The 54,139-nt window shown below is 44.9% G+C and overlaps 1 protein-coding gene across 5 annotated transcripts; it reads left to right on the top strand.

Moving 5' to 3' along the window:
• The first annotated feature begins 1,200 nt into the window (after window positions 1-1,200).
• Window positions 1,201-42,423, top strand: kank2.S (KN motif and ankyrin repeat domains 2 S homeolog). 5 transcript variants are annotated; one of them, XM_041588884.1, is made up of 13 exons: window positions 1,201-1,339; window positions 27,002-27,093; window positions 27,217-27,430; window positions 27,581-28,743; window positions 29,914-30,024; window positions 36,531-36,618; window positions 37,150-37,368; window positions 37,453-37,540; window positions 37,639-37,858; window positions 38,322-38,464; window positions 38,607-38,807; window positions 40,273-40,365; window positions 41,342-42,423. In XM_041588884.1, the coding sequence occupies exons 1-13, from the start codon at window positions 1,266-1,268 to the stop codon at window positions 41,396-41,398; spliced, it is 2,763 nt and encodes a 920-aa protein (XP_041444818.1). In that variant the 5' UTR covers window positions 1,201-1,265; the 3' UTR covers window positions 41,399-42,423. The 5 variants fall into 5 exon arrangements, with proteins under 5 accessions (XP_041444818.1, XP_041444817.1, XP_041444816.1 ...); XM_041588883.1 differs by having other exon boundaries at window positions 27,184-27,430; window positions 37,666-37,858; XM_041588882.1 differs by having other exon boundaries at window positions 1,202-1,339; window positions 27,184-27,430.
• The last annotated feature ends 11,716 nt before the right edge of the window (window positions 42,424-54,139 follow it).

The raw sequence follows: 54,139 nt of genomic DNA, 5'->3' as shown, positions 1-54,139 counted from the left end.
TGCCTTTATATGGTCACAGAACAACCCCTCAGTGACTTCTAATATCCTTATCATTTACAGTAGGGGGTACATTATCCCTTATAATACACGAGTGATACTCAGAGTTCCCTGTATAACTCAGCCTGCAGCCTTGTTCCTTTATATGGTCACAGAACTCCTTGGTGACTTCTAATATCCTTGTAATTTACAGTAGTGGGTACATTGTTCCTTATTTTTGCATTATTATATCACATGCAAGGCTGTCTTTCTATAGGATCTAGCAATAAAGATGGGGGGTGCAGTTTATTGGCAGCCCAGAAAATCAATGGAAATAAAACTCTTAACATCCTACCAACTACTAAAGGCTGCCAGAGCATGATGGGAGTTGCACTTCATCCCCTATTGCCCCCACCATGGCTCCTTGTATGGCATCTTGTTTTTTTAATAATAAAATCCACCTCTCTAACATGAAATGGTGGGTAACTGGCCAACAGGATGGAAATTCTTAGGCAGCTGTGCCACATATAATTTAGGGCTGGACACGCTGATATTGCTGGGGCCATATGAGCCCAGACACAAAATGAAGCGGAACAAGCTGCAGACATGAGGAATTTCCTGCAGAAATATATAAGAGCCAAATAAGAGTGGTGGTTAAAATGTATCATGTTCACGTTAAAGTATACATAAACCTTTAAAATAAGTGAATGTAAAATTGATGAGGGGGCTATTCTAAGGTCTTTTGTAATTTACATTCATTATTTATTTTTTTATTAGGAGGCTGCCCTGATGTTCTTCTGCTTAGGAAAAGAATTAGAAACCTTTCTCACATCTTTCCTAAGCAGAAGAAAATCAGATCTTTCTCTCTCCTGACAACTTCCTTGACTACTTGGTGGTCAGACTGGTGGGAAACTGACCAGTAGGTGGCGCTGCTGTAACAAAATTCATTCAAATTAACAGCACATGTATCCCTTAATTTCTCAAACTAAATAATGAATGTAAATTACAAAAGTGTTTAGAATAGCCCCCTCATTTTACATTCACTTATTTTAAAGGTTTACTTATCCTTTAGCAGGGCATAATTTATATATCAACATAACAAGGGTTACTTTACTGAATGGGCAGTCAGGGTGATGGAATTCCATAGCCACTGGGGTGGTGCTGAGTAATATATTGGTGGGAGGGTCAGGAAGAATTTACTCCCCTGTGATGAGCATGATCTGGTCCCTGCCCTGCTGTGGGATTGTTGGCCCAACTCTGGCTCAGGCTCTTCTGGAAGGTGGGACTTGATGGGTTTTGAGTTGCTCATCTTCTGGGGACCTACAATGGCCAATTCACTCATTTCTTCCCTGCTCGTGAGAAGGTAACCATATCGGGGGCATGTAGTGGGACTGGGACTCTGCATACATGGGTCAGCACATCATTACTCTCCTGGGACTCAAGCCCTAAACTCACCATAAAACCCTTTCAGTTCCCCAGCATTCACTGGCAGCATGACAGGCCTAGAAGAGACTTCTGCGCAGTAAGAAACGCTAGCGCAAGCTGGCAAGTAGCTCTTTAGCGCACAGGGAGTTACAACCAGTATCATTTTAATTCTCTGCGTCCGTGTCCCTTTAAGAGCAGAAGGGGGCGGAGCAGAAGGGGGGTCCCAGTTAGAGGGAGATTTTTGGGAGAGGAGTGGATGTGCAGAGGCAGAGAGAGTGATCGAGGCAGGAGGGATCCAGCGCTCAGACATTTGGGTGAGTAACATAAAGACTTGTCTCATCTGCCATTTAGGGGCCCTGCAATAGTCTGGACACCCCATGTACCCAAATAAGTGAGATGGGGTGGTAATCTATTCCCAGCCCCGTCTACAGAGGATGGAGATTTGGAGAGGAGAGTGCGCTAATTATAACCAGATGTGCGCCGCCTGCATCACCAATGCGAAAAGCTCTGCTGCTAGGGGCGCTGCACACTGAGCTTACACTGGAGCCCCCACCCCTCTCTCTCATTCATAGCAACACCCCAACTTTCATAAGACCCCCCCGAATTGGAGAATCCATTGGATGTTTTATAAATAATAATAATACTAATAATTCTCTTAAAAACTGCACTGTGCAGTTCCCATTCCCCAGTATACTTTTATGTGAAGGAAGGCTGTACTTGATAGGCTCATCCTTATTGAACCTGTTGGGGCATGCTGGGAGTTGTAGTCCCTCAACCAGAAGATTGTCTTCAACTAATGTTGGGCTGGCCCATCTGGATACCAGGAAAATTCCTTGTGGGCCCAGGTGCCAGCGGACCCTCCTGCTTCTAATAGTTTAACCTATTTAATGATCATTCCCTGTTTCTTTATGGGAGAAAAATGCTTAATAATGGAAGAAAATAGTAAGTAGAATAATAGTTTGGAAAGTGGGCCCATGGTCTAAGGTTTTTCTGGTGGGCCCCTGTCTGACACTGTCCCCAACGCTAAGATATCCGCAACCCCCACCTTGGCTTTAGTGTTTATTGCACTTAAATGGCTAAGAATTAATATAAGGTTTGGTTTTTCTGTATTTAGGGAATCTTTCGCACTAAAGGGGCCACAGAGTTGGCTGGGCCGCTTGGAGGGATAGACTGAGCCCGTGTGATTGGTTCCTGGGTTTTAGTGGTAAATATGGGAGAGGAATTCCCTGCCCCCTCCCAGAGTATCTGCCAGAAGCTTTATGGATTCCAGATTTCTCCACTGGGCTGTCAGCATCCCACCCTGGGCAAGCAGCAACAGACATGGGACGAGGGGGAAGTGACCCTAATTGATCTCTAGCCAACACTTATTGTCGCTGCTCTTTTTGGGGGACACAGGGGCCACTGCTTCTCTCTCTGTTGGTACAAGTAGGCAGATTTCTTGCGGACGTGGGCAGTACCTTTTGGTTGGTTCCAATACATTCACATAAAAGTGATAAGTAATGGGTTGAATTTAAAAGAAATGAGACACTAAAATTTATTGTGGAGGGTGGCAACTTGCTAGCCCCCCCTCAGGGAAATTGCTTTATACCCCAGCCCATCAAACATGGTGCAAGGGATCCCCACAATCCATTGGAGTTTCTCTTTCCTTTAAGATTTTTTTTGCTTTTATTGACCTTGATGACATTAAAGTGGGTGGGACCTTTATAAATGTGTGTGGCTTGCTAAAATTTGGTGTAAATTTGGGAGCCCTAGGCTAGGGCCCTGGGAAAGTTCTCATCCACGGTGAAATTACATTTGTAGAAATCTGTTTTGCTTTGCCAGTAGGGATGTAGCGAACCGCCGATAATGTGTTCGCGAACGCCGTTCGCGAACACCGGCAAAAAATGCGAACAGTTCGCGAACAGTTCGCGAACTTCGAACATCCGAAAATCGTTCGATTCGAACGATCGAACGATTTTAATCGTTCGATCGAACGATTTTCGTTCGAATCGAACGAAAATCGTTCGATTTTAGCGACCGAATGGTCGAATGGTCGAACGATTTTGACGCGAACGCCTATTGGCGAACGTCGCGCGACGTTCGCGAACTTGCGGCGGACGCGAACAGCCGATGTTCGCGCGAACAAGTTCGCCGCAGAACAGTCCGCGACATCCCTATTTGCCAGAACGGAATGGAATAAAAGAGCTTTGATATCTGTCATTCTGTAATGTCAGAGACTGATATATATGTGTATGTCCTGTTGTAAAGTGTAAGGCTATTAGCCGTCCAACACAGGCCATGGGACTCCTATTTTACAATTGGTGCTTATTGATGCCATTTTACACAGTCACTTGACTCACGTGAAACGTGTGTATTATAATAAATAATGTACCCTATTGAAAAATATCAGGATTTTAGAAGTCACATTGGAGTTCCATCACCTATATACAAGCACTTTTACAGTAGGGGGTACATTATACTTATAATACATGAGTGATACTCAGAGTTCCCTGCAGCCTTGTGCCTTTATATGGTCACAGAACCCTCAGTGACTTCTAATATCCTTATCATTTACAGTAGGGGGTGCATTATGGGGTTACAGGGACAATAAGGGGCTCAGGGATGGGGTTAGTGGAATAAAGAGTTACAGGGACAATAAGGGGCTCAGGGGAGGGGTTAGTGGAATAAGGAGTTACAGGGACAATAAGGGGCTCAGGGGAGGGGTTAGTGGAATAAGGAGTTACAGGGACAATAAGGAGCTCAGCGGTGGGTTTAGTGGAATAAGGAGTTACAGGGACAGTAAGAGGCTCAGGGGCGGAGTTAGTGGAATAAGGAGTTACAGGGACAATAAGGGGCTCAGGGGCGGGGTTAGGGGAATAATGAGTTACAGGGACAATAAGGGGCTCAGGGGTGGGGTTAGCGGAATAAGGAGTTACAGGGACAATAAGGGGCTCAGGGGAGGGGTTAGTGGAATAAGGAGTTACAGGGACAATAAGGGGCTCAGGGGAGGGGTTAGTGGAATAAGGAGTTACAGGGACAATAAGGGGCTCAGGGGCGGGGTTAGTGGAATAAGGAGTTACAGGGACAATAAGGGGCTCAGGGGTGGGGTTAGTGGAATAAGGGGTTACAGGGACAATAAGGGGCTCAGGGGTGGGGTTAGTGGAATAAGGAGTTACAGGGACAATAAGGGGCTCAGGGGTGGGGTTAATGGAATAAGGAGTTACAGGGACAATAAGGGGCTCAGGGGCGGGGTTAGTGGAATAAGGAGTTACAGGGACAATAAGGGGCTCAGGGGTGGGGTTAGGGGAATAATGAGTTACAGGGACAATAAGGGGCTCAGGGGTGGGGTTAGCGGAATAAGGAGTTACAGGGACAATAAGGGGCTCAGGGGAGGGGTTAGTGGAATAAGGAGTTACAGGGACAATAAGGGGCTCAGGGGAGGGGTTAGTGGAATAAGGAGTTACAGGGACAATAAGGGGCTCAGGGGAGGGGTTAGTGGAATAAGGAGTTACAGGGACAATAAGGGGCTCAGGGGCGGGGTTAGTGGAATAAGGAGTTACAGGGACAATAAGGGGCTCAGGGGTGGGGTTAGTGGAATAAGGGGTTACAGGGACAATAAGGGGCTCAGGGGTGGGGTTAGTGGAATAAGGAGTTACAGGGACAATAAGGGGCTCAGGGGTGGGGTTAATGGAATAAGGAGTTACAGGGACAATAAGGGGCTCAGGGGCGGGGTTAGTGGAATAAGGAGTTACAGGGACAATAAGGGGCTCAGGGGTGGGGTTACTGGAATAAGAAGTTGCAGGGACAATAAGGGGCTCTGGGTCAGGTTAGTGGAATAAGGAGTTACAGGGACAATAAGGAGCTCAGGGGTGGGGTTAGTGGAATAAGGGGTTACAGGGACAATAAGGGGCTCAGGGGTGGGGTTAGTGGAATAAGGAGTTACAGGGACAATAAGGGGCTCAGGGGTGGGGTTAGTGGAATAAGGAGTTACAGGGACAATAAGGGGCTCAGGGGAGGGGTTAGTGGAATAAGGAGTTACGGGGACAATAAGGGGCTCAGGGGTGGGGTTAATGGAATAAGGAGTTACGGGGACAATAAGGGGCTCAGGGGTGGGGTTAGTGAAATAAGGGGTTACAGGGACAATAAGGGGCTCAGGGGTGGGGTTAGTGGAATAAGGAGTTACAGGGACAATAAGGGGCTCAGGGGTGGGGTTAATGGAATAAGGAGTTACAGGGACAATAAGGGGCTCAGGGGCGGGGTTAGTGGAATAAGGAGTTACAGGGACAATAAGGGGCTCAGGGGTGGGGTTACTGGAATAAGAAGTTGCAGGGACAATAAGGGGCTCTGGGTCAGGTTAGTGGAATAAGGAGTTACAGGGACAATAAGGAGCTCAGGGGTGGGGTTAGTGGAATAAGGGGTTACAGGGACAATAAGGGGCTCAGGGGTGGGGTTAGTGGAATAAGGAGTTACAGGGACAATAAGGGGCTCAGGGGTGGGGTTAGTGGAATAAGGAGTTACAGGGACAATAAGGGGCTCAGGGGAGGGGTTAGTGGAATAAGGAGTTACGGGGACAATAAGGGGCTCAGGGGTGGGGTTAATGGAATAAGGAGTTACGGGGACAATAAGGGGCTCAGGGGTGGGGTTAGTGAAATAAGGGGTTACAGGGACAATAAGGGGATTAGGGGTGGTGTTAGTGGAATAAGGAGTTACAGGGACAAGAAGGGGCTCAGGGGGCAGGGTTAGTGGAATAAGGAGTTACAGGGACAATAAGGGGCTCAGGGGTGGGGTTAGTGGAATAAGGAGTTACAGGGACAATAAGGGGCTCAGGGGCGGGGTAAGTGGAATAAGGAGTTATAGGGACAATAAGGAGCTCAGGGGTGGGGTTAGTGGAATAAGGAGTTACAGGGACAACAAGGAGCTCAGGGGTGGGGTTAGTGGAATAAGGAGTTACAGGGACAATAAGGGGCTCAGGGGTGGGGTTAGTGGAATAAGGAGTTACAGGGACAATAAGGGGCTCAGGGGTGGGGTTATTGGAATAAGGAGTTACAGGGACAATAAGGAGCTCAGGGGTGGGGTTAGTGGAATAAGGAGTTACAGGGACAATAAGGGGCTCAGGGGTGGGGTTATTGGAATAAGGAGTTACAGGGACAATAAGGGGCTCAGGGGTGGGGTTAGTGGAATAAGGAGTGGACTGTGAGGACAGGTAGGTGACACTTGTTATTGGAGGTACATGTGGGGCACAGATGATGGATCACAGTTGCAGCCAGAACACTATAACCCTCCACCCTGTTTAATGAGACTGAGTAATGAAGAATATAGGGAGAGACAAGGGGAGGGTGATGGAAAAAAATGGGCTGAGAAAAAGGAAAGGAGACGGGGTGGGGGGTGAGGAAAACAAGGTGGGGAGATCACAAAAGAACGAGGGAAGTTTGGAAAGAAAACATAATTTGTTGAAGGAAGAAGAAATCAGATACTGGTGGAGAGATTGGGAGACGGATGAGGAGAGGAGGGAAGGGAAGGAGAGAACAGGAGAGGGAGAGACATGAGGGGAGGGGAGGCAGAGGGGCATAAGAAACAATGAGGAATGGAGAATATGGGGAATTAATAAGATTAAGTTAGATTGTCAGCTCTTTAGCATGACTGCCATTAATACTGCCCCCTAGCTGCAATGATTTATTTATTCACTGATACTGGATGGCCACCCTGCAGCCATGGGGTCTGTTTCAGCTCCCCTATAATTACTTTTTTTCTACATTTGAGTCAGAACCATCAGTGCACAAGGGATAGACCCATGGTGCATAATGCAGTGGAAATGTAGTATAATTGTATATTTTAATTGTATTGGGCACAAGTTTAGTTCCCCTTTAAACCTTGTAAACAGCCAAGCCCCATTTTGCCATATAATGTATGTCCAGTACAAGTTGTAGAAGTCGCATAGAGCAAGTTGCACCTTTAAGGGCTATTCCACACGGGGAGATAGCCACGCGTTTGCGGTCGCCATGTAAAAACGCCTGTGCTAACCACACGAGGCGATGCGCTTTTCAACAGTCGCCTGAAAATGCCTCGCCAGGCTTTTTCAGGCGACTGTTGAAAAGCGCATCGCCTCGTGTGGTTAGCACAGGCGTTTTTACATAGGCGCCCATACAAAACTGTCGCCTGCGCCGGTCGCGGCGACTGGCGCGGCGCTTTGTCGCCGCGACCGCAAACGCGTGGCTATCTCCCCGTGTGGACTAGCCCTTAATCTCAAGGTGAATTCATACACATGGGACAAGCAGCCTGGTGGGAGGAAGGAAAACCCAAAGCTTCTCAATCCCCCACTGGGATGAAGCAAACTCCCAGGGAAGGGCTGGCCCTACAGGGGCCCCTATAGTATAAACACAGAGCAGGAATGTGCCTGGGAGCAATTAGCCTAATGCAGTGCTGCCCTGTGGCAAGCGCCCGACACCAAATATTTATTTTCTCTTCATTATCCTTCCCCCAAATTAACATTTCCTGTGGTTCAGAAGTGTCAGGACCCCCCATAAAAGCACTGCCCTACCCCAGGTAAGTGCCCTTGACTTCACTGGATTTGGGGGGCTCAGGGCTGAAAAATATTTATATACATATTACCGACCATGCCTCTACCAGTCACCGCAATGGAATCCGAGTGGGCGCCCAATCAAGCGTTTTTGAATCGGAATTCAACCTGTGTGTTTGGACTGGACTTGCACCTTGTGACATTTGAGATCAGGTCTCCCACGTACAGCAGGGACAGTGCCGAGGGGTCTGACTATCTTCCCCAAATTCAGACTTTCCCCCATGTGTGTTTTTCTTGATGGGAACAAGTGAGTCACAAACTGAGACGGCTGAGAAAGTGTGAAAGGAGAGAGAAATAAAGGAGGTGGAGTGACAGCAACAGAGAGGGAAGATGTGAGAGGAGAAGACACATACAGAAGGGATGGAGTATCACTGGCCAAGTGATTAGATACTGGCACTAAGGCCGACTGTCAGCCTTAGGGTGGAAATTGGCCTGATAATGACACTAATAAGGAGGACGATCCAGCTGTAAATACTGTACATGTGCCAATATACTCTGACAACAACACTCTTACTAAAGGCACCATCTCTCCCTACTATACCTGCTATCCCACAGCCACACTCCCTTCCCAGAGACTATTATCCACTGTTACTATAGGCACCATCTCTCCCTACTATACCTGCTATCCCACAGCCACACTCCCTTCCCAGAGACTATTATCCACTGTTACTATAGGCACCATCTCTCCCTACTATACCTGCTATCCCACAGTCACACTCCCTTCCCAGAGACTATTATCCCACTGTTACTATAGGCACCATCTCTCCCTACTATACCTGCTATCCCACAGTCACACTCCCTTCCCAGAGACTATTATCCACTGTTACTATAGGCACCATCTCTCCCTACTATACCTGCTATCCCACAGTCACACTCCCTTCCCAGAGACTATTATCCACTGTTACTATAGGCACCATCTCTCCTTACTATACCTGCTATCCCACAGCCTGTTTCATATAAGTGCACTAGCAGTGCAAGGATGAGCATGACCTCAGTTTGTTTGTGTTCAGGATGGCACAGTGGGGATTTGGGCAGTGACGCTGATGCTCTGCAGGACACTTCCCCTTGTTTACACCATGTTACACATGTGATACCAGTGTCTGAGCAATAGGGGGCAGTGCAGAGCAAGGGTGGAAAGTCGTGATACTGTGGACAAACCTTGTTGTCACAAGTGCATTAGGATGAAAAAAAGAACACATTTGACCTTTGCAAAACAGTAAAGAGGCAAAATAATATTGGGGAACGGGAGGTGATGGAAATGTGGGAGTTGTAGTTCTTTACGACCAGAGGTTGCTGATTGCTGGGGGTCAGTGTGAGTTTGAAACAACAGAAGTTCATCATTATGTGGCTGCTGGAAGTAGCACTTGGGTTTGGGGGAAATGATTTGCACATATGTCAGACACTAGGAATGCAATTAACAGAGGAAAGATTAGAGGCAACAGCAGTGTTGGGTTACTGGGGACATTCAGTGCCGCAGAGTTGTAATTCCACTGGAGTCATTACCAGGGTAACATGGGGTGCATCTGGGCCCTCTCAACCCTCCAGGGAATAAGCAGAGACACAGCTTGTAGTGGACGTGCCATAATAATAGTTTCACTAAATACCCACAGTCCATATAGACTTGCTGCCCCTATCCTAAATTAGCTTTTAGTTCCCTGTGTCTTTCTGCATGAAACTGTAAGTGTTGGGGGTTTTAGTTGAACAAGAGCCCAAGGGTCACATCCCTGTTCTCTTGGTTTGTGGAGCTGCTCTCCTCCTTGGGTACCAGACAGTCTCCAGCTGTTTGTCTGTAGGGAGAGGCTCGGGTTTCAGCAGGCTCTGGGGTCTGGCCTGACACCACTAACACAGGGAGATGGAGGCAGGGTGGGTGGAATGGGGCAAATGTTGCAGAACTACAAAGCCCATAAGCTTGGCTTATCTGCATCTCTCTGCTGCATCTCCCTGCTGCTCCTCTGCTGCTGCTCTAACTGTACCCAGAAGCACTGTCTCCGCTCGGGTGCAGCAGACGCAGTGGATTCATTGTCTGGCCCTAGTCTCAGTGTACATCAAGTAGTCAGTATCAATGGCATCAGTATTATGTGTTTGTGTATCATTGTCATGTGTGTGTTAGTGTCATTTTCCTGTGCAGAGTCATCTGGGGGGTTTGCATTCTCTTTGCATTCCAAGTCCTTGTTCATAAAAACACAGAGATCCCAAATAAGGAGAGAGGCAGCAGCACAGCACATTGTTCCGCACACTCCTTGCGTCTGATCACCCACAGCACCCTTCTCTTGTTATGTCACTGGTTAACTCAGTAAGTACTTGGCGTGTGCCTCTAGCAGAGCCGCAAGTTTGTATGAGGTTCTGAATGGGGTGAGGGCGCAGAGCAGGAAGTGTATTGGTGCTGAGTGGGGTGCAGAGCAGGTGTGTACAGGTGCAGAGCAGGGTGTGTATAGGTGCTGTGTGGGGTGCAGAGCAGGGTGTGTATAGGTGCTGAGTGTGAAGAGCGTGCAGAGCAGGATGTGTATAGGTGCTGAGTTGGGAGAGGGTGCAGAGCAGGGAGTGTATAGGTTCTGAGTGGGGTGCAGAGCAGAGTGTGTATAGGTTCTGAGTGGGGTGAGGGTGCAGAGCAGGGTTTGTATAGGTGCTGAGTGGGGTGCATAGCAGAGTGTGTATAGGTTCTGAGTGCGGTGAGGGTGCAGAGCAGGGCGTGTATAGGTTCTGAGTGGGGTGAGGGTGCTGAGTGGGGTGAGGGTGCAGAGCAGGGCATGTATAGGTTCTGAGTGGGGTGAGGGTGCAGAGCAGGGCGTGTATAAGTTCTGAGTGTGATGAGGGTGCAGGGCAGGGTGTGTATAGGTTCTGAGTGCAATGAGAGTGCAGAGCAGGGTGTGTATAAGTGCTGAGTGGGGTGAGGGTGCAGAGCAGGGTGTGTAGAAGTGCTGAGTGGAGTAAGGGTGCAGAGCAGGTTGTGTATAGGTGCTGAGTGGTATGAGGGTGGAGAGCAGGGTGTGTATAGGTGCTGAGTTGGATAAGGGTGCAGAGCAGGGTGTGTTTAGCTGCTGAGTTGGATAAGGGTGCAGAGCAGGGTGTGTTTAGGTGCTGAGTGGGGTGAGGGGGCAGAGCAGGGTGTGTATAGGTTCTGAGTGGTGTGAGGAGGCAGAGAAGGTTGTGTATAGGTGCTGAGTGGGATGAGGGTGCAGAGCAGGGTGTGTAAAGGTGCTGAGTGGGATGAGGGTGCAGAGCAGGGTGTGTAAAGGTGCTGAGTTGGATAAGGGTGCAGAGCAGGGTGTGTTTAGGTGCTGAGTGGGGTGAGGGGGCAGAGCAGGGTGTGTATAGGTTCTGAGTGGTGTGAGGAGGCAGAGAAGGTTGTGTATAGGTGCTGAGTGGGATGAGGTTGCAGAGCAGGGTGTGTATAAGTGCTGAGTGGGGTGAGGGTATAGAGCAGGGAATGTATAGTGTCCCGTATAGTGTCCTCCTGTATAGTGTCCCCTATAGTATCCTGTATAGTGTCCCGTATAGTGTCCCGTATAGTGTCCTCTTGTATGATGTCCCGTATAGTGTCCTGTATAGTGTCCTCCTGTATAGTGTCCCGTATAATGTCCTGTATATTGTCCTCCTGTATAATATCCTGTATATTGTCCCGTATAGGGACAGGTTTTTATAACTGACCATCTGCATGGAAGTATTGATCTTATTGGCAGAAAACCCTTATTGTTTCTGTCTCACTCTGTAAACCTCTAAGGTTCCCAGGGCTGCTTATAACTCTATGTCACTGTTAGAATCAAGACATTTATAATTGGGGTGACAGGACTCTGACTTTGATTTCATTGCCAGGATTCCTTATCTCCAGTGTAAGAGCTTGAAAGCCTGCACTGGCACAAATAATATTTTGTATATAACATCTCAGGCCTCCGATTGCTCCAAACAAAAGGCACATACGTATGGTGTATTCTCTGTCGACAAAGTACCCAAACCCTGATGTGTGGAAATACCTGAACCTGGGAGTGCAGCCTGCCAATAGCTTTAATGGAAACCACAGGCTGTTCTTCGAGGGGTTGTGTTTACCTTTGAATTAACTCTTAGTATGATGCAGAGAGGGATATTCTGAGACAATTTGCATTTGGTTTTCATTTTTTATTATTTGTGGTTTTTGAGTTATTAAGCTTTTTATTCAAAGTCTCTCCAGTTTGCAATTTCAGCCATCTGGTTGCTAGGGTCCAAATTCCCCTAGCAACCATGCATCGATTGAATAAGAGACTGGAATATGAATAGGAGAGGCCTGAATAGAACGATGAGTAATAAAGAGTAGCAATAACAATACATTTGTAGCCTTACAGAGCGTTTGTTTTTTAGATGGGTCAGTGACTCCATTTGATAGCTGGAAAGAGTCAGAAGGCAAATTATTCAAAAACTGAAAAAAAAATTAAGTCCATTTTAAAAAGTTGCTTAGAATAAGCCATTCTATAACATACTAAAAATTAATGTAAAGGTGAACCACCCCTTTGAGCAGCAGTGATGTTTCATGCCTCCCAATATTTTGGAAATAGAAAGAGGGACAAAAAGATTTGCCGTGTGAAAAAATTTGTGGCCACACCCCCTAATTGCCATGTTCATTTTACAAAATTTGGCGGTTTATGAAAGTCTGAACACATTTCTGTGTTATGTGTTATTACAGTTTTGCTAATGAAGGTGAATTTCTCTTCAAGATGCAAGTCACAGTTTCCCCAAGAGACCTGTATAATCTTAAATAGTTACAATTGTATCTTTGCTTATATTAATTTGTTACAAATGTGCACCTGCCACATTTACGGGCTCTCTGCCAAAAGCCAATTACGTTTTAGAAACTTGTCTTTTTCTGGCGTGCAGGAGACCAAAGAGAAAGTCTGGACATTTCAGTAACAATCCGGGACTGTGGGCTAAGCTGTCAAAATTGAGACGAAAAACGGGACAGTTGGGTATGATGCTGGGGTTCACCCAATTCCTAGAGCTGTCTGACTGCTCCAATGTCCTGTATCTACTGTTTAAGGAAGTCTGTTTCCACACAGAGTATGGCAGAGCATTGCTGTATGGCAGAGCATTGCTGTATGGCAGAGCATTGCTGTATGGCAGAGCATTGCTGTATGGCAGAGCATTGCTGTATGGCAGAGCATTGCTGTATGGCAGAGCCTCGCTGTATGGCCGAGCCTCGATGTATGGCAGAGCATTTCTGTACGGCAGAGCCTCGCTGTATGGCCCGAGCCTCGCTGTATGGCCCGAGCCTCGCTGTATGGCAGAGCCTCAATGTATGGCACAGCATTGCAGTATGGCAGAGCCTCGCTGTATGGCAGAGCATAGATGTACGGCAGAACCTTGCTGTATGGTAGAGCCTAGATGTATGGCAGAGCATTGCTGTACGGCAGAGCCTCACTGTACGGCAGAGCCTCGCTGTACGGCAGAGCCTCGCTGTACGGCAGATCCTCGCTGTATGGCAGAGCCTCGCTGTACGGCAGAGCCTCGCTGTACGGCAGAGCCTCGCTGTACGGCAGAGCCTAGATGTATGGCAGAGCCTAGATGTATGGCAGAGCATTGCTGTATGGCAGAGCATTGCTGTATGGCAGAGCCTCGCTGTATGGCAGAGCCTAGATGTACGGCAGAGCATTGCTGTATGGCAGAGCCTCCAGGCCCGGATTTGTGGAAAGGCCACCTAGGCCCGGGCCTAGGGCGGCAGGATTTTAGGGGGGCGGCATGCTGCCCAACCACACCCACATTTGTTCAAAAACACTGGGGATGCGCTGGGGAGACAATAATTTTTTTTATTTCCCGTGCGCCAATCCCCATTGCTCCTGTCACCCTGGAGGCGACAGGGGTGACGAACGGGAGTGGGCCTAGGGGCGCCCACCATGTAAATCCGGCCCTGAGAGCCTCGCTGTATGGCAGAGCATTGCTGTATGGCAGAGCATTGCTGTATGGCAGAGCATTGCTGTATGGCAGAGCATTGCTGTATGGCAGAGCCTCGCTGTATGGCCGAGCCTCGATGTATGGCAGAGCATTTCTGCACGGCAAAGCCTCGCTGTACGGCTGCACTGGGGTCCTGGGTTTGATTCAAGCCAGGAAACTACCTCCATGGAGTTCCCCCTGTGCTTGGAGGGGGCACACTACAAAAACTTACAGGCAGGTTTGTTGGCCCCTAATTACATTAGTGATTATGGATCTATTATGGGATTTAAATTTTAAGATCCACTAGGGCTGGGAGTGATATATAATCTCTCGGGTGTGCACTATAAATATAGTAGAGAGGCTGACCCCAACCCAGTCTCCCTTCCTGACCCCCTCCTGTTCATGTGTATGTTCCCCATTCCCAGGGCTCCCACTGTTCGCACAACCCCTGCCCTCTCACTCTCCCTCTGTCACAGCTGCATGGGGCATTACACTAATAAATGCTCCTTTGTGCTGCCTGGATATTTTCATGCCTTGCTTTGAGCTGCACATGTCTCTAATAATAACTGCAGCCGCATTGGGGGTTGCCTTGTTTCACCCACAAACTGGAGGGAAACTTTGTGCTGCATCCCTCCACTATGTATAACCATATTGCTGCTCTATATATATATAATTTACATATAACTGCATATCAGCCGTGGCCCCTGTGTGTAGGTACTGGTAACCAATCCCCTGCAGTGCTGGGTTTCTGGGGCCTGAAGAATCCCGCCCATGCCTGGAATGTGTCTGAGGATAGAGGGCTCTGGCTGCTCCCTGCTGTTGAAACAACCAATTTAATGTAGTTCCCCCTGAACTCCCCATTCCCTGCTCTAATCTGCAGCCAGTGGGAGGAGGGTCTGCTTTGTGTCACTCTTTAGGCTCGGACCCTGCATTTTTTAAGCAATCTACACCCAAAAACCTTTGCCTCATGAAAAAAATTTAAATTTTAATATACATTCCTTTGCAAATTTCCACTGTTTTTTTTTAGATATTTGCAAATAATAAACCATCTCTTTGTCCCTTTGTGTTCTCTGGTTATGACTCTTGAAACAATGTATCGAAAGACCGTTCTCCTCCAGGTTGTCTTAACAGCAGGCTTCTGCTACATTGCTTCAGGAGTCAGAACCAGCAGGGCAGAGACAGAAGTGCTCACAGTAACATTTACATTTACACACAACTTTAAATTCAATGAAAACTGTTACAGGGGAGAACTATCAGGAAAATTTTAATTTAATATAAGCTTCAGCTTCATTTCTAAACATAATTGGTTAAAAATTGTGAACTGTGGGCTTCCCTTTACGCTCTCTGTTGATGGAGTTGGAGTCAGGCTTTCATTGGCAGTTAGGTCTAACTTTCCCTTTGCCCAAACAATGTATTAGTTCTAATATAATATCCGACTCTGACAGAAGTACTGTCTCTCTACATGCAGGATTTGTGCTGGAGTCGGTTGAATGAGCTCACTAATACACCAATATTACTAATAGGTAGGGTTGCCACCTTTTCGGGAAAAAAATACCGGCCTTCCTATATATTTATAATTTTTCCCTATTGATAACATTGGGATCAACCATAATTTTTACCGGCCAGGTGGCAACCCTACTAATACACCTCCTAGGAAAGTGAGCCCCGACTCCTGCGAGTCCAGAGAAGGAAGATGATTTCTAAGAGGGGGGACACGTAAAAGTAACTTGATTGTTTCCAAAATGGGACAGAACTTTTAATTGATCATATTAAGAAAGCCTCTTGTTTGTGGAAGCTTATGTTAAATTACCATTTTCATGACAGTTCCCCTTTATTACACATCTTGCTTATAATTATTTTATTATGAAGATATTTTGGGTGGAGTTGCCCTTGTTTCTTCTGGTACCTCATATAACCTCTCCCTATATTTACCCCCTTTGCTCAATATAACCCCTTCCTTCCTCCATATACTCCTATTCCGACTCCTCCTATTGCTCCTATATCTACTATAGAGTTGCAGGGGTCGGAACAAAACCCACGCAGTGAGGGGTTGGGTGTGAGGGATGTCCCCTGCATGGTGGTCCCTACATACTCTGTCCTCTCAGAGTTCCCTCTACTCTCAGACGTCATCAGAAAGGGTTGAATGGGGTTTGTAAGTTTATTTTCAGGGTTGGCCTGGGTGGGCCCCAGAGAGAAGAGGCAAGTTAGGAAATTCCCGACCAGTGAGCTGTGGGTGCTGCTGTGTTTGTTGCCAGTCGGTTATGATTGCAGCCATTTCTTGCTGTCAGTTGTTCCCCTGTTTGTCAGTTTAGGAGAGACGCAGCAGTTATTTAAGGATGATCTGCTCCCCTCTGGCCCCATTAGTTCCCACGGGGGTGGCTCTGGGTGAGGCTTGGCAGGCAGGAACCAGGCACTGAGCAGAACTGGGTACAAATGTTTATTTATGGAGAGAACATGGTCCTTATATGGGGAAGGGAGAAGGAAAATCACTGAACATATGCATTAATGTTCTATTAAAAATCTGGGATGGCTCCAGTGGGGGGCCCAGCCTGAAGGACAGTCTGGGTAGAGATTTGGGATGAGTGCTTATTTGTGCCCAGGGTACCCCTGGAACTATAGCAGGATGACACCCCAATGTTTCTATATATCTGTAACCTTGTTATGAGCTAAGGGGCCCAGTCTGGAGGCCAGTTAGGGGGAGATTTGGGGTGAGTGTTTATTTGTACCCTGGGTACCCCTGGAACTATAGCAGGGTGACACCCCAATGTTTCTATATATCTGTAACCTTGTTATGAGCTAAGGGGGCCCAGTCTGAAGGTCAGTTAGGGGGAGATTTGGGGTGAGTGCTTATTTGTACCCTGGGTACCCCTGGAACTATAGCAGGGTGACTGTTACCCCAATGTTTCTATATATCTGTAACCTTGTTATGAGCTAAGGGGGCCCAGTCTGAAGGCCAGTTAGGGGGAGATTTGGGGTGAGTGTTTATTTGTACCCTGGGTACCCCTGGAACTATAGCAGGGTGACTGTTACCCCAATGTTTCTATATATCTGTAACCTTGTTATGAGCTAAGGGGGCCCAGCCTGAAGGTCAGTTAGTGTATATTTGTGCCTTGGGTATGCCTGGAACTATATGCTGTTCATTCGGCTGCCAACATGCTGGGACTAATTGTGGAGATCCAATTGGCCTAGGGGACTGGGGAAAGACATTGTGAGAGGGCGTCGCTAACATACCAATGTAGTTTTAACAAATTGGATTTTCTAACCTAATCTAATCAATCTATGGACAGATATCAGTAGAGCAGGCTGGCTGGGGGGCCCCTCACATGGCCAGAAATCTCAAAGCAAACACGGCACCATATACCACCATAGACTTGGGCATATATTAGCAGGGGAATTTCAAGCAAGGCAAAAGGGCAGTTTGTGCCACTGGCAGAGATGTAGATACATGATAAACATGTACATGTGAGTGTTAGCTCACTGGGAGAATGTCAGGTTTGCGCTGGATACTCTATATGTGTTTGTTGTCGCCCGTGTGTATTTGGATGTGTGGGCAGAGCATGGAGATTGGGTATCAGTGTGATTTATCAGTAGGAATGGCCTGGTTAACCCTTGGTGTGCCAAGGTGGATAAACATCAGCCATTCAAGTGTTAATGATTTAACCTCTAGCCCAGAGGAATTAAATGGCAAAAGTCCCTTTAAATCCCATAGTGACTGTCATGTGAAGCGTTGGCTCGCTGGTACAATCTCACATGATTTCCACAATTTTATCTATCATTACTCATGCTCATTAAAGGGCAACTATCCCTCCTACATATTTAATGCAAATAATATACATATATACAATATGCCATCCTTTCCCCTTGTTTCTACAGAGTTGTTTCTTATAACAACGTCCAGTTTCCAGCGTCAGCCTGTCATTGTGAACTGATAGACTGAGCGTGGCCGGCTCAAGGGGTGTGGTCGGTGTCGTGAGAGGTGTGGCCAGTCAGCAATTAGCAGAATTAATTCGATTGAATGTGTATATGTGCAATCAACTGGGGTTGCTCATTGTTTATAACAGCTAGTTGTTGGGTATTACTTGAGATGGTACTGGATTGTGGACCCCCCCAAAGAAGCAGCAGAAAATGCCAGATTAATCTCCTGAGGACATTCTTGAATCTTGCTGGAAGGCTAGTCCATTTGACTACTGGAAACTACAACTCCCAGCCTTCACAACCCCCTAGATTCCCAATAGGGGTGCATTCAAAGTTTTTCCAAACCTAAACTATGAACATACACGACTCTGTTGCATCCCATACACATTTAAAGATAGATTTTAAAGGGGAAATGTACTTCTATAACATACTAAAAAAAAGGTGAACTGATCCTTTAAACATTTTTCAGATCTCTTGTTCTGACTCTTGAAACAATTTAGCATGCTTTCAATCATTACGTTGGGTGTCCCACAGCTTTGTTAGTTGTCACATAACTGAACTTCCCTTTAAGCATGAATTTCCTTAAAGAAGCATGTTCAGTGCTGCTGGAAGGCACCCAAAGTATACAGAGGTCGGTATCAGCGAGCAGCAGAGCTCAGTGAGAGATAGCAAGCAGGATTCCTGTCCTACAGCAAAGCTCTGTTGTTATTCTCAAAGTGTATATACTTAGTCGGACCTACACCATAGCCGCACAAGATATAGGCAAAGCACAGATACTGGCCTGGAGATCCAGTCACCCCTAGTGAATGTGATAGGGACCTTAGAATGTAAGCTCCCTGGGGAAGGGACTGATGCATAATTCTATGGAGTCAGCACTATGGTTGAATTGATATCCCAGTGCTTTCCAATCAGATTGTCTGCAATAGATATATTTCCCTTTATAACAATTTAAGGGTTAAACAAATGAAATGTAAGGAAAGTCTATTGCCATGTGTGTTAATGAAAGGCTTGTTGTGTAGGTTTGGCATGTGTGTGTGGGCTCAGCATTCGTTCTGCCAAATCAGCAGAGATTGGGACCGTGTAAAGGGCAAAGGCTGCTCTGTTCTCCTCTTCCTCACATTGGTCCTCCTTATGCTATATAGCCGGGGGCAAACACACAAATCTTATTATAAAGATCACTCTCTTTGTACAACACTCTCACAATTCATTTCCATATCCTGTCCGGCTGCCATGCTGTGATCTTCACTGGATCAGTCTGTGAACGGAAGTTGGCAGACCCTCAGCATGGCACCACGAAAAAAGTGCAGGTGGGTTATTTGCAAGAGCACCTCATGAAAAAAATAATATGGGGAATGGGGGTTTCTTAGGGAATTCATAATAAAATATTCCTACTGTAAATGATAAGGATTTTAGAAGTCACTGAGGGGTTCTGTGACCATTTAAAGGCACAAGGCTGCAGGCTGAGTTATACAGGGAACTCTGAGTATCACTCATGTATTATAAGGGATAATGTACCCCCTACTGTAAATGATAAGGATATTAGAAGTCACTGAGGGGTTGTTCTGTGACCATAAAAAGACACAAGGCTGCAGGCTGAGTTATACAGGGAACTCTGAGTATCACTCATGTATTATAAGGGGTAATGTACCCCCTACTGTAAATGATAAGGATATTAGAAGTCATTGAAGGGTTGTTCTGTGACCATATAAAGGCACAAGGCTGCAGGCTGAGTTATACAGGGAACTCTGAGTATCACTCATGTATTATAAGGGATAATGTACCCCCTACTGTAAATGATAAGGATATTAGAAGTCACTGAGGGGTTGTTCTGTGACCATATAAAGACACAAGGCTGCAGGCTGAGTTATACAGGGAACTCTGAGTATCACTCATGTATTATAAGGGATAATGTACCCCCTACTGTAAATGATAAGGATATTAGAAGTCACTGAGGGGTTGTTCTGTGACCATAAAAAGACACAAGGCTGCAGGCTGAGTTATACAGGGAACTCTGAGTATCACTCATGTATTATAAGGGGTAATGTACCCCCTACTGTAAATGATAAGGATATTAGAAGTCATTGAAGGGTTGTTCTGTGACCATATAAAGGCACAAGGCTGCAGGCTGAGTTATACAGGGAACTCTGAGTATCACTCATGTATTATAAGGGATAATGTACCCCCTACTGTAAATGATAAGGATATTAGAAGTCACTGAGGGGTTGTTCTGTGACCATATAAAGACACAAGGCTGCAGGCTGAGTTATACAGGGAACTCTGAGTATCATTTATGAATTATAAGGGATAATGTACCCCCTACTGTAAATGATAAGGATATTAGAAGTCACTGAGGGGTTGTTCTGTGACCATATAAAGACACAAGGCTGCAGGCTGAGTTATACAGGGAACTCTGAGTATCACTCATGTATTATAAGGGATAATGTACCCCCTACTGTAAATGATAAGGATATTAGAAGTCACTGAGGGGTTGTTCTGTGACCATAAAAAGACACAAGGCTGCAGGCTGAGTTATACAGGGAACTCTGAGTATCACTCATGTATTATAAGGGGTAATGTACCCCCTACTGTAAATGATAAGGATATTAGAAGTCATTGAAGGGTTGTTCTGTGACCATATAAAGGCACAAGGCTGCAGGCTGAGTTATACAGGGAACTCTGAGTATCACTCATGTATTATAAGGGATAATGTACCCCCTACTGTAAATGATAAGGATATTAGAAGTCACTGAGGGGTTGTTCTGTGACCATAAAAAGACACAAGGCTGCAGGCTGAGTTATACAGGGAACTCTGAGTATCACTCATGTATTATAAGGGGTAATGTACCCCCTACTGTAAATGATAAGGATATTAGAAGTCATTGAAGGGTTGTTCTGTGACCATATAAAGGCACAAGGCTGCAGGCTGAGTTATACAGGGAACTCTGAGTATCACTCATGTAATTATAAGGGATAATGTACCCCCTACTGTAAATGATAAGGATATTAGAAGTCACTGAGGGGTTGTTCTGTGACCATATAAAGACACAAGGCTGCAGGCTGAGTTATACAGGGAACTCTGAGTATCATTTATGAATTATAAGGGATAATGTACCCCCTACTGTAAATGATAAGGATATTAGAAGTCACTGAGGGGTTGTTCTGTGACCATATAAAGACACAAGGCTGCAGGCTGAGTTATACAGGGAACTCTGAGTATCACTCATGTATTATAAGGGATAATGTACCCCCTACTGTAAATGATAAGGATATTAGAAGTCACTGAGGGGTTGTTCTGTGACCATAAAAAGACACAAGGCTGCAGGCTGAGTTATACAGGGAACTCTGAGTATCACTCATGTATTATAAGGGGTAATGTACCCCCTACTGTAAATGATAAGGATATTAGAAGTCATTGAAGGGTTGTTCTGTGACCATATAAAGGCACAAGGCTGCAGGCTGAGTTATACAGGGAACTCTGAGTATCACTCATGTATTATAAGGGATAATGTACCCCTACTGTAAATGATAAGGATATTAGAAGTCACTGAGGGGTTGTTCTGTGACCATATAAAGACACAAGGCTGCAGGCTGAGTTATACAGGGAACTCTGAGTATCATTTATGAATTATAAGGGATAATGTACCCCCTACTGTAAATGATAAGGATATTAGAAGTCACTGAGGGGTTGTTCTGTGACCATATAAAGACACAAGGCTGCAGGCTGAGTTATACAGGGAACTCTGAGTATCACTCATGTATTATAAGGGATAATGTACCCCCTACTGTAAATGATAAGGATATTAGAAGTCACTGAGGGGTTGTTCTGTGACCATAAAAAGACACAAGGCTGCAGGCTGAGTTATACAGGGAACTCTGAGTATCACTCATGTATTATAAGGGGATAATGTACCCCCTACTGTAAATGATAAGGATATTAGAAGTCACTGAGGGGTTGTTCTGTGACCATATAAAGACACAAGGCTGCAGACTGAGTTATACAGGGAACTCTGAGTATCACTCATGTATTATAAGGGATAATTACCCCCTACTGTAAATGATAAGGATATTAGAAGTCACTGAGGGGTTGTTCTGTGACCATATAAAGACACAAGGCTGCAGACTGAGTTATACAGGGAACTCTGAGTATCACTCATGTATTATAAGGGATAATGTACCCCCTACTGTAAATGATAAGGATATTAGAAGTCATTGAAGGGTTGTTCTGTGACCATATAAAGGCACAAGGCTGCAGGCTGAGTTATACAGGGAACTCTGAGTATCACTCATGTATTAATAAGAGGATAATGTACCCCCTACTGTAAATGATAAGGATATTAGAAGTCACTGAGGGGTTGTTCTGTGACCATATAAAGGCACAAGGCTGCAGGTTGAGTTATACAGGGAACTCTGAGTATCACTCATGTATTATAAGGGATAATGTACCCTCTACTGTAAATGATAAGGAGATTAGAAGTCACTGAGGGGTTGTTCTGTGACCATATAAAGGCACAAGGCTGCAGACTGAGTTATACAGGGAACTCTGAGTATCACTCATGTATTATAAGGGGTAATGTACCCCCTACTGTAAATGATAAGGATATTAGAAGTCATTGAAGGGTTGTTCTGTGACCATATAAAGGCACAAGGCTGCAGGCTGAGTTATACAGGGAACTCTGAGTATCACTCATGTATTATAAGGGATAATGTACCCCCTACTGTAAATGATAAGGATATTAGAAGTCACTGAGGGGTTGTTCTGTGACCATATAAAGACACAAGGCTGCAGACTGAGTTATACAGGGAACTCTGAGTATCACTCATGTATTATAAGGGATAATTTACCCCCTACTGTAAATGATAAGGATATTAGAAGTCATTGAAGGGTTGTTCTGTGACCATATAAAGGCACAAGGCTGCAGGCTGAGTTATACAGGGAACTCTGAGTATCACTCATGTATAATAAGAGATAATGTACCCCCTACTGTAAATGATAAGGATATTAGAAGTCACTGAGGGGTTGTTCTGTGACCATATAAAGGCACAAGGCTGCAGGTTGAGTTATACAGGGAACTCTGAGTATCACTCATGTATTATAAGGGATAATGTACCCTCTACTGTAAATGATAAGGAGATTAGAAGTCACTGAGGGGTTGTTCTGTGACCATATAAAGGCACAAGGCTGCAGACTGAGTTATACAGGGAACTCTGAGTATCACTCATGTATTATAAGGGATAATGTACCCCCTACTGTAAATGATAAGGATATTAGAAGTCACTGAGGGGTTGTTCTGTGACCATATAAAGGCACAAGGCTGCAGGCTGAGTTATACAGGGAACTCTGAGTATCACTCATGTATTATAAGGGATAATGTACCCCCTACTGTAAATGATAAGGATATTAGAAGTCACTGAGGGGTTGTTCTGTGACCATATAAAGGCACAAGGCTGCAGGCTGAGTTATACAAGGATCTCTGAGTATCAATCATGTATTATAAGGGATAGTGTACCCCCTACTGTAAATGATAAGGAGTTTAGAATACACTGAGTGGTTCTGTGACCATATAAAGGCACAAGGCTGCAGGGAGTAGCATGAGAAAAGGAGCGGGGCACATGACCACACTAATGTTGGTGGCGAGTCCTTTAGTATCTAAAGATTTCTTCCAGATATTTATTTTACTCTGCTAAGAGATTTTCCATTCCTCCATCCCTCGCTGTGATATTGCTGAAGGCAGAGGGGGGAGCCTGAGAGACAGACGAGGGCTTGTGGGAGAGTGTGAGAAAGAGTTTGACCAAATCAGTGCATGCAGAGAGAGAGAGAGAGTTGTATGGGGGCTGCCACTGAGGTTTTCCTGCAGATACTTTATTCGTAAACCAATTTGGGCAGAGAATAAACACAAAGTATGAGAGAGGCATTTACTGTAAATAAAGCAACCAGAATATATATAAATATACAGTATAATAACCCGTCTGTCCCCTGTATGTATAAATGAACGTGCTATTAGTGGTGGTGGAGAGGTAGCTTTTGTGGCTCAGTTTGTATGGGTAAATATATATATATATATATATAGGTATGGGACCTGTATGGATATACAAAGTGACAAAAGGAGAATGTAGGATATACATGGAGAGGAGAGAGAATGTAGGCTATAAACAGCGACATAGAGAGGAGAGGGAATGTAGGATATACACAGAGACATAGAGAGAATGTAGGATATACACAGTGACATAGAGGAGAGATAATGTAGGATATACACAGTGACATAGAGAGAATGTAGGATATACACAGTGACATAGGGAGGAGAGAGAATGTAGGGTATACACAGTGACATAGAGGGAATGTAGGATATACACAGTGACATAGAGAGAATGTAGGATATACACAGTGACAGAGAGGAGAGATAATGTAGGATATACACAGTGACATAGAGAGAATGTAGGATATACACAGTGACATAGGGAGGAGAGAGAATGTAGGGTATACACAGTGACATAGAGAGAATGTAGGATTTACACAGTGACATAGAGAGAATGTAGGATATACACAGTGACAGAGAGGAGAGATAATGTAGGATATACACAGTGACATAGAGAGAATGTAGGATATACACAGTGATATAGAGAGAATGTAGGATATACACAGTGACAGAGGAGAGATAATGTAGGATATACACAGTGACATAGAGAGAATGTAGGATATACACAGTGATATAGAGAGAATGTAGGATATACAAAGTGATATAGAGAGAAAGTAGGATATTCACAGTGATATAGAGAGAAAGTAGGATATACACAGTGATATAGAGAGAATGTAGGATATACAAAGTGATATAGAGAGAAAGTAGGATATACACAGTGATATAGAGAGAATGTAGGATATACACAGTGATATAGAGAGAATGTAGGATATACAATGTGATATAGAGAGAAAGTAGGATATACACAGTGACATAGAGAGAATGTAGGATATACACCGTGATAAAGAGCGAATGTAGGATATACACAGTGACATAGGGAGAATGTAGGATATACACAGTGACATAGGGAGAATGTAGGATATACACAGTGACAGAGAGAGAATGTAGGATATACACAGTGACATAGGGAGAATGTAGGATATACACAGTAACATAGGGAGAATGTAGGATATACACAGTGACATAGGGAGAATGTAGGATATACACAGTGATATAGGGAGAATGTAGGATATACACAGTGACATAGGGAGAATGTAGGATATACACAGTGATATAGGGAGAATATAGGATATACACAGTGATATAGAGAGAATGTAGGATATACACAGTGACATAGAGAGAATGTAGGATATACACAGTGACATAGAGAGAATGTAGGATATACACAGTGACATAGGGAGAATGTAGGATATACACAGTGACATAGGGAGGGAGCAGATTACTGCAGTGCTGCACCTCAGAGCTGATAAGCTGTGCTTGGCCTGTCAGTACTGGGCAAGGCTGCACTGGTGATGGGAGCAGGGAAGGCACAATGTGTATCTGAGAGGGAGACGGGATGGAATTGGGGGGTGAGATGATGAAAGGGGGAGAGGGAAGAGGAACACAGGGAAGTGCAAGATAAAGAAGACATGGGGAGGAGAAGAAATGGAGGTAGAGGAAGGATAAGGGAGAGTACTACAGTGGATTTATATGAGTTACAGGCCTAAGGCAGGGCATGAAGATACGAAAACACAGGCAGCACCGCTGGCATAGGGAAGGCATATGTGATGGTGGCACTAGAGGATTGAGACATAGAGAGATTAATTGGTCTGAGTACAGGGTGGGTCAGAACTAATCACAGGCACAGAGATGATGATTAGACTGATGATACGGGGAGACTCGTGACACATACACAGCATATGATCTGGTGAGTGTGGGGGGTGCTGGGTGGAAATCACTATGGGAAAGGCGGAGTAGGGAGGGAGGGCACATACAGTGGGACAGGGCCTGATGAATAACAATATAAACTATATGGAGGGTAGATATAAAGGAATATGGGGTGGGAAATGTAGGATTTAGGGGGAATGATGAGCTATGGGCAGAAATGACAGGAAACAATGGAAAATGGACATGGAGTGGGATTGTTTAACAATATAAAGCAATAGGATGGGAATATGATAATGTCCCTATAAGCTTTCTGTACAAGGAACCCTGTGCTGAATCTGGCAAACAAGTGGCCGAATCTGCGCAAGAGGCAGATCTAATGTCTCATATAGATTGTTATTAGGGCCGGACTAACCTGGGGCCCACAAGCTGTTGGTAATCTACTATTTCCAGTCCCCTCAGCCATCTACCACTGCACCCTATGTCTGGGAATTAAAAGTGCTCTAATCTGTCAGTGCCTGCAGGAATAGTTAGTAAAAGTTATAGTAAAAGGCTGAATACTGGTGCCACCCTGTGGTGAATATGGTGTGTTACACAACTGCTGTGCTTGTATTGACATAGTTCCCTCCTGTCTGTGTCACTACTGTATCACCCTGCAGTGGGAGGGACAGACTCATGTCCCATAGTTCCCTCCTGTCTGTGTCACTGTATCACCCTGCAGTGGGAGGGACAGACTTATGTCCCATAGTTCCCTCCTGTCTGTGTCACTGTATCACCCTGCAGTGGGAGGGACAGACTCATGTCCCATAGTTCCCTCCTGTCTGTGTCACTGTATCACCCTGCAGTGGGAGGGACAGACTCATGTCCCATAGTTCCCTCCTGTCTGTGTCACTGTATCACCCTGCAGTGGGAGGGACAGACTCATGTCCCATAGTTCCCTCCTGTCTGTGTCACTGTATCACCCTGCAGTGGGAGGGACAGACTCATGTCCCATAGTTCGCTCCTGTCTGTGTCACTGTATCACCCTGCAGTGGGAGGGACAGACTCATGTCCCATAGTTCCCTCCTGTCTGTGTCACTGTATCACCCTGCAGTGGGAGGGACAGACTCATGTCCCATAGTTCCCTCCTGTCTGTGTCACTGTATCACCCTGCAGTGGGAGGGACAGACTCATGTCCCATAGTTCCCTCCTGTCTGTGTCACTGTATCACCCTGCAGTGGGAGGGACAGACTCGTGTTCCATAGTTCCCTCCTGTCTGTGTCACTGTATCACCCTGCAGTGGGAGGGACAAACTCATGTCCCATAGTTCCCTCCTGTCTGTGTCACTGTATCACCCTGCAGTGGGAGGGACAGACTCCATAATGCTTTTATTTATCCCCATATTGATTTCTTGCAGGGACAAAAGTAATAACACATTGATCTCAGCTACATTCCTGATTGAACGTGAGATGATGGCGCAAGTTCTTCATATGGAAACTCACTTCCCAGGTACTCATGACACCAGACTCTACTGTATTTGCTTAATGGGCACAACCATAGCTGGATAAATACATATAATTATGTTGTCTCTTTTGCCAGGGAAGCCTGGTCCTTCTCTCTCATCCATAAAAGACCCAGAAGTGGCCTACTCAGTGGAGACGCCCTACGGTTACCGCTTGGATTTGGACTTCCTCAAATACGTTGATGACATAGAAAAGGGTCACACTATAAAACGAGTGCCAGTGCACCGCCGGCCCCGCTATGGCTCCTTGCCCCGTGGCCCTGGATACACAGGCTCCTGGTGGACCTCTACAGAATCCCTCTGCTCCAATGCAAGTAACGACAGGTAACATAGAATATACATTTAATGATATTCGAAGCTTAGTTCTCCTTAATAATAGTTTAGAAGTTGTGGAATTGTAGGACCCGGGCAGCCTTGCTAATATGAGACTGAAATTTTTAGGACTCAAGTAATTTCCACTTTTTTTTATTGTAGCCGCCACTCCTCCTACTCCTACTGCGGAAGAAGCTTCTACCCAGTGTATGAGAGCAGAGGAGGGGCACAGGCTCCGCATAACTTTAATCCAAGAGTGGAGAAGACATTGCTCGATGCCAGTAAGAAGTTGGAGGCAGGACAGTCTCGTCCTCTCAGCTTGGGATGCCGCTCTACCAGTTCTCTGTCTACTCAATCTCTTTCTCGCTTTCCCTCAACCTCTTCACAGCAGATCTCTTCTTTCACCCCACTAAGCTCAGGGATGTCTACTCCAGTATCTCCATCCCCGGCCCAGCTCCAGCACGTGCGCGAGCAGATGGCGGTGGCACTTAAGAGGTTGCGCCATCTAGAGGAACAGGTGAAGTTGATCCCTGTCCTGCAGGTGAAGATTTCTGTTCTTCAGGAAGAGAAACGCCAGCTCAGTGTCCAGCTCAAAAGCCAGAAATATCTTGGGCACCCACGGGGTAGCATTTGGGGCAAGGACAGAGGTGAGCTTTACATAGAGATCCCAGAGGAAGAGTCAAAGGTGGAGAAAGAAAAAGGTGACAAAGTAGTGAGCAAGGTGGGACCCGAAAAGGAAGAGACGAATCAGGAAGGGGAAGACAAAAAACCAAAAGATGAATGTAAGAAAGAGATGGTGGAAACCAGCAGAGCACCCAGGAAAACACTGTGCAGTGTTGGGGTGTGGGTGCGAGAGACGGACTTTGGGCCTGTTCCCATAAGGCAACTAGATACAGACAAGCAGAAGATGCTGATCCAGGCTCTGTCTGCCAAAATAGCGGTCCTTGAAAAGCAACTTGCCCGAGCGTTAATAGAAGTTCAAAATGCCAACCGCAAGCTGGAGGAGGCAGAAAAGGCAGGGAGAGCAGAGGAGGTGGCAAAGAGGGAGAAGAAGGAGGAGGTGAGGGCAGATGCTATCAAAGTTGCCAGGGTGGAGCGGGGAAGTGAGGTGGTCTCCAGCACCAAAGTAGGACACGGGGTCCAGCCACAGAGAGCACGAGACCTGGAATGGAGAGGAGGAGCAGCCAAAGCAATAGAAGGAGAGGAGGAAAGGGTCTACAAAAGCAGGGAAGTTGTGGAGAAGCCTTTACTCTCTCCCTCAGGACCACTTCCCACTATCCATCTAGTCAAGAAGATCAGCATCACTGGGCACTGTATTACAGAAGGTGAGAAGAAGGAAAGCTTAGGTTTCATGATTGACAGGTGATGTCCATATGAGTGTCACTACCACCCTTATACCCTGAGTAGACAGGACCCTAATGTGTAATTCCAGACAGGGTCAGACTGGGCTGGTGGAATACAGGAAAATACCTGGTGGGCCCCAGCTCTAGTGGGCCCACTGTCCCACCTGTCATTGCTGCCCTCGACCTGGTTGTGGCAGAAAAAGGTATGCACATCAGGGGGGGGCTGGGGGTTAAAGGGGTTTGCCGTTGGGATGGGGTGCCTGGGAGGCAGCAGCACTGCTGGGCCCAATACAGATGGGTACCCTCTACTTTTGACTTACATGAGTCCTGGCTGGGTACAGGGTTTGGACCCAAAGGAAAGGGCATTATCTGTACAATTGTCTTTCCCATGGTGAGCATGGGGTGGTTCTTGGTTGTGTCCTCCCTCTAGTGGCCAAAGCTAAATCCAAATTCTTTATATTGCCCAGCTGAATGCTATAGGAAAATGCCCCAACTGGCTTATTAGAGCTCTTATCTGACCAGAGGAAAGAGAGAATCAGAGCTCAATACCTGTGCATGAAATGGGGGTACACACTGAAGTCTTCCACCCAGTTAAAGGTTGTTAAGGTTTTTAACTCTTAGTAAGTTATAGAATGGCTATTTCTAAGCAACTTTTCAATTAGCCTTTATTTTTCCTTTTTCTATAACTTTTGAATTATTTGCCTTCTTCTTCTGACTCTTTCCAGCTTTCAAATGGGGGTCACTGACCCCATCTAAAAAAAAACAAATGATCTGAAAGGCTACACATTATTGTTATTGTATCACTCATTTTTCTATTCACGTCTCTCCTATGAATATTCCAGTCTCTTATTCAAATCAGTGCATGGTTGCTAGGGTAATTTGGAGATTAGCAACCAGATTGCTGAAATCACAAACTGGAGAGCTGCTGAATAAAAAGCTAAATAACTCAAAAATAATTAAAATCAATTGTCTCAGAATATCACTCAGTACATCATATTAAAAGTTAATTTAAAGGTGAACAACCCCTTTAATGAGACTCTGTGTTTTCCCAACATAAATCTAATGCCATGTAGTGAGCTTGGTATATAAAGTCCCTCCCTGTTTGTCTCTGATATCCAATAGGTTTGTGACAGTTATTCTCCTTTATCTCAGAGCCTGTGACAGAGGGGAATATGACAGAGGTCTCTTCCCTGGTCCATACAGCAACGAGGAGTGAGTTAAACATGTTCGGCGCTGCGGCTGGAAGAGAAGGAGACATCGCAGGTACATAATCCTGACTGTATCATACGCTCTAGCACCATGTTATACCCCCCAAAGTGCTCTGGGTCTAGTCAAACTCTTAGATTTGGGGGGGGTGGAAGAATCTTTGTTATAATGGGACTGAGTATCTATACCCTGATAATGTTCTCACTGCTCTGTATAATGGGACTGAGTATCTATACCCTGATAATGATCTCCCCTCTATGTATAATGGGACTGAGTATCTATACCCTGATAATGATCTCCCCTCTATGTATAATGGGACTGAGTATCTATACCCTGATAATGATCTCCCCTCTCTGTATAATGGGACTGAGTATCTATACCTGATAATGATCTCCCCTCTCTGTATAATGGGACTGAGTATCTATACCTGATAATGATCTCCCCTCTCTGTATAATGGGACTGAGTATCTATACCCTGATAATGATCTTCCCTCTCTGTATAATGGGACTGAGTATCTATACCCTGATAATGATCTCCCCTCTATGTATAATGGGACTGAGTATCTATACCCTGATAATGATCTCCCCTCTCTGTATAATGGGACTGAGTATCTATACCTGATAATGATCTCCCCTCTCTGTATAATGGGACTGAGTATCTATACCTGATAATGATCTCCCCTCTCTGTATAATGGGACTGAGTATCTATACCCTGATAATGATCTCCCCTCTCTGTATAATGGGACTGAGTAATCTATACCCTGATAATGATCTTCCTCTCTGTATAATGAGACTGAGTATCTATACCCTGATAATGATCTCCCCTCTGTATAATGGGACTGAGTATCTATACCTGATAATGATCTTCCCTCTCTGTATAATGGGACTGAGTATCTATACCCTGATAATGATCTCCCCCTCTGTATAATGGGACTGAGTATCTATACCCTGATAATGATCTCCCCTCTCTGTATAATTGGACTGAGTATCTATACCTGATAATGATCACCCCTCTCTGTATAATGGGACTGAGTATCTATACCTGATAATGATCTCCCCCCTCTGTATAATGGGACTGAGTATCTATACCTGATAATGATCTCCCCTCTCTGTATAATGGGACTGAGTATCTATACCTGATAATGATCTTCCCTCTCTGTATAATGGGACTGAGTATCTATACCCTGATAATGATCTCCTCTCTCTGTATAATGGGACTGAGTATCTATACCCTGATAATGATCTCCCCTCTCTGTATAATGGGACTGAGTATCTATACCTGATAATGATCTCCCCTCTCTGTATAATGGGACTGAGTATCTATACCTGATAATGATCTCCCCTCTCTGTATAATGGGACTGAGTATCTATACCCTGATAATGATCTTCCCTCTCTGTATAATGGGACTGAGTATCTATACCCTGATAATGATCTTCCCTCTCTGTATAATGGGACTGAGTATCTATACCCTGATAATGATCTCCCCCTCTGTATAATGGGACTGAGTATCTATACCCTGATAATGATCTTCCCTCTCTGTATAATGGGACTGAGTATCTATACCCTGATAATGATCTCCCCCTCTGTATAATGGGACTGAGTATCTATACCCTGATAATGATCTCCCCTCTCTGTATAATTGGACTGAGTATCTATACCTGATAATGATCACCCCTCTCTGTATAATGGGACTGAGTATCTATACCTGATAATGATCTCCCCCCTCTGTATAATGGGACTGAGTATCTATACCTGATAATGATCTCCCCTCTCTGTATAATGGGACTGAGTATCTATACCTGATAATGATCTTCCCTCTATGTATAATGGGACTGAGTATCTATACCCTGATAATGATCTCCCCTCTATGTATAATGGGACTGAGTATCTATACCCTGATAATGATCTCCCCTCTCTGTATAATGGGACTGAGTATCTATACCTGATAATGATCTCCCCTCTCTGTATAATGGGACTGAGTAATCTATACCTGATAATGATCTCCCCTCTCTGTATAATGGGACTGAGTATCTATACCCTGATAATGATCTTCCCTCTCTGTATAATGGGACTGAGTATCTATACCCTGATAATGAATCTCCCCTCTCTGTATAATGGGACTGAGTATCTATACCCTGATAATGATCTCCCCTCTCTGTATAATGGGACTGAGTATCTATACCTGATAATGATCTCCCCTCTCTGTATAATGGGACTGAGTATCTATACCTGATAATGATCTCCCCTCTCTGTATAAATGGGACTGAGTATCTATACCCTGATAATGATCCCCCCTCTCTGTATAATGGGACTGAGTATCTATACCTGATAATGATCTCCCCCTCTCTGTATAATGGGACTGAGTATCTATACCTGATAATGATCTCCCCTCTCTGTATAATGGGACTGAGTATCTATACCCTGATAATGATCTCCCTCTCTGTATAATGGGACTGAGTATCTATACCCTGATAATGATCTCCCCTCTCTGTATAATGGGACTGAGTATCTATACCCTGATAATGATCTTCCCTCTCTGTATAATGGGACTGAGTATCTATACCCTGATAATGATCTCCCCCTCTGTATAATGGGACTGGTATCTATACCTGATAATGATCTTCCCCTCTCTGTATAATGGGACTGAGTATCTATGACCCTTGATAATGATCTCCCCCTCTGTATAATGGGACTGAGTATCTATACCCTGATAATGATCTCCCCTCTCTGTATAATTGGGACTGAGTATCTTATACTGATAATGATCACCTCTCTGTATTAATGGGACTGAGTATCTATACCTGATAATGATCTCCCCTCTCTGTATAATGGGATGAGTATCTATACCTGATGATCTCCCCTCTTGTATAGGGACTGAGTATCTATACCTGATAATGAATCTCCCTCTCTGTATAATGGGACTGAAGTATCTATACCCTGATAATGATCTCCTCTCTCTGTATAATGGGACTGAGTATCTAACCCTGATAATGATCTCCCTCTCTGTATAATGGGACTGAGTATCTATATCCGCCTGATAATGATCTCCCCTCTCTGTATAATGGGACTGAGTATCTATCCCTGATAATGATCTCCCCTCTTCTGTATAATGGGACTGAGTATCTATACCCTTGATAATGATCTCCCTCTCTGTATATGGGACTAGAGTATCTATACCTGGATAATGATCTCCCCCTCTGTTATGGGACTGATATCTATACCCTGATACATGATCTTCCCTCTCTGTATAATGGAACTGAGGTATCCTATACCCCTGATAATGATCTCTCCCTCTGCTGTTATAACTGGGACGTGAGTATCTATACCCTGATAATGATCTCCCCTCTTCTGTATAATGGGGACGAGTATCTATCCCTGTAATGATCTCCCCCTCTGTATAATGACTGAGTATCTATACCCTGGATAATGATCTTCCCCCTCCTCTGTATAATGCGGACTGAGTATCGTATACCCCCTGATAATGATCTCCCCGCTCTGTATAATGGGACGGAGTATCTATAACCTGATAATGATCTCCCCTCTCTGGTATAATGGGACTGAGTATCTATACCGTGATAATGATCTCCCCTCTCTGTGATAATGGGACTGGGAGTATCTATACCCTGATAATGATCTCCTCCCTCTCTGTATAATGGGACTGAGTATCTATACCCTGATAATGATCCTTCCCCCTCGTCTGTATAATGGGATCGGAGGTACTCTATACCCTGATAATGATCTTCCCCCTCTCTGTATAATGCGCGACTCGAGTATCTATCACCTGATAATGAATCTCCCCTCTCTGTATAATGGGACTGAGTATCTATACCCTGATAATGATCTCCCCCTCTCTGTATAATGGGACTGAGTATCTATACCTGATAATGATCTTCCCTCTCTGTATAATGGGACTGAGTATCAATCCCTGATAATGATCTCCTCTCTCTGTATAATGGGACTGAGTATCTATACCTGATAATGATCTCCCCTCTCTGTATAATGGGACTGAGTATCTATACCTGATAATGATCTCCCCTCTCTGTATAATGGGACTGAGTATCTATACCCTGATAATGATCTCCCCTCTCTGTATAATGGGACTGAGTATCTATACCCTGATAATGATCTCCCCTCTCTGTATAATGGGACTGAGTATCTATACCCTGATAATGATCTCCCCTCTCTGTATAATGGACTGAGTATCTATACCCTGATAATGATCTCCCCTCTCTGTATAATGGGACTGAGTATCTATACCCTGATAATGATCTCCCCCTCTGTATAATGGGACTGAGTATCTATACCCTGATAATGATCTTCCTCTCCTGTATAATGGGACTGAGTATCTTATACCCTGATAATGATCTCCCTCTTGTATAATGGGACTGAGTATCTATACCTATAATGATCTCTCCTTTCTGGTATAATGGGACTGAGTATCTATACCCTGATAATGATCTCCCTCTCTGTATAATGGGACTGAGTATCTATACCTGATAATTATCACCCCCTCTCTGTATAATGGGACTGAGTATCTAATACCTGATAATGATCCTCCCCCTCTGTATAATGGGACTGAGTATCTATACCTGATAATGATCTCCCCCCTCTGTATAATGGGACTGAGTATCTATACCTGATAATGATCTTCCCTCTCTGTATAATGGGGACTGATTATCTATACCCTGATAATGATCTCCTCTCTCTGTATAATGGGACTGAGTATCTATACCCTGATAATGATCTCCCCTCTCTGTATAATGGGACTGAGTATCATATACCCTGATAATGATCTCCCCTCTCTGTATAATGGGACTGAGTATCTATACCCTGATAATGATCTCCCCCCTCTGTATAATGGGACTGAGTATCTATACCCTGATAATGATCTTCCCTCTCTGTATAATGGGACTGAGTATCTATACCCTGATAATGATCTCCCCTCTCTGTATAATGGGGACTGAGTATCTATTACCCTGATAATGATCTCCCCTCTCTGTATAATGGGACTGAGTATCTATACCCTGATAATGATCTCCCCCTCTGTATAATGGGACTGAGTATCTATACCCTGATAATGATCTCCCCTCTCTCTATAATTGGACTGAGTATCTATACCTGATAATGATCACCCCCCTCTGTATAATGGGACTGAGTATCTATACCTGATAATGATCTCCCCCTCTGTATAATGGGACTGAGTATCTATACCTGATAATGATCTCCCCTCTCTGTATAATGGGACTGAGTATCTATACCTGATAATGATCTTCCCTCTCTGTATAATGGGGGACTTGAGTATCTATACCCTGATAATGATCTTCCCTCTCTGTATAATGGGACTGAGTATCTATACCCTGATAATGATCTCCCCTCTCTGCATAATGGGACTGAGTATCTATACCCTGATAATGATCTCCCCTCTCTGTATAATGGGACTGAGTATCTATACCCTGATAATGATCTCCCCTCTCTGTATAATGGGACTGAGTATCTATACCCTGATAATGATCTCCCCTCTCTGTATAATGGGACTGAGTATCTATACCCTGATAATGATCTCCCCTCTCTGTATAATGGGACTGAGTATCTATACCCTGATAATGATCTCCCCTCTCTGTATAATGGGACTGAGTATCTATACCCTGATAATGATCTCCCCTCTCTGTATAATGGGACTGAGTATCTATACCCTGATAATAATCTCCCCTCTCTGTATAATGGGACTGAGTATCTATACCAGGGGTCCCCAACCTTTTTTACTTGTGAGCCACATTAAAATGTAAAAAGAGTTGGGGAGCAACACAAGCGTGAAAAAGTCCCTTGGGGTGACAAACAAGTGCTATGATTGGCTATTTGGTCGCCCCTATGTGGACTGGCAGCCTTCAAAAGACTCTACTTGGCACTAGACTTAGTTTTTAATCCATTAAAACTTGCCTCCAAGCCAGGAATTCAAAAATAAGCACCTGCTTTGAGGACCCTGAGAGCAACATCCAAGGGGTTGGAGAGCAACATGTTGCTCACGAGCTACTGGTTGGGGATCACTGATCTATACCCTGATAATGATCTCCCCTCTCTGTATAATGGGACTGAGTATCTATACCCTGATAATGATCTCCTCTCTCTGTATAATGGGACTGAGTATCTATACCCTGATAATGATCTCCCCTCTCTGTATAATGGGACTGAGTATCTATACCTGATAATGATCTCCCCTCTCTGTATAATGGGACTGAGTATCTATACCCTGATAATGATCTCCCTGCTCTGTGTATCTATATTAATACACATTGCCAGACTGGAGGGCTTACACTGTGCTAATGATGTGGGCGATTGAATGAAATGTGAGGCAGACAGGTGAAGGGCACTGGGGGTCTCATTAGGAAACATGAGGCTGAGGGGCAGGCAGACGACTTCATTCTATTTATTCCATACCGAGTGGGATGATTCAATAAAGCCGCTGTGAATGTCAGAGCATTACGGGCAATACAGAGTCAGTGAAAAACAATAATAATGGGAAATGAGTGTTTCTGAGACATATAGGATGTTTCTATTTGCTAGACCCAAACAAGGAGCAAGATAAAGGCAAGCGCAATGTGCAGGAGGAACAACAAGTGAAAAACCCCCAGTACACACGGCTGAATGGAGAGTAAGTGCCCATTCCTCATTCTCACCTCCAGTTTGTACCGAGCAATTTCTTTTTTTTTGCCACACTCATTCTCCTACTCACACTCCTGTCTGTGTCACACTCTCATTCTCCTACTCACACTCCTGTCTGTGCCACACACTCATTCTCCTACTCACACTCCTGTCTGTGCCACACACTCATTCTCCTACTCACACTCCTGTCTGTGCCACACACTCATTCTCCTACTCACACTCCTGTCTGTGCCACACACTCATTCTCCTACTCACACTCCTGTCTGTGCCACACACTCATTCTCCTACTCACACTCCTGTCTGTGCCACACTCTCATTCTCCTACTCACACTCCTGTCTGTGCCACACTCTCATTCTCCTACTCACACTCCTGACTGTGCCACACACTCACTTATGTCACTTGTGTTTCTTTTCTTTTTGGCAAGTGGATCTGTGTGTGGCCTGTTCTCAGCTTTATAGAACTGGCATAATGGAGATACAGGATGTACAATCTGATTGGCTCTAACTCTTCCATGTACAGAATGGATTCAGCATCTTCAGAGGATTCTGGGACTATGGAGAACCTGTCGGACAGTGAGAGCACAGAGAGCGAATATCATGAGGCGAGTGAGGCACCAGCAGGGGCACAAGCTGAGCTCCACTCATTAGAAGCCAGTAGCAGTAATATCCCTAAGAATACAGAGAAGGAACAACCAGCTCCCCCCACAGCCACAATGTCTCCCCTCAGGTCTACACCGAGGTAATGGTACTCGTCTTTTATCCCATAGATTCCTGACTCCACGTCCCATAGCTCCCAAGATTCAATATAACCCTGTTGTTACAGAGTGGAGCTGAGTAATGTGTTGATTTCGGGTTGCGTGTCCCTTCAGAAGTCTGTAGATGAAGGTTTAGCATTTCCAGACATAGAGAAGGTAAGAGAGTTGCAAGGTCAGAGATGGGTATGTGAGGCTACAAATGCTCTGGGAGTTGCAGTTTAACAACATTTATTTGGGGGGGTTTTTGTATGTAGACAGCAGCACATGGTGCAATTTTGCAGGAGTGGATGAAGATCCTGCGGCAGAAAGATGTAGACCCATACGTTATTCGCCACCATCTAACAGTGTTCCGTGCCATGTCTCCGCGCCTGCTGGAGGTGATCATAAACATGGCCGACACCAAGGGGAACACAGCAGTGCACTACGCAGTGTCTCAGTCTAACTTCACTGTGGTCAGGCAGCTCCTGGATACGGGTGAGTGCTGATAGGCAGCCACACTGGCAGGGGGAGGTTGCTGGTTGCTAGGGTCCCACTTAACTCGACAACCAAGCAATGGATTGAATGGGAGACTGAAAGATCCAGGCAGCTCCTGGATACGGGTAAATGCTGATAGGCAGCCATATTGGCAGGGGGAGGTGGCTGGTTGCTATGGTCCCGCTTAACTTGACAACCAGGCAAAGGATCGAATGGGAGACTGAAAGATGTTTAGGAGATGACCTGGTTGTTGGGGTCGGTGACCCCTGGGACCAGATTGTAAGACAAAGACAAGGGTAATATGCATGGGCTGATTTTGCCTTTTAAGGTCTCCTTTTCTTTGCTGCTTATTTTAAAGCTCTTTGAAGGCGGTTCATGCTTTCTGCACCAGTCCAGTTTCTCACACCACCATTCCTGCCCTTTCCTGCTGCTCCTCATCCTCTCTCCCTCCTTCTGCCCTCAGGCCTATGTGATGTGAACAGACAGAATAAGGCCGGCTTCACTCCCCTCATGCTCACTGCCCTGGCGGCTTTTCGGTCTGACGAAGACATCGAGACAGTGACGCAGATGCTACGATTGGGAGACGTGAACTGCAGAGCCAGCCAGGTACTTGCCCCATACCTACATACTAACAGCATATGTGATCTGAGCCTTATATGTGCCAGATCCACTAAGGGGGCATTGGCATGTCTATAAAGCATGGGTACAGAGCCAGCGGAATTAGTAAGCCTTCTCCATTTGATTTCAGGCAGGCCAGACGGCTTTAATGTTAGCCGTCAGTCACGGGAGGTTGGATGTGGTTCGGGCTCTGTTGGCATGTGGAGCAGATGTCAACATACAAGATCATGACGGCTCCACAGCACTTATGTGTGCATGTGAACACGGGCACGGCGATATTGTCAGTCTGCTCTTGGCGGTATCTACATGTGATGTTTCACTCACAGATAATGTAAGTCTCATTCACTGATTAGTGTACAAAGTCATTGTGGAAATGTACGGTGTGTAACTGTAATAGACTATAAATACACAGATATTACTGGGATCCCTCCCCAGAGGAGCTGCACTGTGTATAACTGTAATAGAAAGGAGATGTATAAATACACAGATATTACTGGGATCCCTCCCCAGAGGAGCTGCACTGTGTATAACTGTAATAGAAAGGAACTGTATAAATACACAGATATTACTGGATCCCTCCCCAGAGGAGCTGCACTGTGTATAACTGTAATAGAAAGGAGCCGTATAAATACACAGATATTACTGGATCCCTCCCCAGAGGAGCTGCACTGTGTATAAGTGTAATAGAAAGGAGCTGTATAAATACACAGATATTACTGGGATCCCTCCCCAGAGGAGCTGCACTGTGTATAACTGTAATAGAAAGGAGCTGTATAAATACACAGATATTACTGGATCCCTCCCCAGAGGAGCTGCACTGTGTATAACTGTAATAGAAAGTAACTGTATAAATACACAGATATTACTGGATCCCTCCCGAGAGGAGCTGCACTGTGTATAACTGTAATAGAAAGGAGCCGTATAAATACACAGATATTACTGGGATCGCTCCCCAGAGGAGCTGCACTGTGTATAACTGTAATAGAATATAAATACACAGATATTTCTGGGATCCCTCCCCAGAGGAGCTGCACTGTGTATAACTGTAATAGAAAGGAGCTGTATAAATACACAGATATTACTGGGATCCCTCCCCAGAGGAGCTGCACTGTGTATAAGTGTAATAGAAAGGAGCTGTATAAATACACAGATATTACTGGGATCCCTCCCCAGAGGAGCTGCACTGTGTATAACTGTAATAGAAAGGAGCTGTATAAATACAGATATTACTGGATCCCTCCCCAGAGGAGCTGCACTGTGTATAACTGTAATAGAAAGGAGTTGTATAAATACACAGATATTACTGGGATCCCTCCCCAGAGGAGCTGCACTGTGTATAACTGTAATAGAAAGGAGATGTATAAATACACAGATATTACTGGATCCCTCCCCAGAGGAGCTGCACTGTGTATAAGTGTAATAGAAAGGAGCTGTATAAATACACAGATATTACTGGGATCCCTCCCCAGAGGAGCTGCACTGTGTATAACTGTAATAGAAAGGAGATGTATAAATACACAGATATTACTGGATCCCTCCCCAGAGGAGCTGCACTGTGTATAACTGTAATAGAAAGGAGCTGTATAAATACAGATATTACTGGATCCCTCCCCAGAGGAGCTGCACTGTGTATATTGTACTGTGTATTATATTAGCAGTATAAGAGCATAATATTTACAGTAATAAATACTACATATGAAGTTAGTATATATTTTTAAACTCTAAAGGGTAAGGGTTTTCTATGTGATACCAACAATATATATTTCTCTGTTTGATATATATATATATATATATAGGATGGAAGTACAGCTCTGTCTATTGCGCTGGAAGCTGGACAGAATGATATAGCAATGCTGCTCTCTGCACATAACTCCAAGACATCCAATCAGGTTTGTTGAATTGCATTTCAATTATTACATATTGACACAGACAGGAGGGAACTATGGGACATGAGTCTGTCCCTCCCACTACAGGGTGATACAGTGACACAGACAGGAGGGAACTATGGGACATTAGTCTGTCCCTCCCACTGCAGGGTGATACAGTGACAGACAGGAGGGAACTATGGGACATGAGTCTGTCCCTCCCACTGCAGGGTGATACAGTGACACAGACAGGAGGGAACTATGGGACACGAGTCTGTCCCTCCCACTGCAGGGTGATACAGTGACACAGACAGGAGGGAACTATGGGACATGAGTCTGTCCCTCCCACTGCAGGGTGATACAGTGACACAGACAGGAGGGAACTATGGGACATGAGTCATTCCCTCCCACTGCAGGGTGATACAGTGACACAGACAGGAGGGATCTATGGGACATGAGTCTGTCCCTCCCACTGCAGGGTGATACAGTGACACAGACAGGAGGGAACTATGGGACATGAGTCTGTCCCTCCCACTGCAGGGTGATACAGTGACACAGACAGGAGGGAACTATGGGACATGAGTCATTCCCTCCCACTGCAGGGTGATACAGTGACACAGACAGGAGGGATCTATGGGACATGAGTCTGTCCCTCCCACTGCAGGGTGATACAGTGACACAGACAGGAGGGATCTATGGGACATGAGCCTGTCCCTCCCACTGCAGGGTGATACAGTGACACAGACAGGAGGGAACTATGGGACATGAGTCTGTCCCTCCCACTGCAGGGTGATACAGTGACACAGACAGGAGGGAACTATGGGACATGAGTCTGTCCCTCCCACTGCAGGGTGATACAGTGACAGACAGGAGGGAACTATGGGACATGAGTCTGTCCCTCCCACTGCAGGGTGATACAGTGACACAGACAGGAGGGAAGATGTTGGGGTCTCTGATTAGATACAAATATTCTATGACATCTTATGATATTCCATTGCAGGATGAAGCAACAGACTCACAATGCCAGAGAGTGAACCCATCAGATGAATCCCGATAAGAGGAGGAATTTGGGTGAAGTTGAGGGGCCACAGAGACACTGCATGCCGTCTAAAGCTATATGTGGCCCCTATAACATTGCACTGCAAAACCACTAGGATTATACACTCGGCTTCAGCACCATGGAGAGAGGAAAGGGGAGCCAGGGAGTGAGGAAGTGAGAAGCTAAAGAAGAGGAGGCAGCTACAGAGAATCGATTAAAGGGGGAAGCTAAGGGAAAGCAAGAAATGGTTGATGTAAGGAAGGGAAATAATGGGAAATTAAGTGCAGATCCTGGGAATGGTGGTTGAGAGAACAGTGGGATCTGGTCTGTGATATGTGCGGCACCTCTATTTATATCAAGTATTTTCAGCCTCTTGCCCTTGAGTTGTTGCTGAACTACAACATCAACACAGCAGGGAAGTGCAGTGCTACAACAGCTAAAAGTTGGGCAAAAAAGCTAAAAAGTGTGTTTGACATCACTTACTAAGCCCAAAATGCCACTGGCCACTCCTAGGGGGCACTGTGTGTTATTCTGAGGCAAATAACTGAGCCACAGCTTATGTCATTCATTGCTGCCTTATTTATAGTCACTGCTGGCCATGCCCCCGAGGACTGGCCTAGCTGGGCCCTAAAGGACTTCAAGGGCAAAGAAGCGCTTTGATTGGTGGGTTATGTTCTAGCGGGAAATCCCACTCTCAAGATGAAAAAGGTGGAGACTGAGGGCTGTTACACTCATGGTGAAAGGTTAAATAAAGAAAAGACTGAGAATGTAAAAAAAAGAGAGTGGACAGACGTAAGAGCTGCCATAGCAATAAAACAGGGTGATGCCCGTGGGTTGAGAAAAAGCCTTGCCTCTCTCCTCTGTACCAGTCAGTTAAGCTCATTCCATAGGATTCAGCAATAATACTTTATGGGTTGTTATACAGGCACTGCAATTTATATATTTTTGTTATGCAAACATTTTATGTAGAGATGAGTCTCTGTATTTTATAAAAACTGTATCACTATATATAAATGTAAAGAATATATATATATGTACCTCTGTGTAGTGGGCTTCCTTGCTCTTTTGTATTGTATACATATATCATGGCAGGAGCTGTATATACTGTATATGAAGCTTACACTTTGCCCCATGTGATAACATGCACAATGTTAATGCAGAAATGACCCCTAGTCTGCCAGGTTTGTATCTGGAACCATGTCACCGATGGTCGTGTCCAGTGTGTGAGAGGGCAGTGCAGGATAGTCGTAGGAATTTATATTTACAGAATGTCAGAGCCAATATTACATGTTAAATAGAACAATGGAGGCAATTTTAAGCAGAACATTCCCTTTAATGAAAACAATGATACTGAAGTTCTCGACCATCACCTCAAGGTGGCAGTAAATCAACACTGCACAAACTGCAACCTCTGAAATTATTGCACTGTTATCCCATAGCTGCAGCCTCTTCCCAGAGACTATTATCCCACTGTTACTATAGGCACCATCTCTCCCTACTATACCTGCTATCTCACAGTCACACTCCCTTCCCAGAGACTATTATCCACTGTTACTATAGGCACCATCTCTCCCTACTATACGTGCTATCCCACAGTCACACTCCCTTCCCAGAGACTATTATCCACTGATACTATAGGCACCATCTCTCCCTACTATACCTGCTATCCCACAGTCACACTCCCTTCCCAGAGACTATTATCCACTGTTACTATAGGCACCATCTTTCCCTACTATACCTGCTATCCCACAGTCACACTCCCTTCCCAGAGACTATTATCCACTGTTACTATAGACACCATCTCTCCCTACTATACCTGCTATCCCACAGTCACACTCCCTTCCCAGAGACTATTATCCCACTGTTACTATAGGCATCATTTCTCCCTACTATACCTGCTATCCCACAGTCACACTCCCTTCCCAGAGACTATTATCCACTGTTACTATAGGCACCATCTCTCCCTACTATACCTGCTATCCCACAGTCACACTCCCTTCCCAGAGACTATTATCCACTGTTACTATAGGCATCATCTCTCCCTACTATACCTGTTATCCCACAGTCACACTCCCTTCCCAGAGACTATTATCCACTGTTACTATAGACACCATCTCTCCCTACTATACCTGCTATCCCAGGGATCCCCAACCTTTTGAACCCGTGAGCAACATTCAGAAGTAAATTGAGTTGGGGAGCAACACAAGCATGAAAAATGTTCTTGGGGTGCCAAATAAGTGCTGTGATTGGCCATTTAGTAGCCCCTATGTGGATTGTCAACCTACATTGAGTCTCTGTTTGGCAGTACAACTGGTTTTTATACAACCAAATTCAAAAATAAGCATCAGCTTTGAGGTCACTAGGAGCAACATCCAAGGGTTGGAGAGCAACATGTTGCTCACGAGCTACTGGATGGGGATCACTGTGCTATCCCATAGTCACACTCCCTTCCCAGAGACTATTATCCCACTGTTACTATAGGCATTATTTCTCCCTACTATACCTGCTATCCCACAGTCACACTCCCTTACCTGCTATCCCACAGTCACACTCCCTTCCCAGAGACTATAGGCATTATTTCTCCCTACTATACCTGCTATCCCACAGTCACACTCCCTTACCTGCTATCCCACAGTCACACTCCCTTCCCAGAGACTATTATCCACTGTTACTATAGACACCATCTCTCCCTACTATACCTGCTATCCCACAGTCACACTCCCTTCCCAGAGACTATTATCCCACTGTTACTATAGGCATCATTTCTCCCTACTATATCTGCTATCCCACAGTCACACTCCCTTCCCAGAGACTATTATCCAGTGTTACTATAGGCACCATCTCTCCCTACTATACCTGCTATCCCACAGTCACACTCCCTTCCCAGAGACTATTATCCACTGTTACTATAGACACCATCTCTCCCTACTATACCTGCTATCCCACAGTCACACTCCCTTCCCAGAGACTATTATCCCACTGTTACTATAGGCACCATCTCTCCCTACTATACCTGCTATCTCACAGTCACACTCCCTTCCCAGAGACTATTATCCACTGTTACTATAGGCACCATCTCTCCCTACTATACCTGCTATCCCACAGTCACACTCCCTTCCCAGAGACTATTATCCACTGTTACTATAGACACCATCTCTCCCTACTATACCTGCTATCCCACAGTCACACTCCCTTCCCAGAGACTATTATCCCACTGTTACTATAGGCATCATTTCTCCCTACTATACCTGCTATCCCACAGTCACACTCCCTTCCCAGAGACTATTATCCACTGTTACTATAGGCATCATCTCTCCCTACTATACCTGTTATCCCACAGTCACACTCCCTTCCCAGAGACTATTATCCACTGTTACTATAGACACCATCTCTCCCTACTATACCTGCTATCCCACAGTCACACTCCCTTCCCAGAGACTATTAGCCCACTGTTACTATAGGCATTATTTCTCCCTACTATACCTGCTATCCCACAGTCACACTCCCTTACCTGCTATCCCACAGTCACACTCACTTCCCAGAGACTATTATCCACTGTTACTATAGACACCATCTCTCCCTACTATACCTGCTATCCCACAGTCACACTCCCTTCCCAGAGACTATTATCCCACTGTTACTATAGGCATCATTTCTCCCTACTATATCTGCTATCCCACAGTCACACTCCCTTCCCAGAGATTATTATCCAGTGTTACTATAGGCACCATCTCTCCCTACTATACCTGCTATCCCACAGTCACACTCCCTTCCCAGAGACTATTATCCACTGTTACTATAGACACCATCTCTCCCTACTATACCTGCTATCCCACAGTCACATTCCCTTCCCAGAGACTATTATCCACTGTTACTATAGGCATCATCTCTCCCTACTATACCTGTTATCCCACAGTCACACTCCCTTCCCAGAGACTATTATCCACTGTTACTATAGACACCATCTCTCCCTACTATACCTGCTATCCCACAGTCACACTCCCTTCCCAGAGACTATTATCCCACTGTTACTATAGGCATTATTTCTCCCTACTATACCTGCTATCCCACAGTCACACTCCCTTACCTGCTATCCCACAGTCACACTCCCTTCCCAGAGACTATTATCCACTGTTACTATAGACACCATCTCTCCCTACTATACCTGCTATCCCACAGTCACACTCCCTTCCCAGAGACTATTATCCCACTGTTACTATAGGCATCATTTCTCCCTACTATATCTGCTATCCCACAGTCACACTCCCTTCCCAGAGACTATTATCCAGTGTTACTATAGGCACCATCTCTCCCTACTATACCTGCTATCCCACAGTCACACTCCCTTCCCAGAGACTATTATCCACTGTTACTATAGACACCATCTCTCCCTACTATACCTGCTATCCCACAGTCACACTCCCTTCCCAGAGACTATTATCCCACTGTTACTATAGGCACCATCTCTCCCTACTATACCTGCTATCTCACAGTCACACTCCCTTCCCAGAGACTATTATCCACTGTTACTATAGGCACCATCTCTCCCTACTATACCTGCTATCCCACAGTCACACTCCCTTCCCAGAGACTATTATCCACTGTTACTATAGACACCATCTCTCCCTACTATACCTGCTATCCCACAGTCACACTCCCTTCCCAGAGACTATTATCCCACTGTTACTATAGGCATCATTTCTCCCTACTATACCTGCTATCCCACAGTCACACTCCCTTCCCAGAGACTATTATCCACTGTTACTATAGGCACCATCTCTCCCTACTATACCTGCTATCCCACAGTCACACTCCCTTCCCAGAGACTATTATCCACTGTTACTATAGGCATCATCTCTCCCTACTATACCTGTTATCCCACAGTCACACTCCCTTCCCAGAGACTATTATCCACTGTTACTATAGACACCATCTCTCCCTACTATACCTGCTATCCCACAGTCACACTCCCTTCCCAGAGACTATTATCCCACTGTTACTATAGGCATTATTTCTCCCTACTATACCTGCTATCCCACAGTCACACTCCCTTACCTGCTATCCCACAGTCACACTCCCTTCCCAGAGACTATTATCCACTGTTACTATAGACACCATCTCTCCCTACTATACCTGCTATCCCACAGTCACACTCCCTTCCCAGAGACTATTATCCCACTGTTACTATAGGCATCATTTCTCCCTACTATATCTGCTATCCCACAGTCACACTCCCTTCCCAGAGATTATTATCCAGTGTTACTATAGGCACCATCTCTCCCTACTATACCTGCTATCCCACAGTCACACTCCCTTCCCAGAGACTATTATCCACTGTTACTATAGACACCATCTCTCCCTACTATACCTGCTATCCCACAGTCACATTCCCTTCCCAGAGACTATTATCCACTGTTACTATAGGCATCATCTCTCCCTACTATACCTGTTATCCCACAGTCACACTCCCTTCCCAGAGACTATTATCCACTGTTACTATAGACACCATCTCTCCCTACTATACCTGCTATCCCACAGTCACACTCCCTTCCCAGAGACTATTATCCCACTGTTACTATAGGCATTATTTCTCCCTACTATACCTGCTATCCCACAGTCACACTCCCTTACCTGCTATCCCACAGTCACACTCCCTTCCCAGAGACTATTATCCCACTGTTACTATAGGCATCATTTCTCCCTACTATACCTGCTATCCCACAGTCACACTCCCTTCCCAGAGACTATTATCCACTGTTACTATAGGCACCATCTCTCCATACTATACCTGCTATCCCACAGTCACACTCCCTTCCCAGAGACTATTATCCACTGTTACTATAGACACCATCTCTTCCTACTATACCTGCTATCCCACAGTCACACTCCCTTCCCAGAGACTATTATCCCACTGTTACTATAGGCATCATTTCTCCCTACTATACCTGCTATCCCACAGTCACACTCCCTTCCCAGAGACTATTATCCACTGTTACTATAGGCACCATCTCTCCCTACTATACCTGCTATCCCACAGTCACACTCCCTTCCCAGAGACTATTATCCACTGTTACTATAGACACCATCTCTCCCTACTATACCTGCTATCCCACAGTCACACTCCCTTCCCAGAGACTATTATCCCACTGTTACTATAGGCATCATTTCTCCCTACTATACCTGCTATCCCACAGTCACACTCCCTTCCCAGAGACTATTATCCACTGTTACTATAGACACCATCTCTCCCTACTATACCTGCTATCCCACAGTCACACTCCCTTCCCAGAGACTATTATCCCACTGTTACTATAGACACCATCTCTCCCTACTATACCTGCTATCCCACAGTCACATTCCCTTCCCAGAGACTATTATCCACTGTTACTATAGACACCATCTCTCCCTACTATACCTGCTATCCCACAGTCACACTCCCTTCCCACAGACTATTATCCACTGTTACTATAGGCATCATCTCTCCCTACTATACCTGCTATCCCACAGTCACACTCCCTTCCCAGAGACTATTATCCCACTGTTACTATAGGCACCATCTCTCCAAACTATACCTGCTATCCCACAGTCACACTCCCTTCCCAGAGACTATTATCCACTGTTACTATAGACACCATCTCTCCCTACTATACCTGCTATCCCACAGCCACACTCCCTTCCCAGAGACTATTATCCACTTTTGCTATAGGCACCATCTCTCCCTACTATACCTGCTATCCCACAGTCACACTCCCTTCCCAGAGACTATTATCCAGTGTTACTATAGGCATCATCTCTCCCTACTATACCTGTTATCCCACAGTCACACTCCCTTCCCAGCGACTATTATCCACTGTTACTATAAACACCATCTCTCCCTACTATACCTGCTATCCCACAGCCACACTCCCTTCTCAGAGACTATTATCCCACTGTTACTATAGGCATCATTTCTCCATACTATACCTGCTATCCCACAGTCACACTCCCTTCCCAGAGACTATTATCCACTGTTACTATAGGCACCATCTCTCCCTACTATACCTGCTATCCCACAGTCACACTCCCTTCCCAGAGACTATTATCCCACTGTTACTATAGGCATCATTTCTCCATACTATACCTGCTATCCCACAGTCACACTCCCTTCCCAGAGACTATTATCCACTGTTACTATAGGCACCATCTCTCCCTACTATACCTGCTATCCCACAGTCACACTCCCTTCCCAGAGACTATTATCCACTGTTACAATAGGCATCATCTCTCCCTACTATACCTGTTATCCCACAGTCACACTCCCTTCCCAGAGACTATTATCCACTGTTACTATAGGCACCATCTCTCCCTACTATACCTGCTATCCCACAGTCACACTCCCTTCCCAGAGACTATTATCCCACTCTTACTATAGGCATCATTTCTCCCTACTATACCTGCTATCCCACAGTCACACTCCCTTACCTGCTATCCCACAGTCACACTCCCTTCCCAGAGACTATTATCCCACTGTTACTATAGGCACCATCTCTCCCTACTATACCTGCTGTCCCACAGTCACACTCCCTTCCCAGAGACTATTATCCACTGTTACTATAGGCACCATCTCTCCCTACTATACCTGCTATCCCACAGTCACACTCCCTTCCCAGGGACTATTATCCCACTGTTACTATAGACACCATCTCTCCCTACTATACCTGCTATCCCACAGTCACACTCCCTTCCCAGAGACTATTATCCACTGTTTCTATAGGCACCATCTCTCCCTACTATACCTGCTATCCCACAGTCACACTCCCTTCCCAGAGACTATTATCCACTGTTACTATAGGCACCATCTCTCCCTACTATACCTGCTATCCCACAGTCACACTCCCTTCCCAGAGACTATTATCCACTGTTACTATAGGCACCATCTCTCCCTACTATACCTGATATCCCACAGTCACACTCCCTTCCCACAGACTATTGTTTCAGTTTGGGCTCTAGAGGGAAAGTGGATTTCTGATGGTTTAGGATTAACAGCTAGTTTAGCCATTGCCCGGGCAGGAGAGATATGAGACAGATAATGTTGCTGGAGTAGAAGAATAAACTGAAAATTTGTCTTACCTGAAATTTTCTTTTTCTTGAGTCCGTAAGGCAGCACAAACACTTGGGAAATACTCCGATCCAATTCCTGGTAGGACAGAAAAAGGCACAGCCAATAAAAACATGCCTATAAGAGCCCCCCCCCCTCCTGACTCCCAGCAGTGTTAATTATCAAGCTACATGGAAGTAATAAAAAACTACACAATCAGTTTAATGCAATATTTCTCTTTAATAGGGAGGGATTATTGTGCTGCCTTACGGACTCAAGAAAAAGAAAATTTCAGGTAAGACAAATTTTCAGTTTTCTTATCGTCCTCCAGGCAGCACAAACACTTGGGATTTAGCAAGCTTCTATGGGAGGGACATTAAACTATAACTGAAGAGCCGCTTCCAACACTCTGCTGCCAAAGGCTGTATCCTGAGAGGCTGCGATGTCTAACCGATAATGTTTGACAAACGTATGGACATTGCTCCAAGATGCTGCTCTGCAGATCTCATTTATATCTACAGATGATTTCTCAGCCCAAGACGTGGAAACAGCCCTCGTAGAATGGGCCTTTAGCTGAGAAGGAGGCTCTTTTCCTGCTGTACAGTATGCAAAAGATATCGTATTCTTTACCCATGAAGCAATGGTGGACTTTGCAGCTTTTTCTCCTTTTCTTTTTTGTGAGAATAGCACAAATAAATGGTCTGAAGATCTGAATGGTTTTGTTTTGTCGATATATTCTGACAGACATCTGTGTACATCTAGAGTACCCAGCTTCTTCTGTTTTGAATCTTCCTTCTGATGATCAAAGGCAGGCAAAATTATTTGAGCATTTATGTTTGCTGAAGAACCAACTTTAGGAGTAAAGTATGGTAGAGTCCTTAGAACTACTTTGTCTTGAAAAAAGGTAGTATATGGGGGATCTGCCGCTAATGCTTGTAGCTCGCCTATCCTCCTTGCTGATGTAATAGCCACCAGAAAAGCCGTTTTCCATGACAGATGTTTTAACGATGCAGATTGTAATGGTTCAAATGGACTTTCAGATAATAAAGACAAAACTAAATTCAGATCCCATGGGGGCACCACTGAGCGAATTCTTGGCCTAATCTTTGAGACTGCCTTCAAAAAACGTTTGACTAGTGGATCTATCGCCACATTTTTTGACAAAAAATATGAAAGCGCTGAAACTTGTACTTTTAATGTATTGGGTTTTAGCCCTTTTGAAAAACCATCTTGAAGGAACTGCAAAATTCCAGATATAGGACAACTTTTTGCTGCCAAACCATTTTTTGAGCACCATGAGGAAAATACTTTCCAAACCCTTCTATAGACTCTTGTTGTAGAGGGTTTTCTAGAAAGGATTAAGGTATCTACGACCTCTTGGGAAAGACCTTTATCACTCAATAATTCCCTCTCAATCTCCATGCCGCTAAATTCCATCTGGCTGGATCCGGATGCTTTATTCTGTTCTGAAAAAGAAGATCCTCCTTCCATGGAATTTTCCAGAATTCCCCCTTGGATAGGAACATTAGCTCTGAAAACCAAATCCTCCTGGGCCAAAAAGGAGCGATCATGATCACTGATGCTTGATCTTGTCTGATCTTCTGCAGGACTCTCTGTATCATAGGTAGCGGTGGAAAAATGTAAGCTAGATTGAACAACCATGGTATCGACATTGCATCCACACAAGTTGGGTTGTCCGCCTTTGTTAATGAACAAAACTGATGAAGTTTTCTGTTCCTTCTCGATGCCATCAGGTCTATTTGAGGCAACCCCCATTTCTCCACTAACTGCTGAAAAACTTTGTTGTTCAGCTCCCATTCTCCTTGTCTCATGGTTACTCTGCTGAGTGAATCCGCTAACAAGTTGTCCACTCCTTTTATATGTACCGCTTTGATGGATTGTAGATTCCATTCTGCCCAGCTCATGATCTTCCGGCATTCTTTCATTAATAAGGGAATCCTGGTCCCCCCTTGTCTGTTGATATATGACACAGTCACTTGATTGTCTGAGTGAATTAGGACATGCTTGTCCTTGATCTGTTTTTTGAATTTCCCTAATGCTAACTTGACAGCCCTCAGCTCCCTGAAATTTGACGAACGGGTCTTTTCCCATGGTGACCATCTCTTCTGTATCATCTTCTCTTCTAAATGAGCACCCCATCCTGAGGCTGATGCATCCGTTGTCAATGACAGATACTTCGGATTCCTGAAGGATTTCCCTTGGGACAGTCTCTTTCTGTCGCACCACCAAAGCAGTTCCTTCTTCAGGTCGACAGAGACCTTGAAGTTCTTGTCCAGGGAAACTATCGAGTGATCCCATTTCCGAAGAATTTCTTGTTGAAGGGGGCGAATATGTGCTTTCGCCCAGGGAATTGCAACTATGGCAGCTGTCATCAGACCCAGAACTCTCATCGCTTTTCGGAAGGAGACTATATGAGAACGTCTGAGTTCCTGAATCGACGCATACAGGGAATTCACTTTGTCTGCAGGAAGAAACAGTTTCATTTCTATGGTGTCTATCAAAAAACCTAAGAACTTTGTTAAGGTACTTGGTTGCAAATTTGATTTTTCGATGTTTAAAATCCAACCATGTTCTTTTAGCATTGTTAAAGTTAGATCTCGATGCAGAAGAAGTTCCTTTTCGGAAGCTGCTTTTACTAGCCAGTCGTCCAAATAAGGGATTACATATATCCCTTGTTTTCTGAGGGCTGCGGCCAGTACCACCACCACCTTTGTGAATACCCTCGGGGCCGAAGTAATCCCAAATGGAAGTACTTTGAACTGCAGATGATGTAGTGCTGACTTTAGATATACTGCAATCCGAAGAAATTTCCTGCTGGACGGATGAATCGGAATGTGGAGATACGCATCTTTTAGATCGATTGAGATCATGACATCTTCTTCTTGAAGAACATTGATCGCTGACTTGATAGTCTCCATCCTGAATTTTTCCTTCTTGATAAATTGATTTAGGTACTTCAGATCTATTACTAGTCTGAATTTTCCCCCTGGCTTTGGTACTAGAAATACATGAGTGTAAATGCCCTCTCGAAACTCCGAAGGAGGCACTGGTTCCAACACCTTCATTGAAATGAAATCTGTTATCGCTTTTTCTATCGCTTCTTGTTTTGTGACATTTCTTTTTATGTGATTGACACAAAATTTTGGTTTTGGAGGTGATTGGAAAGCTATGTAATATCCTTTTCTTATTATTGAGCGAACCCACATGTCCGATGTGGTCTTTTCCCATGTCGTAAGAAAATAGGTCAGTCTTCCGCCTACTTCTTCTTGACCTCTGGCGTCAGAAGTTTGTCCCCTTCCTTTGATTATCATCTTTCTTCTGAAAGGAATCTTTTGGTACACTTCTGGGTTTAAAGTATCTGTTTCTGAACCCAGAATTTCTTCCTCTGTCTCCATCTCTGAAGGGTCTTCTGAAAGAAGATGATCTAGTAGGAGATCTTCTTGAAGAGGAACGAAAAAAATTATTCCTTTGGTTTTGAGGTCTATCTTGTGGTAGGTTTTTTCCTTTTCCTGCCACTAAATTCTCCAACAATTTATCCAAGGAACTCCCAAAGAGTCTACCTGGCTCAAATGGCATGGATATAAGCCTGTTTTTTGAAGCTGAATCCGCTGCCCAAGCTTTCAGCCAAAGGGCTCTTCTACCAGCTGTAGCCATCGCCATGGTTCTTGCCCCCAGTTTTAACACATCTACTGCCATATCACACAAGAAGTCAGACGCCATCTTAATAGGATATAACATATCAAGAATATCATCTCTTGAAGTCCCCGCATCGATCTCTTCTTCTAGAGAATTAAGCCAGTACCTTGACACGGAAACGGCTGCAATAGCTGGTTTACATGTACTGGAACCAGTCACATAAGCTCTTCGAAGAGAACATTCAGCCCTTCGATCCATCTGGTCTTTTATCCCTGATTCTTCTACAGGGATTGTTGTTCTTTTTGCTAATCTAGCGACAGGAATATCTACTTTAGGGGGGTTTTCCCAAGTCCCGATATCCTCTGTGTCAAAGGGGAACATCAATTTAAATCTTTTGGGCACATCAGTTTTTTTCCCCGGACACTGCCATTCTTGCTCTAACAGCTTCTTAATTGAGTCATGTATAGGAAATGAAACAGGCTTCTTTTCCGCAAAGAAAGGAAGTTACATAGTTACATAGTTAGTTACATAGTTAAATTGGGTTGAAAAAAGACAAAGTCCATCAAGTTCAACCCCTCCAAATGAAAACCCAGCATCCATACACACACCCCTCCCTACTTTTAATTAAAATTCTATATACCCATACCTATATTAACTATAGAGTTTAGTATCACAATAGCCTTTAATATTATGTCTGTCCAAAAAATCATCCAAGCCATTCTTAAAGGCATTAACTGAATCAGCCATCACAACATCACCCGGCAGTGCATTCCACAACCTCACTGTCCTGACTGTGAAGAACCCTCTACGTTGCTTCAAATGAAAGTTCTTTTCTTCTAGTCTAAAGGGGTGGCCTCTGGTACGGTGATCCACTTTATGGGTAAAAAGGTCCCCTGCCATTTGTCTATAATGTCCTCTAATGTACTTGTAAAGTCTAATCATGTCCCCTCGCAAGCGCCTTTTTTCCAGAGAAAACAACCCCAACCTTGACAGTCTACCCTCATAATTTAAGTCTTCCGTCCCTC

The sequence above is a fragment of the Xenopus laevis genome, chromosome 3S (genome assembly GCF_017654675.1).
Source record: "Xenopus laevis strain J_2021 chromosome 3S, Xenopus_laevis_v10.1, whole genome shotgun sequence".
NCBI classification, from domain to species: domain Eukaryota; kingdom Metazoa; phylum Chordata; class Amphibia; order Anura; family Pipidae; genus Xenopus; species Xenopus laevis.
The sequence above is the reverse complement of the archived record's forward strand: the minus strand, read 5'-3'. Positions and strand labels throughout refer to the sequence as shown.

Bases quoted from the DNA above. Each gene is read 5' to 3' on its own strand.
- kank2.S (XM_041588882.1), top strand. From the start codon at position 1,266: ATGGGTTTTGAGTTGCTCATCTTCTGGGGACCTACAATGGCCAATTCA. The intron at 37,369-37,452 runs GTAATGGTACTC...CTGTTGTTACAG, and splicing joins CCCCTCAGGTCTACACCGAG to AGTGGAGCTGAGTAATGTGT. The intron at 40,366-41,341 runs GTTTGTTGAATT...ATTCCATTGCAG, and splicing joins ACTCCAAGACATCCAATCAG to GATGAAGCAACAGACTCACA.